The sequence below is a fragment of the Adiantum capillus-veneris genome, chromosome 6 (genome assembly GCF_014529385.1).
Source record: "Adiantum capillus-veneris isolate H3 chromosome 6, ASM1452938v2, whole genome shotgun sequence".
NCBI classification, from domain to species: Eukaryota; Viridiplantae; Streptophyta; class Polypodiopsida; order Polypodiales; family Pteridaceae; genus Adiantum; species Adiantum capillus-veneris.
Window position 1 is genome coordinate 119,300,468 of NC_140936.1, and position 72,089 is coordinate 119,372,556.

Sequence of the window (72,089 nt, forward strand, 5' to 3'; positions counted from 1 at the left end):
AAAATCAACCGATTTTGCATGCTCCACAATCCAGTGATGCAAAAGTGGATTTCACAATATGAGGATGCAAATGAAGAGCGACAAAGGGCACGAATCAAGTGGAGACGGGGAAGACGACCACCGATGCACTATCCGACGGGTCTGGAGAGCCTACCAACATTCATGAGCTTAAGATAGTTGCACAACCAATTGAAAAGCACACAACAATGCGGTGACGAAGTGACTGAGGAAGAGTGGGAGTACTCTCGGGGTTGCGCGACCAAGGTAACTTTGCAATGTACGACTAGCTAGTGACTTTATTTCTAAACGTTTGAACGGCCACTCATAATCTTTGTTCGTTGTAGTATAAGTCATACACAGCAGCATGGTGTAAAGGTCGACATTTTAGGGTGGAACGGATCGTCAAAAAGCGTTTTACTCAAGATTGTGGAATCATGGCAAAATTTGAACAGTCTAGTCGACGACGTTCCTCTGATGCAGATCCTGTAGTGGCGGAACTCACTTACTTCGGCACGCTACAAGAGATTTTGAGGATCGATTACACAGGATTTTTTGTCGACTTGTTCGACGTGCAATGGTTCAAGATAATCATCGAGGGTCGCAACGCTACTGTGCGTAGAGGAGAGTCTGGTTTTCTTGAGGTGGATTCTACTAAGAAATGGACTGACCTAAGAGACACTTTCGTACTACCCGAGCATTGTGAACAAGTAAGTATGTAAATAGTTAACATCCCCCTTTTACAAGTTATGTGCTTGAAAGCTCTCATGTAAGTTATGTGGCTCTGGCAGGTAATATTTCATCCTACAAAGTCTACATCAAACTGGTGGTACGTCATAGAGGTAGCCCCTCGTAGTGCAAGGACGTATGAAGGCTACCATGTGCCAATCACAACGACATCAATGGAGGAGATCAGAGAAGATGCTCAATCAGAAGCCGCTGCGGTGGTGCCAGACGAGCATCAAGATGCTACTACTCTATATGGGGTGCATGCAGAGGATCTACAAAATGCCTCTTCTATCACTCAATTCATTACGTCATTGTATTTATATGCGTCATTACGTCATTGTATTTAATGGTCTTTGCGTCATTGTCTACTCTATTCATTCAATATTAAGTTTAAATATTCGTGTGTTTAATGAAGGTATGGATGATGAGGAGTTTCTTTCTTCTTTGTCACCGCAACAGAGACAGTGGTACGTGGAGCGTCATCGCTCTAACGCATCATCGCACGTTCCTACTCCATCCGCATCTCCCTCTCTTTCGGAGCATTCGGCGCGCTCCGAAGCTTCGGTGTCGACGAGACGATCTTCACACTCGTCTAGACACCGGCGCTCTAGTGGTGGCGGTGGCGGTTGTTGTGGGGATTCCGCCGCCGATGCCTCCACACCGCCTCGTGTTCGACGAGGCTCTTTACCCTCCCCTTCTTTGCCCGCCCCCACACCAGCCACATCATCGCCATCTACGCCAGGTTTTGCGCGGCTGACTGTTCCTAGCAGCTACACACCTCTACCTACTCCGCCAAGAGCCACCCCACTCGACACTCCTCGCTTCGGGGCCCAGACGCCGATGGAGACACCTGACGTCCTTACCCCCATCGACACACCGCTAGAGACCCCTGTCGGGACACCCAGGTTCATGCGTCACCGGCCAGAGGGCTTGCCTTACTCTGTCGACATCAGCGGCGGCATCATCATGGATGATGATGGCAAGAAGGTGATCTTGCGCATGCGTGGTCTTTGCTCTCAGCTGTTTAGACACTACATACTAAACAAATGGAGTGAAGTACCAAGTGATTTAAAAGACAGAGTCATCGGCATACTTCATGATGAGTTTCCCGTTCCAACACGGGATCAACGCTTCAATGAAGACCTGATGAAGATTCGAATGCGCGAATACTGCAAACACAAGCGTTCGGAAGTGCAAAAAGCAATCAAGCATGGGTGGAACAGGCCAGATTGGCTGGCCAAAGAAGATTGGAAGAATGCGAAGAAAGCAGCGCGCGAGAATCCTGACAAGTGGAAGCAACAAAAGGATGCAGCCAGAGTGTGAGTAGAGGCAGGGAGCTCGCACCACTTGGGGAGCGGTGGATGGGCATCATTTGAGGCCGATTTGGTAAGTGTTTTCGCATTGCTCTTTATGTTCGATAGTTTAGGGTTTATGGGTTTTTTAATTCTAACATAATGAAATCTTTGTATGTTTAAACAGTGGTCGATGATAGGACGTGATCCCACACCGTACGAGCGTGAGTAGGCAGGCACGAAGGGCTTAAACGCCCTGATGGACATTCTCAGTTCTCGCGGCGGCATGGTTAGTATTAGGGTTTACTCTTTTCTATTTTTTGTATTGTTTTATAAATGTCGTTATATGTTTATACTTACTGAAAGCTGTCTTATTGTCTTTTTTTGCAGAATCCGACAGATATGCCGCTTGGACGCGATGAGATGTCTGACTAGACGACGTCAGTTTAGCCGTAGCTAGATAGCATTAGTTTAGGGTTTCTCATAGCTTATGTATCATGAGACGGATTTTATACGTCTTTTTGAACCATGTATATTATTACATTTGTCACCGCAGTTCATTTTGCCAATCAATTCTTTATGCCTATGATGTTGTACAATTGTCATTATTACATTTGCCAATCAATTCATTTTGCCTATGATGTGTACAATTGTCAATTTTACGCTTGTCAATTTTGCAAACAATGCGTCTTGTGGGTGACAATTTTTGGTCTATTATCTACCCTTGCACTTTTTTTAAAAAGTGAATCAAGTACAATATGGTTGATGGGTGGCAGGGCATTCAATGCCTTGTCACCAATTTTTTTTTCTCTCGGGTGTCGTTGTAATCGTCGCTATTTATGGCTCTGTAGCGTCGCTATAGACTTCTGGGTAAACGTTGCTATTACCGTCGCTATATAGCGACGCCTATAGCGACGCTCTCGTAGCGACATTATTAGCGACGCCAAGGGTTATAAAAACCCAGTGTATTTTCGTCGCTAACAGCGTCACAAGAGCACACAACCTCTTGTAGTGCCAATCACCATCCAAGGTCATAACTCGGTGTGGATGCTTGTATATAAGCAGCTTAAACTTTGTAAAGTTTACTCAAGTTAACCAAGTTGGTTGTTTTTGATATTATTGATTCTTCAACAATGTTGCAAGGAGTTGTGACCCATGTTTACCAATCAATTTTGGACGGCTGTCCATAAACAATTGGGAAACACAACTCAGTACTGTTAATCATCCAGAGGTGGATAGGTAGTTTACGAGTGTCCATCTTGTGTTAAAGGATATGCTAAGAGTATATATTAGCACAAAGAAATCCAATTGGAAAGATTATCTCTCTAATTGGAGTTTTGTTACCACAAGGAAAAGCATGTTGCGACAAGGTTTAGCCCCTTCATGTTTATGTCAGATTTTCAACCTAGGTCACCAGTTATGGTAGGGTTGGCAAATGAAGAGCTTCAATAGGTTAAGGATTTTCTCGAAGGTCGCATTGAAATGCCAAGACTAGCTCATCAAATTTTTTGACAAGCATAGGATCAGTATCAAAAGTATATATGTTGATGAGAAACGTCAGCAAGTTACCTTCATGAAGGGGAAGAGGTATTTTTGTGTGTGCCAGAGCATTCAAAAAGTACTAAAATTGGGCCAACACATAAATTATCTCCGAGGTGTTATGGGCCTTTTAAGATACTCAAGCAAGTAAGTGATGTAGCGCTTACATAAGGACGACATTGTTATTGACCACTAGATTTTGGTTAATTTCATTGAACCTCTCACTCAGCCGCATGAACCTGAGCATATTTTTAACTACCATGATCTACATACGCATCATCATGTACCTCAACAACCATTAGTCAAGTGGAAAGACGGACCTAAGGAAGGTTCCACTTGGGAAAAAATTATTGTTCGTAAGAGGAAGTTTCCCATTTTTGTTTTTGAGGACAAAAACGCTTCTCCAAGGAGGGAATAATGTAAGGTAAATGGCGAGAGGCCATGGGCTAGTTTGAATGCGGATCGGGGGTGCCTATAAGAGGCTATGACTGGGTGGAGAGTTGGCACTCAAACTTCGCACGGTCTCACAGAGAGGGAACTGATTTGTAAGAGATGTATCAGTAGAGAAAGAAATATGCTGACCTTTTGAAATTGAAACATTGTGTGTGTGTGTGTGTGTGTGTGGTAATCAATTTGAGAGTTATGTTGGTGTTAAAAAGGCATGCCCAAAATACTATCAATGGACTACAATGGTGCGATTAAGAAAGCATGCTTTTCTGCATAATAGTTTTAAGATATTTTATTTTACGAGTGCCATTGTATCTACTTCCTTGGAAAGCACATCTTACTTTATAGATAGATGGTGTGGTTGTTAAATTTAACTTTCTAACCAATTTTTCAAAAATGAAATCATGTGAGCTACCATTATCATGAAAAATAAAGACACTCGAATATTGAATTAGGCCTTTATGACGAAGCAAAGCATGAATTGAAATTTGCCTAGCTGGCTCTTGGTTTCGTTGTGCATTTGTCCAGTCACCTATGTAGTCATCCATGTTCTGTGATTGGTTGTATAAGTGAGATGTGGGTTGTCTCGGTCCAGATTGACGTTAATTTGTGCAATTTACTTCAACATGGCTATATTGGTGACACTTGAAGCACCGGACACCATTCTAATTGGCAAGGGGATTTTGATATTTTGTGGGTTTGGATTGCAAGGTGTGGTAGATAGGTAATTGTGGACTTGTGTTGTGGATTATGGTTATTTTGGTGTCTACAGGGACAAGGGGGTGGACAGTTTTGTGTGTAATGATGTATGCAAGGAGTAGAAGTATACCCGTTGAAATTATCACCATTATGGTTACGGTTGCAATTGTTGTTATCCCATTCAGTGCATTGTTGAAAATTTGGACGGTTGTTTTGCTGTGGGCATGCGTGGTGTACCTCTTGCACGATGGAATTTATCTGGTTTTCTTTATCGTGAGCAAAGAAAATAGCTTCATATAGTGTAGTCCGTTTAAGAGAATTCAACTTAGACTGGATGCCATTGAGTAAGCCATCTATGTTGGAGGGAATTAGCCGGGACCTCTTCTACCATCCGAAGGAATAGAAGACGCCGCCAAAAACGGTCAGTCTAGCGGGAGATATTGTCCAAGAAAATTTAGCCCAAGCACATCCAACATCAAGACTAAATTGAAGGGGTAAAAAGGAATCTTTTACTCGTTGTTGAAAGATTTCCCACGTTGACGGTTGTCTTTTTTAGTGAAAGATTTGCCAGCAAAATAATCACCAAATTGAATTAACCTAGATAGTACAATTTTTTCAATTTTGCGGCCATCAAACTTGAAAAATGGAAATGATTTTTGACTTATCTTTCCATCTTAATTTACGAGCCATGTTGAGCATAGAATGCACACTTTAAATTTTTAATCATTTGCTCATCTTTAAGGTCTTCATCATGGACTCTTTTGTGTCAATCTGGTTCATTTAAGGCCATGACAATTGCACCAATGCTTGGGGATGGCAACATGGGGCTTGAGGGGGCACCGACGATCTCAAATGGGCAACGCGTTTCATGCTTGTGGATGAAAACGACCACCACAGGTTGGTGGGTGTCAACAACCACGAGACGGGTTGGCATTGCCAATTGCAGTAAATTGGAGGCTGTGTAGGTGCCTCTAACAGCTTGTAAACCTCTAAGTCTCCCAAGCTCATAGAGAGAGAATATTGGTAAGTGCGAATAAGGTAATGCAACACTAGTGATACGATGGCATGGCAGGCTTGTGGCAAAGGCTGTCGCTGAGCATGCGCTAGGCATTCTCCAACCGCTTGCGTAGATCTGCGCTATAGTTTGTACCTCTTGTGTGAGAGTTCCAACTCGGGTGAGGAGATTTAGTTGCGTAGCCAAAGTGAATGTTTTGAACTCATCCGCCCCTCCATTGGAAGTGGGTGGTGCCTAGGTTTGGAGGATTGAGAAATGAGTCTCCAATAATTTGTGTGTAATTTGGATTGTTTTCTCCCACAGATCACACAGATCTCCATTATTTTGCAAAGTACGCTCCACCAATGTGAAGCTTGACCAGATAGATGATTTTTGGTGTACTTAATTTTGTCGGCATAATTGAACCACTTGCACGAACATGCAATTAATTAGCTTTACCGCTTTACTACAATCATTGGTTGGTCACTCCGTATGCTTTTTAACACATGTTGCTGCTGCCGTTTTGTGTGAACCAGAGAGATGGATCAGGAAGCAAAAACAAATGAAATTGCCTGCGGGCTTGCGCCATAGACAAATGCCATTTTCCCCATTTGACATGAACCATTGATGCCAGTTAGGCGTGTGTGTAGTTGAGTTGGCGAATTGTTATTGGCACAAAGAGCCGTCCGTGATGTGCTTAGTCAGTCAGCTTTACCCCCTCGCCCATCCCACGCAGTCGACAAACACACAAAAAGGTTAGCGTGTGATAGGGCTCGAGCTGTTCCCCCTGCATTATACGCAGATGTTCTTCCACCTGTGGTAGACTCATTTGCTGATTTTCGAGCAGTACTGAGACATGATTCGAGCTGCTCCCCCCGCATCATACACAGATGTTCTTCCACATGCAGTAAACTCATTCATTGATTTTCATTTTTAGTTTATTGTAGATAAATGGCTTCCGTCTGGGTGTGACACCGCGAATGCCCAATCAGACTACTTAGGGGCTTGTCCAACGTCCATGTGTGACATAGGCCTTAGAGGTGGGAGTCAATTGGTCCTTGAGGGCCTGAGGCTCCTCTAGCCTAATAGCAACTTCTCAATCGCAACAACTTAGGAATTTGACGGTTGCATACGTCCAGACACGAGGCTTGACCAACATATATGTCGTGATTAGCGGCAACATGGGCGGGGGCCGGGGCCACAGAAGGCTATCGGTCTGCAATCACCACGACAATACACGTTCTGATTCGAGGCTCTCGATCCGTCCCCAACTTCCCGAGCCATTGGCAGCCAGTCCCGCTGTGTGGGTCGTGTGTGTGTGTGTGTGTGTGTGTGAGAGAGTCAGAGAGAGAGAGAGAGAGAGAGAGAGAGAGAGCAGACATGCTTCATCAAGGATTGAAGGCCTTCGATATATATTACCGTGGGGGCCTCGTCAGTTAGTTGATAACAGCAATCCTAGCGCAACATTTGTACGACAAGACTAATAAGGCAAAGGCATCATCCTTGATCTGCATGTTACTCATCGTTTCCACACCATGGGCCCGCCGCACACCCGACCGGCCAGCTTCTTCTGCCCGCTTGATTCGGCCTCGTCATCAGCCAGCAGCAGCTTTAAAAGCCCAAATCCTGCACTGAACGTTGCAAAGCAGCCTATTGTACAGAACGCCCTCGACGTTATAAGGGGGGCCTCCTAAGCCAGCTCTGCGCTGCCTTAATTAGCCTGGATCCCAACACAGAAGAGGGATGGCACTCGCCTCATTAATGTTTTCCCTCCTGCTATTTGGACTGCCCTGCATCTCTTCAGGTTTCATACATTCGGCAATAGCTGCCTCTAATGGCTATGGCTCCCAGGAAGGTGGCAGCTGGAGCGGCGCCCACGCCACTTTTTATGGCGGAAGTGATGCTTCTGGCACCATGGGTGCGTCGTCCCTCATTCTGCATCTTCTTTCATAAGCTTCTGATCTGACCTGCTGTCTTTTCTGCGAGACAATACTATAATATCTGAGATTCTGAGTCAAAATTTACTGCATGCCATAAATATGCATTAAAAGGTTCTTCCACATATTGTTCTAGTTAATGATGTATTGAGCTACATTTTGTTTGCTGTAAACAGGGGCACTACAAGTTTTAGACACTTTTACACCTATGAAAATTGAGTGTGAATATCACTTTTCACACTCTAGAGTGTGAATAACATTTTTTAGACTCAAAAAACTGCCATTCCAATGTAAATATTGTAGTTTTTACATATGAAAATTTTATACATCTTCTTTTTTACACTGAAAAAATTACATATGCTTTTTTATAGCAATGAAAAAAGAATTTCTATGTAAATTTTGTAACTTTTTTATGTGTAAATATTTACACGTGAAGCAAGTCTATGTGTTTTTTTGCAATGAGTATATTTTCTTACCTTCCAGTAGCATTTCAAGGATAATTTTTTAATACAAATATAAACAGTGTGAATTTTTTTCACACATTCATAACCTTCATATATTTTCATCAAATATTTTCATATGCAAAAATTTGTCACTCTTATGTGAGTCCCACTTAAATAATTATAAGTAACTATCTTTCACAATAGCTATTTTTCTCACCATCTATCTTTTTTACTGAGGTTCGTGTGTAAATACAACCTACAAACATACCAGCACCCAAATAACTGGAGGTCAAGAGCATGATTTTTTTCTCCTTCCAAGGTGGATGTTTAAGATGGCTGCTGGTGCTTCCACTGTGGTTTCTCCGTGGAATGACGCCTCTCTTTATACCAATGGCTGTGCATATATGCTTCTCACACTACAAGAGGCTCTTCATATTAGCGATGCTCACACAGCGACGCTTATAGCGACGCTCATAGCGACGCCAGCTGGGGTAAAAAAAATAACCGAGCGCGCCCAAAAACTCAGATCTCAGATCTGAGTTTTTCGGCGCCCTCAAGCAAAGAGCAGGTAACGCTCTCCCTCACTCTCTCTCTCTCTCTCTCTCTCTCTCTCTTTTTCTTTTACACACACACACACACACACACACACACACGAGGAGAGGAAGGAGAGCCAGGTATGCTCCTTCCCTCTCCTCATTCTCATGTTCCCTTCCCCTCTTTCTCTCTCCCTCTCTCTCTCTCTCACACACACACACATACACACACATAGTGTTTTTGAGAGAGAGAGAGAGAGAGAGAGAGAGAGAGAGCGAGAGAGAGTGCAAAAACGCACACACATACATAAACAAAGAATGCACACACACATTGAGAGAGAAAAAGAGAGAGAGAGAGCATGCATAAACAAAAAACGCACGCATTGAGAGAGGAAAAGAGAGAGAGAACATGCATAAACAAAAAACGCACACATTGAGAGAGTAAAAGAGAAAGAAAACATGCATACGATCCAAAAAAACGCACACACATTGAGAGAAAAAGAAAGAGAAACTAAGGGAGCGTCGTAGGAAACTAATTAAAATTAAAAGACCTAAAGATCTAGCCGACGAGGAGTTGAACTGAAGACCTATTATTCAAGAGAGAAATGGCATAATCAATCTATCATACTTGGCATGGGTGATAGAAAGGTTATACCATTTATCTCTTTTTATTGGCACACACATCCACACACGCGCACACACACAGGAAGAAGAGAGTTATAACGTCGTAGGAAACTATCTTAAAAGACGTTAAAGATTAGGTTATATGTAGACTTACATTAAATTAGATTTAGGTTTATTTTTAACTAGATTTACGTTTATTTAAGCTAGATTTAGATTTACGTTATATTAGATTAGATGCGGGTCTCCATAGACTGCGATGCCTGCATGAAGCGGGTGAAGACAGCCCTCAATGGAATATAGGGTATTGCTGCCTTCACTCATGGTGGGCTCCGTCGATCCAAAAGTACTGGTGAAATGTCTTCAGAAGATAGGGAAGAAGGTGGATCTTCAGGGCGGCAAGAGTCACTACATCCCCGACACAATGACCATCTAGACAACCTCTAGTCATTAGACTTACGTTAAATTAGATTTAGCTTTATTTTTAGTTAGATTTACGTTTATTTAGATTTACGCTTATTTACGTTAGATCGAGTCCACGCAAGAATTACTTACGGTTTAGGGTTTAGAGTTAGACGAACAGTGAAAAGATCTACTGTGAAAAGATGTTAAGATGAAGTGAAGTGCTACAGCTAGAGAAGAGGCAAAGGGATTTTGTCCACTACATGCAGTATCATGTAGACGTGGGTGTCTAGATTTCTTGTACCCACAAATATAGGTATTGACCAATAAAGACGAGATTATAACCCAGTGGTTCTGATCTCCGTGCACCTCTAGACCGAGGTGTGCGGGGATTGGACATGACTAGAGAATGTGAGGTAAAGAGAGAGAGAGAGAGAGTGAGAGAGAGAGAGAGAGAGAGAGAGAGAGAGATAAGACGAAGAATGCCAATAGAATATTAAATTTGTTGTCCACGTTATAAGTTTTTTATCCTCATTATGAGTAGCGACGAGGATGTGGGACTGTCCAACCGAAACACCTATCTCTCAACGAGGGTCTTATGTCCTTGTAATCAATGCAAGCATGCTGTGCGACGGACAAGACGTGTTTCTTTGCAGCACGTTCGCGAATTTGGCGAGTTCGATCCATCTATTATAGATCGAGTTGTTGCCAATTATAACTCGTCGGACTCTGACGCTGGCCAACAAGCAGCAATCTTGCAACCCAATAGACGTATTCGCAGGCGCTTTGGTCAAGCAGCATATGTGAGGCCACAAGATGTAGCCTCTGACAGCTCGGGGGATGATCATGCAGAGCACATTCCCAACGAGGCAATGTTTGAGCCCGAGATTGATGAAATGATTGAGACGATCATGGATTCAGAAAGGCTTATCTATGATGATATGAAAAGTGAAGCCGATACATCATTGTATAATGGAGCACGTATGTCTAGATTGAAAGCACTCCTGGTTCTTCTCAACATGCAGGCAAAGTTTGGATGGAGTGACACTAGCGTCACAGCGCTTTTCAGGTGATCTATTACAATTAGTTTACTTTAATAGAACTCTAAATGTATAATGATCTGATAGATTTTTACACGACTGTATCATATTTTTATGTTGTGTAGATTGCTGAAAGAGCACATTCTACCAGCTGACAATGTGATGCCAGATTCCCGAGATGAAGCAAGAAAGATTTTGCGAAACTTGGGGATGGATTACAATTCTATCCACGCTTGTCCTAATGACTGCATTCTTTTCAGAGGGGAATACACAGACATGGAGAAGTGTCCGAAATGTGATTCCGAAAGATATCGAGTAGATCTCCATGGGACAAAAATTCCACAAAAGGTTTTGCGACATTTTCCTTTGCTTCCTCGCATCAAGCATTTCTTCGAATGTAAGTCCATGGCCGCCCTAGCATCATGGCATGAGGAGAATAAATCTTCGGATGGTGTGCTACGAATTCCTGCAGATTGCGCAGCCTGGAAACATATAGATGGAACATGGTCGGATTTTGCCAGGGAAGCACGAAATTTGCGCTTAGGCCTGGCTATGGATGGCGTAAATCCATTTGGTCAAAGATCAACATCTTACAGTGTATGGCCCGTTGTCATCGTCAACTACAACATTCCCCCGTGGTTGACTACGAAGAAGGGGCACCTATGGCTAAGCTTGATTGTGCCAAGGCGATATAAAGTGGGGAATATGGATGTGTATCTTCGTTCACTATTGGAAGAGCTACAACAATTGTGGATTGGCATAGAGGTGGTGGATATGAGCCGACACACAGGACGACGGAATGCTTTGATCAGAGGTATTCTAATGTGGACCATGCATGACTATCCCGGGCTAACAGAATGCTCAGGTGATCTATTGACACTCCTCTCTCAGACACTGTAAATCTTGTTTTTCCCCATAGTTGATCTATTATCATGTGTATACATGCAGGGCTTCAAACAAGCGGATACAGAGCATGTGTCACATGTGGACCTAGACTGAATGCACGTAGGGCACCCTCACTGAAGAAGCAAATCTACGAAGGTCATCAAGCGTATCTTCCGGAGAATCATGTGTTACGCGACGGCTTTTTGGGAAGAGAGCCACCAAGGATGTCTGCACAAGCATGGTTAGAGCAGAAGGAGATGTGCGATGACGGATTGCCTCCAGGGATGAAGAGACTATCTCTATGGTACGAGTTACCATACTGGCCCCGACTCGTGATCAATCACTTGCTCGATCCAATGCACATATTCAAGAATGTGGGTAATCTACTATGGGACCATTTGACCGGCAAGAAAGATACTTTGGGAGCCAGAGTTGACCTTAGAAATGTGGATCGTATGGAGCAATATTGGCCGCAAACAGCGTCTGATGGATCGATAAAACTTCCTAAAGCACCATGGATTTTCACAGGAGCCCAAGAACGCAAAGTAAAAGAGGCCATTCGATCTTTGCGGACCCCCACTGGCGTAATGCACTCGCTCCGAACGTGTTTTACTAAAGAAGGAAAGCTTACCGGTTTGAAGTCACACGATTGGCATAAAATGTGTCAGGTACGTTCATAGTGGACTTTAATATCATTGCATAAAATGTGGACTTTAATATCATTGCTGCACATACTTTACAGTTTATTTTACCGGTTGCCATTGAGGGATGTTTGTCTCTCGACATCCGTAACACAATCTACAAACTTGCAAAGCTGGTGCAATGGATCTCACAAAAGGAGATCGACGTAGACTCCATACCATTCGCCAAACTAAATGCTGCGGAGCTTGTGTGCATGTTTGAGAAACATTTTCCTACTACAATACTAACCATTCAGGTGCATCTTCTTATTCACATAGTTGATGAGGTGGAAATAGCTGGCACAGTTCATTCCAGATGGATGTTCTTCTTAGAGCGTTTCATGAAAACGCTTAAGGGATATGTGCGTCAAAAGGCACGTCCGGAGGGTAGCATGGCAGAAGGTTGGTTGGTATCAGAGTCCCTAGTGTACATTGGAGAGTGGCTAGACGGATTTGATAAATCCCGGGACACGCTATGGCGAACCATAGATGATGAGCGCATATCTGGGATTGTCATGTGCAATCTCGGTGTTGAGAAGAAGATGACGGAAGATCTAGAGACTAAAATCAACCGATTTTGCATGCTTCACAATCCAGTGATGCAAAAGTGGATTTCACAATATGAGGATGCAAAGCAAGAGCGACAAAGGGCACGAATCGAGTGGAGACGGGGAAGACGACCACCGATGCACTATCCAGCGGTTCTGGAGAGCCTACCAACCTTCATGAGCTTAAGATGGTTGCACAACCAATTGAAAAGCACACAACAATGCGGTGACGAAGTGACTGAAGAAGAGTGGGAGTACTCTCGGGGTTGCGCGACCAAGGTAAGTTTGCAATGTACGACTAGCAAGTGACTTTATTTATAAACGTTTGAACGGCCACTCATAATCTTTGTTCGTTGTAGTATAAGTCATACACAGCAGCATGGTGTAAAGGTCGACATTTTAGGGTGGAACGAATCGACAAAAAGCGTTTTACTCAAGATTGTGGAATCATGGCAAAATTTGAACAGTCTAGTCGACGACGTTCCTCTGATGCAGATCCCGTGGTGGCGGAACTCACTTACTTCGGCACGCTGCAAGAGATTTTGAGGATCGATTACAGAGGATTTTTTGTCGACTTGTTCGACGTGCAATGGTTCAAGATAATCATGGAGGGTCGAAACGCTACTGTGCGTAGAGGAGAGTCTGGTTTTCTTGAGGTGGATTCTACTAAGAAATGGACTGACCTAAGAGACACTTTCGTACTACCCGAGCATTGTGAACAAGTAAGTATATAAATAGTTAACATCCCCCTTTTACAAGTTATGTGCTTGAAAGCTCTCATGTAAGTTATGTGGCTCTGACAGGTAGTATTTCATCCTACAAAGTCTACATCAAACTGGTGGTACGTCATAGAGGTAGCCCCTCGTAGTGCAAGGACGTATGAAGGCTACCATGTGCCAATCACAACGACATCAATGGAGGAGATCAGAGAAGATGCTCAATCAGAAGCCGCTGCGGTGGTGCCAGACGAGCATCAAGATGCTACTACTCTATATGGGGTGCATGCAGAGGAGCTACAAAATGAAACAGAGGATATGTGTTTAAACGGTGAGCTCTATATAGATATAGGAAGTTATGCTGAGTTATGCGAGGATGAGAGAGAGATCTCTTAAAGCCACAAATATTGTATTTGAACAATTTTGCTCCGTGCTGTAAAAGCTCTAGCTCTCTAAGTAGCTTCCATGGTGTGTAACGCTCTTTTCTACTCGCGCTCACATCTTTTGATTGAAAATTCTGAGTTTTCGACTTGCCTCTTCTATCACTCGATTCATTGCGTCATTGTATTTATATGCGTCATTACGTCATTGTATTTAATGGTCTTTGCGTCATTGTCTACTCTATTCATTCAATATTAAGTTTAAATATTCGTGTGTTTAATGCAGGTATGGATGATGAGGAGTTTCTTTCTTCTTTGTCACCGCAGCAGAGACAGTGGTACGTGGAGCGTCATCGCTCTGGCGCATCATCGCGCGTTCCTACACCATCCGCATCTCCCTCTCTTTCGGAGCATTCGGCGCGCTCCGAAGCTTCGGCGTCGACGAGACGAGCGTCACACTCGTCTAGACACCGGCGCTCTAGTGGTGGCGGTGGCGGTTGTTGTGGGGATTCCGCCACCGATGCCTCCACACCGCCTCGTGTTCGACGAGGCTCTTTACCCTCCCCTTCTTTGCCCGCCCCCACACCAGCCACAGCATCGCCGTCTACGTCAGGTTTTGCACGACTGACTGTTCCTAGAAGCTACACACCTCTACCTACTCCGCCAGGAGCCACCCCACTCGACACTCCTCGCTTCGGCGCCCAGACGCCGATGGAGACACCTGACGTCCGTACCCCCATCGACACGCCGCTAGAGACCCCTGCCGGGACACCCAGGTTCACGCGTCACCGGCCAGAGGGCTTGCCTTACTCCGTCGACATCAGCGGCGGCATCATCATGGATGATGACGGCAAGAAGGTGATCTCGCGCATGCGTGGTCTTTGCTCTCAGCTGTTTAGACACTATATACTAAACAAATGGAGTGAAGTACCAAGTGATTTAAAAAACAGAGTCATCAGCATACTTCATGATGAGTTTCCCGTTCCAACACGGGATCAGCGCTTCAATGAAGACCTGATGAAGATTCGAATTGGCGAATACTGCAAACACAAGCGTTCCGAAGTGCAAAAAGCAATCAAGAATGGGTGGAATAGGCCAGATTGGCTGGCCAAAGAAGATTGGAAGAATGCGAAGAAAGCAGCGCGCGAGAATCCCGACAAGTGGAAGCAACAAAAGGATGCAGCCAGAGCGCGAGTAGAGGCAGGGAGCTCGCACCACTTGGGGAGCGGTGGATGGGCATCATTTGAGGCCGATTTTGTAAGTCTTTTCACATTGCTCTTTATGCATGTTCGATAGTTTAGGGTTTATGAGTTTTTTAGTTCTAACATAATGAAATCTTTGTATGTTTTGACAGTGGTCGATGACAGGACGTGATCCCACACCGTACGAGCGCGAGTACGCAGGCAGGAAGGGCTTAAACGCCCTGATGGACATTCTCAGTTCTCGCGGCGGCATGGTTAGTATTAGGGTTTACTCTTTTTTATTTTTTGTATTGTTTTATAAATGTCGTTATATGTTTATACTTACTGAAAGCTGTCTTATTGTCTTTTTTTGCAGAATCCGACAGATACGCCGCTTGGACGCGATGAGACGTCTGATTAGACGACGTCAGTTTAGCCGTAGCTAGATAGCATTAGTTTAGGGTTTCTCATAGCTTATGTATCATGAGACGGATTTTATACGTCTTTTTGAACCATGTATATTATTACATTTGTCACCGCAATTCCTTTTGCCAATCAATTCTTTATGCCTATGATGTTGTACAATTGTCATTATTACATTTGCCAATCAATTCAGTTTGTCTATGATGTGTACAATTGTCAATTTTGCAAACAATGCGTCTTGTGGGTGACAATTTTTGGTCTATTATTTACCTTTGCACTTTTTTTAAAAAGTGAATCAAGTACAATATGGTTGATGGGTGGCAGGGTATTCAATGCCCTGCCACCAAAAAAATATTCTCTCAGGCGTCGCTATAAGCGTCGCTATTTATGGCTCTGTAGCGTCGCTATATGCGTCGCTATACTCTTCTGTGAGAGCGTCGCTATCTGCGTCGCTATAGGCGTCGCTATATAGCGACGCTCATAACGACGCCTATAGCGACACAGATAGCGACGCTCTCGTAGCGACGCTTTTAGCGACGGTTATAGCGACGCCGGGGGTTATAAAAACCCAGTGTATTTCCGTCGCTAAGAGCGTCACAAGAGCACACAACCTCTTGTAGTGTCATGCTATGCTCCACCACCATCTAGTAGCTTTGGGAAGGGCTTGACACATGCACAGATCTCTCGACACCATGTCAAAAGGGCTTCTACCTCAACCTGTGAATAGAGCGTATTTCGATATGATTTAAGTTGTCTTCACATTGCTTGATGATGTGGTAGAGAGCTTCAACATGACCTACTGTGCCCACCATAGGGTGCGACGTTGTTGGGGTGGTTGTCCACCATACGTGTGGGCAATGTAGAGAGATAATAATGTTTAGGGCTTAAATTAAACACCAAATTCAAGTCTTGCACGTCTATTTTTCATGGCTTGTGTTTTTTAATTCTAAATAATTACCACAAGAAATAATGACATATATATCTCTTCTTTGTCCACTTTTCATAGCTTCAAATCTTTTCTAATTTTAGGTGAGCACAGATCTCTTCCTTTGTTTGTCTCTCCAATTACGAGAGAGAGAGAGAGAGAGAGAGAGAGAGAGAAATGAAATGAAATGTTATATTAACGTCTTCAAAAGGCCACAATGACCAATGAGACCTGAAAGTTACAAAGTGGTGGATCTGATACAAAGTCAGAGTAACAAAATAAAATAACCTAACAACAGTACAAAACAAAGATATATACTATGGGGTCCTAAGTTGGTTGATGTGAGTCAGACAAAAAACTAAGCAGAATAATGGGCGGCTTGTTGGGATAGCTGAATCACAGGAGATCTAGCATCGGTCGTTGGCGAAATCTCATGAAATGAAATGTTATATTAACGTCTTCAAAGGTCCATAATGACCTATGAGACGAGAGAGAGAGAGGGGGGGGGGGGGGGGGGGGGGAAGAGGGAATGGTGCTATATTACAATCAAAAGGCTCATGTGACACCAAAGCAATAAGTATGGCTACTCAATTTTATGCTTCAAGAAATGGCTCCCCATTATAACCATAACACATGAAATACAAGTCAGGAAAACCGTGGGCCGCTTTCACCAAAATGAGTATCCACTTGCTATCTACAAAATCACCCGATGAACTGAGGTTTCTAAAGTGAAAAAGTCTTTAAAGGTTGAAAAAGTGAGCACTCCAATGAGTGACCCTATCAAGAATTTCTTATTCCTCTCTTAAAACAAGTAGGCATGACATTTGCATCATTGGCATTTTGAATTGGAGACCATTCATGAAGCACCTCCAAACATGTTTCCAAATCCTGCCACTTGTTTTCTCCTTGAACATTCCAATAATCCGTGGTTGGATCCCTCCTCAAAAACCCTAGCTTGACTGATTTTTGTTTTGTATTTATATTGAACACGATAGCAACCTTGAAAGATGGAGTAGACATGGAGGAGCTGCTTACAACCAATACTACATCTCCTATTTCCACCCATGGCCGTGCACATCCAACCTTGCCAGGTTGTAGCAACCAAGTTCAAAAAATGGTGTCGCTCATTTCATATATCACCTTGTTCTGGGTATTGCGCAAGGGTAGAAAGAAGCACTTGTGTAGTATGGTGTATGTTGGTAAAAGACACTTCTTTTTGCGAGAAAAATCCACATCACTGATCACTCTCATCCCAGTGACCTTATCAAGTTGAAGAGCATCTATTCCCTTGCCTCCATTTATAAACTCCCCAATCAAGAACAACTCAATGCCTCTGTTATGCTCATGTGACAAGAAACCGGTGATCTTGCATACACCCCTTGCTTTATTTTGATGTTCTAAATTAGTATTTCTGCCTAAAGTGATCACCACATTGTCTTTTGCTTCATATCGCTCGCCGCATATGTATACTTTTGAGTAGGAAAATCCCTCTAGATGAATATATTGTTGGCCCCAATAACTCTTCAAAGAAATTATCTCCCAACCTTCAAGAGCCCTTTTTGTTGCTTTCAAACCATGTAGAGCGATTCCCTTTCTCTGAATCATGCTCAAGCAATGACATGGGCCAAGCCTTTGAGCATTCTTGTACAATTGTGTTGCTTGACCTTCAGAGGATGCAATTGCTAAGCACAACAGATGCCATCTTTCACAAGTTCCTAGCTCCATGCTAGCCTTTGAAAAACCTTGCGGCAATAAAAGAGTCTCATGTATGCATGAGAGTATCCTCTCTGAAGGTGACAATCCATCCTTCTCAATCTCCAACTGTTGCAAGGTTCTTGATAAAAGCGCTCGAGTGTGATAATGAGTGTACGTTAACTCATTGAACATGTTATTGGTTGGAATCTCTACAATTCCCAACACGTTTCTCTCAAACTGGTAGCACCAAAGTCCATCATGGCTACTGTGGCGTATTATGTCATCAAACAACTCTCCAGAACCTATATACAAAGATTGACGTTATTTTAGGTCTCCATGTTATATAAGGAGTGCTTATTATATTTGTGGTGAATAGAAACATACACACCTGCCACGTGCTCTAGAGGAGAAACAGTCTCTCCTCCCTCTTCATCCATAATAATTCTCCATGCTGAAAGTAGTTTTCGGGTAGCATTGATGGTATCCAAAGTCCAACCATGAGTACGTGTGTAGTTGTAGAAGATATGAGCTACGTCAACCAAAATCATTCCCACATCTCTCAATGTCTTCTCAATGTCTGGAACATTATTTAAAATGTGTGGTAAACACCATTGAATAAACTTTTGATGCTCTTCTGCAATAAAATTTCCGTGGTGTCTAGTAGCATGCAACGGCCATCGTCCACTTCTGCGAAGTGTTCGGGGAATTGCAGCAGTAACTTCATATATTGCATGAGTGATGGATGTTTTCATGCCATTGCTAGCCTTTAAAAATAGCTGTTTAGTATACTTCTTGAAAATGTTCAGTGCAAGAATGTGCATCACATCATACACAAGATCCAAACTAATATCAAAGCCATAGAGATGGTACAACCTCCAGAGTGGTGATTCTCCTGTTAGTCCTGCATTGGATAGAGTAGCGTTATACTCCTCCTTCGTTTGTTTTTGTCTTGAAAGTCTCATAGCTTCAAACATCTCTGTTGCAGTCCTCTTTTCTAGTGGGTAGCGAGCAATATATTTATTCTTTGTGTATACGTACTTTGGAATGCATACCCCTTGAGTGATTTGCTTCATGTGAGGCTTATCCCGTCTACACCCGTTCTTGCCCCCATCCTTCAAACATCCTAGTTTACACTGGGCTGGGTGATCGCCTGTCCATGACATGAGAATTGCCCTTAGAATGCAAGAACGATATGCTATGTCCAAAGAGTTGTCAAATATGGCCGTTGGTGGATAGTTAAAATTGATGGAGAACCCATCAACAAAAGCCGACTCAAGTTCACATATTAAAGGCTCTAAAAGGTATGGAAGAATATTTCCATGTTTCTTTTCTAACTTCAATAAGCTGAGTGGAAAAAATAGCACTGGCAAAGGTCCAATAATTGAGTTTTTGCCACCGTTGAGGACCACCACTTCAACAACCCCACTATCTTTCGGCTTGGTTGAAGCCGTTTGAAAGCCATCCCAATGGCACATGAGTGCAAAATTTCGAGGATCCCCCTAAAAAAACATGAAAGTTATGGGCATGATAAACATTGCTAAGATGAATACTATTCAAATTGATTGCAATATTGTCTCACCTTGACCATTCTTCTTGGCACTTTGATATTTGTTGCACAATGTGAGCATAAGAACTCATATTCCTTGGTAATCTCATTCCAATTGTTGTTTAGCTCCGGACTACGCAAGGCGGTTGGAAAAGTCCGATAATACATGGCACAAAAACTATTGGGACACTTAGCTGGAATCTCCCACTCTTTATGTGGGTTCCAAAAGTCTTTGCACATTCTTATTTTTTCCCCATCCCAGTAATCGTTGATAACATTGGTAGAGGTTGAACTGTCTGCTTGCCAATTACTTCTTGCCCGCCACATTGTAAGAAAATCATGACAAAACTCCTCGCACTGACATAGAAGACGCAATTGCTCGATAAACGAGATGTACTCAAATCGCACCATGTTTTTTCGCTCCTTGCCACAGACATCACAACGTCCACAGCATGTCTCACAATTTCTCTTGTGCTTATTCCTTGAAGAGGACGGAGAACATGTACATGGTAAAACATTCCCCACGTATATATCCTCTGCATCCGGGGGGAAAAGAGTGGGCTTGTGTTGTTTTTCATCCTTGCCTATACAAAGTCGCCACTGTGCAGTTTTTAAAAGCCCCTTCTCTTTATATCGAGCAAACACCTGCGTAATAGTTTGTGGTAAGGTGCTGTCTACTCCTGGAAAGTCTTTATCCATGACAATTTCTAAGAGTGACCTATTCTGCCTTTTTTTCATAGACCGTTTTCCCTTTCCCTTTCTATTTGGGGGGAATATCATTCTCAATATTACATCTTGTGCAAGCAAAGGTGAATGAAAACTATCCAGATTGGATTGTAGGCTCAACACCCAGCTCTCAAGCTCACCCCGCAAAAGGGAACCTCTCTCTGAGGATGAACATGCCAATACTTGATCGCTATCCTCAACACATGGCTCCATTAGTCCTACATCACATAAACATACACAATTTGCTCACTTTGCTTGGTAGGTTGATTAAAAAAAATGGAAACAAAATGTATAAACCACTCTTCAAATATACAAATTGAAATTGAATAGAAAAAGGTTGTGTCCATCAATCACAATTCAAAGATACATACTCACATACAAAATGAATGAGCAAAAAACAATCATATTTGTCTTATAAAGTCAATGAAGTTGATGTCTCATGCCATCTAAACCTCTAACAGATCGCCTATCTGAGAGAGGCAATGTTCATGGCACCTCTCATCAATCTCAATACTCACACAATACTGGTCTAAGACCTCACACACTTTGGCCATATTTCCGACCCCAACAAAACAATCTATTATGATTTCCCCTTCTTGAGTGCAGAGTGAAACTAGGAAACCACAAAAGTTTGTGTGTCTCTCAGCTGCACCACGCAAGGCATTGCCGTCTTCATCTAGTGTCGGGTTTAGCTTCCCTGTTGGTAGCTCCACAAATGTATCAGACTTGTTGTCGAAAGATCCCTTCATGACTTTTTGTAATGCTTGCTCCCAATTTAATTCACGTGTACAATCTGGATGGGCAAAGAATGTAATCACTAAAGTGGAAACCTGCAAGGTAGCATTAAGAGAGTAAATTATTAGAGCTTAACCTATAAAAACTCTACAACCATAATCCTCAAGTGGTTTTGACTTACCTCTTCTACTTTCCCACGAACGATCCTTTTGCATTGGGTTGTAGTTTCCAAGAACATACTATGTACATACTGAAGTTTGGATTGCCCCATCACACGTGACACAATTTCAAATTGATGCTCAATACCACTAGTAGTAACAAAGAAACCATCATGGCTCAAGAACTCTGATGCAATGGTAACTGACGCCTTTAGCTTTTCTGAATCCCATTCATTCCAAGCTGGCAGTTCATCCTCCTCTTCAAATGGGTACAAGCCAGATGGAAGATCTGCCCATACAAGAGAGACAAGTGCATCCTCATAGAATCCACCTTGGGCTTGAAGTTTCTCTATAAACCGTCGTATCATTACTGCATCTGAGTCTTCAGGGCCATTAAATGTATCAATTGCAATATGCAATATATCAGCATGTACAGGGAGATGAAATGGCACAAAAGCCTCCGGTGCATCCTTATCTTCATTTTCCCTTTGTGTTCGCGTAGTGTTGCCCTTCAGCTTTTTTTGTGGTGGTGTTTTCTTTGTTTTTCTATGCTTTCCTTCCAAGTTATTACCTCTTTTCTTCTCATTGGTACCCTTACCCTTGCGATCTGGACTTTGCACTACCTCTTTAAGAGTACCCTTACCACATCTGGTACCTAGCTTGCCAGGAGACTTTATTGTATCCTTTCCACTCTTGTCAATCTTGTTGTGAGGGCTCCTTGTGTCCTTTCCACTTCTCCTTTCCCTTGTGTTTGTCACTGTGTCTTTCTTTGGAGTGCCGTGAGGGCTCCTTATATCCTTGCCACTACCACTACCACTTTCCTTTGCATTTGTTGTTGTATATTTCTTTGAAGTGCTCGTTGCAACTACTATTGGCTTGCACATAAGGCCTGTTTCCAAACCATGCAAAAAAAACATAAGTAGTGACTACTAAGCTCATCTAATATATTTTATTGAAATGCATTGAACTCACGTGTATGTATTTCTGTCTCCTCGGCTGGATATTCACCTTCCAAATACTCTAAGAACCATGGCACCTCATAGAGATCCTTAGGAAGAGTCCTATTTGCATCGAGCCATGAACGTGGGTACAATGATTTATATCCCAGAGATGAAACAACCTTCCACTCTTCAACGCTTGGCCGGAATTCCTTGGATTTGACTGTTTCTCAATAATTCCGCGAACCACCTATAGAAAGACTTGGATCACCAATAAAAGTTGGAAAAAAGCCATTGATACATACATTATCTAGATCTAAAAATAAAACAAAGAGATTACCTATAGGCAAACCGTCTTGCGGTTTGCTCTAGGAAAGGCATGTTCTCTCTTTGGATCCCCGGTGCAAGCTTTGGAAGATGTTTAAATGAATAGCGAAGATGGACCTTTTGACACTTATCAAAAAAATCTCTTATTATTGAACTCCACGAGATGTATGAAACCTCGTCAGCCTCTCTTATTAAATCAATTGCTCTCTCCACTATGCACTCCCAATAAGAGTAGCATGCAATATATGAGCGCCAGTCTTTGTCGCCCCCTTCGAAGCCCCATGCTCTTCCAATATCCTTGTTTAGAATGCGATCTAAAACAAAAAATTTTCTGCACTTGAAAAGTCATACAAATCAGTGATATGCATGCCAAAGGAACATATTAAACAAAAATACTTGAAACTACCTTTCTGGAGGAAGCGGTGTTCGTGTCACTGTAAGCAGTTTGTCCAAAGTTACGTTGTGATCGCTCTCCCAATCTAGATTGCAAATTTATTAACCCACTCCTCCCCAAGGGCTGGGTTTGCCACTGCCACAAGCTTGAATCCTTTCTTCCCTTTGAAATGTTGTTCCACCTCGCGGATGGTTTGCTTGTACAATGCTTTATACGCCGGGTCATCTTTGGGGACAACCACCTCTTCTAATCTCTTTGAGAGCTCCAATTTGAATTCACTCTACATCAAAGTTGAGCATGTAAGGTTGAGCATAACATGAACTAAAAGAAATAAACAAAGAAGGTTATGAATGGCCATACAGAGTAGATAAGTTGCATGAGGAGGCCAAGTGGTATAGTCCACCAAATCCAGGGATGCCCCCTCTTGTCTTCAGAAAATTCTGCCTCTACCTCCTGTAGTGCCTCTTCATCAAAATATTTCTTCCAGCTATTTTCATTTCCAAGGGCAAGCCTTCTTATCAAGTGGATCTCGCTTGCAAGCGTCCTCTTGATATGTGTTTGTGTCAAACTAGCAAAACAATTCCATACATATTAGGGTTTTATGATATGATTTGCCTCTATAACTCAAAATACATCCCAAGGTACCTTTCTCACCTATTAAGACAATCCAACGCAAACAACATAGAGCATTCTTCATCTTCCGAGAAGGCAGTGATTGTACACTTAACACGTACAAACTTTGAGGCATCATCATGGCAAGCTTCACAAGATTAATTCACCACATTAATAAATTATAGTAAATAGGACACATACATATTGAGGTAACAAAATAATTTCTCACCTGAATTGACTTCTCTTGTCCAAGCCTTCAAACGATGATTTCCATCCCATACCACCAACTTTCGACCAACAAGATGTGCCCATGATTGAGATGCAAGCAACTCTCGATCAAACTGCCGATTCACCTCCCCCCAATAGGACTCATCCCATTCTTTTTCTTCCTGCTCACTTACTCGAATTATGTCGCCATTGGCCATTTTTTCCGAGACAATAAAATCTGCAAGAGTTGGCATGTAACCATGATGCCTAAACTTATGTGCCAAGTCATCAATATTGTTTCCCCTTGTGAGACGGACAGCTTCGTGACCATGAAGTCGGCACAAGGGAACCCAAGGAAGTGCTTCCTCACGTTGAATTACCTCGTGCTTGGCCATCCAATTCTCCAAGAACTTTGTGTCGAGCTCAACGTATCTGCCCGTCGCCTTGACAACTAGCTGGGAAGATTGCAACCCCTCTTGGGTCGCACCTCTCACAACCTTGACTAGATCAGTTCCGACACCTTGCGAGCCCTCTTCCATGACCCTTTCGGAACTTTGAATGTATTCAGTCAAGATATTCAACAATGAGAATTTAACATAAAGTACTTATAGCTCTCCCAAATTCATTTTGAGCGTCTCTTTTTGTACCCGGATATGGTATTGATTCACAAGTTTGAGTCGGTTTAGTCTCATAGGTCATTTAGGCCACTTGAAGACGCTAATATATCATTTCATCTCTCTCTCTCTCTCTCTCTCTCTCTCTCTCTCTCTCTCTCTCTCTCTCTCTCTCTCTCTCTCTCTCTCTCTCTCTCTCTCTCTCTCTTTCTATCTCCCATTGTATGAGTGATCACAAAGATCCCACAAAATACTAGCTAGTAGCACTCCCAAATTCAGCTTTTAGCATCTCTTTTTGTACCGCGACATCGTATTAGATTCACAAGTTTGTGTCCGTTTGGTCTCATAGGTCATTTTGGCCAGTTACAGACGCTAATATATCATTTCATCTCTCTCTCTCTCTCTCTCTCTCTCTCTCTCTCTCTCTCTCTCTCTCTCTCTCTCTCTCTCTCTCTCTCTCTCTCTCTCTCTCTCTCTCTCTCTCTCTCCCCCATTGTATGAGTGATCACACAGATCCCAAAAAATACTAGCTAGTAGCACTCCCAAATTCATTTTTTAGCATCTCTTTTTGTACCGAGACATCGTATTAGATTCACAAGTTTGTGTCCGTTTGGTCTTATAGGTCATTTTGGCCACTTGAAGACGCTAATATATCATTTCATCTCTCTCTCTCTCTCTCTCTCTCTTTCTATCTTCTCTCTCTCTCTCTCTCTCTCTCTCTCTCTCTCTCTCTCTCTCTCTCTCTCTCTCTCTAGTTGCCACATGTGACCAACACTACCATAAGACTTTCTGTCACCCAAGTAGAACTGACTGCACCATGATTTAGACACATATAGTTTGCATATTGTTGAGCCATGAGGTCCATCACCATCCAATCGTATGGCTCTCTCTCTCTCTCTCTCTCTCTCTCTCTCTCTCTCTCTCTCTCTCTCTCTCTCTCTCTCTCTCTCTCTCTCTCTCTCTCTCTCTCTTTTCGCTTACGAGGCTTAGGGTGGGTCAACAAACTTGCCTCTATGCGCAAGAGATCAAAGCACCGGACTTCGCGCACCTTCGATCGCGCACGCTGATTTTAAAACGCCACGCTGAAGCTGCAGCCCGACCCTAATCGTTACTAAATTATTGAGTTTTTAAAACTCTTCAAAAGCTCAAAAGCAGCGAGCTGCGCCAGTATAAGGGATACCCGTTTTTAAAAATCTTCAAAAACAAAGCAGTAGCACCCGGCGCTACTGCTAAAGAAAAAAACGCAATCTCGTTTTGGCGGGTCCCTCACTCCCCTCGTGCGTAATGATCACACGGACGTTCAATTAGATTTGCAGCAGGATCGAAAAAATCTCACTCTCAACTGGCCGCCCTGGCGAACTGCAGCTCCAATTAGCTGGTCTTCTCGCGAGCGCAACCTCTGCTTATACGTCGTCATCCTGCAGTGGCCATCGACCTTGCAGCGCAGTGGCCATCGATCACGGGTACACGCCATGTTCGTTGTTTCTGTGCGCAGCCAGTATTAGTTATACTGCGTAGCACTGGGTTGTGTAGCAGGGCCAGTATTAGTTATACTGCGTAGTTATGTTAACGTCTTCAACAAACCATAGTGACCTATATTGAGAGAGAGAGAGAGAGAGAGAGAGAGAGAGAGAGAGAGAGAGAGAGAGAGAGAGAGAGAGAGAGAGAGAGAGAGAGAGAGAGAGAGAGAGAGAGAGAGAGAGAGAGAGAGAGAGAGAGAGAGAGAGAGAGGTGGGCATTCGTGTGTGTGTGTTACAGAGAGAAGGGAGTGGAGAGCCTCAGCGAGGATGGTAGTTGGGGTGTTTCTGGCAGGATTGCTGATGACCATAGGGAATAGGGGCCAGGTGGAGGGAGCCGTCGATTGTAAGGCAACATCGCTGGTTGCTTGGTGTGTTAGAGAGAGAGAGCGAGCGAGAGAGAGAGAGAGAGAGAGAGAGAGAGAGAGAGAGAGAGAGAGAGAGAGAGAGAGAGAGAGAGAGAGAGAGAGAGAGAGAGAGAGAGAGAGAGAGAGAGAGAGAGAGAGAGAGAGAGAGAGAGAGAGAGAGAGAGAGAGAGAGAGAGAGAGAGAGAGAGAAATGAAATGAAAGGATATATTAACATTTTCAATAGGCGCAAGAGAGAGAGAGAGAGAGAGAGAGAGAGAGAGAGAGAGAGAGAGAGAGAGAGAGAGAGAGAGAGAGAGAGAGAGAGAGAGAGAGAGAGAGAGAGAGAGAGAGAGAGAGAGAGAGAGAGAGAGAGAGAGAGAGAGAGAGAGAGAGAGATGAAATGTTATATTAACATCTTCAAAAGGCCATAGTGACCTATGAAACCAGAAAGTTACAAGGTGGTAGATCTGATACAAAGTCAGAGTAACAAAGAGAGAGGAGGTGTGAGAGGCGACAACGCTAACAGCGGTAGCCATGGTGACCCCCCTCGTCAAGCCCAGGATTGTGTCGAAGTGTGTAAATAAGTTCAAGCGCGCCCACAGTGATCGCAAGATCTATGTCAAGCCAAGCTGGCGTAGACCAAAGGGTATTGATTCGCGTGTCAGGAGGAAATTCAAAGGGTGCATTTTGATGCCTAACATTGGGTATGGCTCAAACAAGAAGACAAGGCATGTGCTACCCAATGGTTTCACGAAGTTTTTGCTGGACCTTCTTATGATGCACAACAGGAAGTTTTGTGCTGAGATTGCTCACAATGTTTCCACTTTGAAGCGGAAATCAATTGTGGAGCGAGCCACTCAGCTCAACATTGCAGTTACTAATGGTTCTGCCAGGCTTCGTAGTCAGGAGGATGAGTAGGTGCTGCCCGGTCCTAATGATCACAACATTAAGGATGAGATAATTTAAGAAATTTTAGAATTGTAATTTTGTGTTTGTGATAGCCATGCTCTGTTGTATTGGTTTTGGAATATTCAATATCAATGATCATGTTCTCGAAAGAGAGAGAGAGAGAGAGAGAGAGAGAGAGAGAGAGAGAGAGAGAGAGAGAGAGAGAGAGAGAGAGAGAGAGAGAGAGAGAGATGAAAATGAAATGAAATGTTATATTAACGTCTTCAAAAGCCCAAAGTGACCTATGAGACCAGAGCGTTACAATGTGGTGGATCCGATACAAAGTCAAAGTAACAAAATGAGAGAGAGAGAGAGAGAGAGAGAGAGAGAGAGAGAGAGAGAGAGAGAGAGATCCCATAGTTATTTCAATTGTGCTTAATTGGTAATTTTCTCTTACAGATCTCGTGCTCTTTCATCAAAACATGGAGAAGGAGTGCTTAGAAGGCATCACTCGCTGGAATGCAAGGGAAGTTACTCAATTTGTTAATGGCTACATAGGTTCGGATCGATACACACGCACCATACTCAAGAGTAACATCAACGGAAGCAGTCTTCTATATATGTCTGTGCCTTCATGGGAAGCTTTGGGAGTGGACATACCCGGACACCGAGTTGCATTGTATAGTTGGGCACAAGAGAAATTGTTGACCTCGAAGATTTCCTTTTCGCAAGAGAAGCATGGCCATGATAATGACAAGGTGTCTACTTCAATATTAAATTTGCAGGATGAACAGGCTCTTATCCAAAGCAAGCCACCAACCAAGCAACAAGTGCCTCTCTCTCAGCCTCCCCCACCAACTTTGATCCCAAAGAATGCTGAAGAGAAGTCCTTTCTTAGAAAGAATTATAGTTGGGAACACAGTAGATATAACAAAAATTTAGAGAATATCCGAAAATGGGCTGAGAATGGTCTGGGTATATTCAGTATAGAAAAATTCATAAATGCTGACCTAAGTAAAGACAAGGAGATGAGAGAACAGATCGAAGACTTTATACGGCGCAAAAGGAAGACATTGATATCTTTTGGAGGCACTGGGGACAAAGATGGTGAGTACATGTCAGAGAAAGTGATCTTTCAAAAGGTAAATCAGCACAGACGCTATTTGCGATTAAAAGCTATGTCATTCTCTGGTGAAAAGAGCAGGGGGTATCGTTCTCTAATCATTGATTTGGAGGACAAAGAAAATCAAACTCAAGATAGCTTAGATAGTATGGAAGCACCAAGAAGCCTTGTGGATAATCAAAAGGGATACCAACGGAGTGTGAGCTCTCCTAAAAGTGTCGCAACCATGGATGATGAGTGTTATGTTCCTGCAGGATCTCACGAGATGGTCTCCATCATGGGCTCATCTCAAATCCTCTCACATGAGAACATCAGTTGTAGATATGGCTTGTTTCCTCAAGGTGTGCAACAACAGTATGTCTTTATTCCTTTCTTAGATGGAGATACCAAGGAGATTTCCATTGGTACAATCTTTTCAAAGTCTTGTGATGGAAATACCTATGCAAAGTGGAAGGTGGAAATAGAATCTATCAACCAAGATGCACATGGATGTTATATCCCTGGAAGCATTATGCAGGTGTCATGTTTGCATGTTGTAAGTATCTCTTTTGAATGTGATATCCAATGTACAATTGTTTCAAAAAATGAGAGCTTTAAACTAACAAAAAATGCCTTGTGTTTAGGGACAAGTCATAGAAGTTCCTATTGTGTATTTAAAAATGCTTGAAAGTAAATCCTCCTTGGAATTACTTGTAAGTCTCACCTTTTCTTTGGATTTGAATTTCAATTAAGTTCTCTTTTTTGGGACTATTAATAAGGTAGTTTCAGCCTTCCAAGGAGGACAACCCTTCCTTCTCTTCACAAAAACGCTCAAGTGTGCACTCAACCACCGGCGAAGGTGCGAAGGAGTGCTATGAAGCACCAATAGAGGTACTCGGTTCTTCTCAGTTTTATTTTAATTTTGCTTACATAGACCTAAGTTCCTAAAGACCACATTTTTACATTTCAAGGCTAGTAACACTCCAAACGGGTCATCCACATACATGCAATCGAGCAGCATATCTCCTGAGTATAAGTTGGGACATTCACAAAAAACTAAGGAGGTCAATGTATAGCCTTTATTTTGTTTAGACTTTGATTTAATTTAGCAATCTTGTTCCCTCTACAATTTCTTTTTTCCACTCCCCTAGGTTACAGTGCTACCTATCAATGGATCTTTCACAAAATTCCAATTACCATCCTCTTGTGGCAAGAATGATTCTTGGCATGACAACGTTATTGATCAGGTTTGCTTAGTAGAGTTGTAAGGTTTTGTACATTGAGATTTTGTAGCAAATTTTAAAGTATTCAAGAAATTGTTTGGAATATTTATCTACTTTGTATATTTGTGTTTATAGAATTTTGGGAATGACTCTCCTCTAACTGCAAATTTACCTATTGACTTGGATCAATTAAACGAAGAAGTTAGAGAGGTAAATTGTGATCTTTTCCACAAAATTAATCACATGCAATTCCTCAAATTGGCTATGTTTAATGATGTTGGTGTGTAGTCAACATGGAAGATGTTTGATATGGTGGAAACAAGTGAAGACCATGGCATATCAATCATCAAGAATTTTGTAAGGACTTCTTTGTATTATTGATTACGTCATGGGTTGAGACCTACTTTTTTGCTTATAGATGATAGTTAATATAGGTGTTTAACCATGCATTGGTAGACCTTGATGACAAAGGTGATATGGAGATATCTAGAGGGGTAAACTTCTTTGGTTTTTCCTCTTATTGAGCTAAATCTTGTGACTTGCATGTTCATATCAATTTTATTTTAGAATGATGATGCTACACCACCCATTAACATATCAAAAAAGAAGCCAAAGGTCATGTGCTTAAATGAGATCGTGGTAAGTGTCTTAAACTCAAAGTGTGAAGATTTTTTTAAATCTATTATGGTGTTTGAATGATACCTATATTTTTTCTTTTAGTGTGGAAACAAAGATAAAGAAAATATACCCTCAAAGAAAAAGGTTAGAGACTGGTGATTTGATGTCATTAAAGGACGTCTCCCTTGAAAGGGATCAAGAAAATCTTGTTTTTGCAGGCTTTGAAGGATCTCACAAACAAGAAATCATCTAGCAATGCCGCCGTCATTTCAAGGGTCTGCTCATTGTCAACTCTTTGGTAGAGACTTTAAATCTCTATTTTGTAATGATTTTGAGATGGAATGGTTTTTGTAGCATGAAGCAAGAGAAAATGGAAAAGCTAAAAGACTTTCCAAAGTTCCTGCTAGATACAAAGAGAACACCTCTACCCTGGTACAAGCCCTTTTGTTGGTATACTGATCTAATCAAGCATTTTGAGGGTTGTGAAATTTTTTATTTATTGCAGGTTTGCAACTCAAAAAAGAGGAATTTGAATCCTTCTCATAACAACGTCACATTATCGCCTCATGTATTGCTACTAACATCTTTGGTCTTGTAAATGAGCACGTTGCATTGCAAATTCAATAGATTTTTTATGAAGGTCCTTACATGAGTGTGACATACCTTTTGCAGAATAAGGCACTTAAGAAGACAACAAAAGAAGCGATAGCTTTGAAACTGATGGGAGAGCACAACATAGACCTCATGTATAAGCGGCTAGCTGACTTTTTAAAAGAGCTGCAATGGACTACGCCGAAGGAATCATTTGATTTCAAGAAAGAATGCCAAGATTCAGAGGCATTGGATGTTTTAGTGTCTTGGGCCATTGGGCAAAACAAGATTAAGCTCAAAGACACTAATGCTAAAGATATGGGTCAGGATGAAGTTGAACTTGTGTAAATCAAGTTCACTATGGAACCTTGGTTATATATGTTGTCTCTATTTTGACAAAATTTTTGGCTAGTTTGGCATGTAATGCGCAAGCGCATATCCGAATTATAAAGCTATAAAAGATTTTGTGGGACAAGTTATAATCGATATTATTTCAAAGCATTATTGCTCTTGTTGCGGTCTTGAATGTTTTGATGTATGCTAATTGATTGGCCACTATTAGCATTTTTCATACTATAGAACTATCCATAAAAGATGTTTGATTTGAGGTTATCTCCATAATTTCGATACTGTTATGCGTACAAGATAGATAAATTTATAGCTATGAAACTACATTAATTAGAGGTGTTGAATGTTTCTAACATGTACACTTTTTAAGTGTGAATAATATCGCTACAAAAAGATTATATGTGAGAATAAGATCCTTTTGTCATTGTGAAGTGAAAAAGATTTACCCTATTCAATTTTTTTCAATGACGGTGACAATTAATGTCTCTCTTTTGCATAGATAATCAGGGCAAGGTTCCAATGTATTAATTTTTTCCACTAGTTTTCTACCTATCCAATGTATTAATTAGCTTGTAAAAAATTACAACTTAAGAATGAAAATTTTTCGATGTCAAAAGTGGAAATAATTTACACTCAAGATTGATAATTCTCTCGGTTAAGAGTGAAAATATTTATCATTACAAGATGTATGAGTGAAAAATATTTTCATCAGAACTATAAAATGTAGAATGAAATTTTTTGAGGTGCTAATGTTTACTTGCTTTGCAGTACAATCTTTAAGAGCTTCGATTGTAAAAAATTCACACCATGAACGTGCAAGGTCTTGAGTGCAAATTATTTTCATATTGTGTTTTGGTTTTTACATTTCATAGGACCAACAAATATTATACGTTAGTAATTTTTTTTCATATGGATAGCAGAAAGATAACAATAATTATGAGCTCGATTATTGTTCATGTCAGTACTTTATTTTGCAAGAGATTTATTCCCACTTTGAGGATAAGAAAAATTGATGCATGGTTTAAAAAAAATAACCATTGGAAAAAAAAAAAAAGAAAATGAGAAAAATAATTCACACTTCTTAGGTTTTTAACACATTGGGGTGGAAAAAAGGGTGGAAAAAGGATCTTTTTATCAAAGTGAGAAAATGTCTAAAACTTGTAGTGGGGGTGCATGTGGGTATGGAGATCTCTACTCATCAGGCTACGGCACAAACACAGCAGCCCTGAGCACTGCTCTCTTCAATGCCGGCCTCAGCTGCGGTGCTTGCTTTGAAATCCGGTGCGATGCTGCATTAAATGGTTCTTCCACATATTGTTCTAGTTAATGATGTATTGAGCTACAGTTTGTTTGCTGTGAACAGGGGGTGCATGTGGGTATGGAAATCTCTACTCATCAGGCTACGGCACAAACACAGCAGCCCGGAGCACTGCTCTCTTCAATGCCGGCCTCAGCTGCGGTGCTTGCTTTGAAATCCGGTGCGATGCTGCATTAAAAGGTTCTTCCACATATTGTTCTGGTTAATGATGTATTGAGCTACATTTTGTTTGCTGCGCATGTGGGTACGGAGATCTCTACTCATCAGGCTACGGAACAAACACAGCAGCCCTGAGTACTGCTCTCTTCAATGCCGGCCTCAGCTGCGGTGCTTGCTTTGAAATCCGGTGCGATGCTGCAGCCGACCCGCAATGGTGCATCGCGGACACGTCTGTAGTGGTGACAGCCACTAATTTCTGTCCGCAAACAACGCCTTGCCCAACAACGATGGGGGCTGGTGCAACCCACCACTCCAGCATTTCGACATGGCTCAGCCAGCTTATGAGAAGATTGGAGTGTACAGGGGCGGCATCGTGCCAGTGGAGTACCGCCGCGTGCCGTGTGCCAAGACAGGGGGGTATCCACTTCACAATGAACTGCCACTCCTACTTCAACCTGATGCTCGTCACCAACGTCGGGGGCGTGGGAGACGTACAATCGGTCTCCATCAAGGGCTCCCGCACCGGATGGCAGCCCATGACGCGGAATTGGGGTCAGAATTGGCAGAGCAATAGCTCTGATCCTTGATGCTCATGCATTCATGTGCCTATATTTCAGTAATTAGCAAGCAGAGGCAGAAGCAGAAGCAGAAGCAGCTCGCAAATATCTAATTGCCGCCCACGGCTAATCTTGTATATACATATATGTGTCTAGCTCTCATGAAATGGCCACCGCATCTTCCACAATTTCCTGTTTGCTCATAATTCCTCTCCAATTCTCAAAATGCTCTCTCAGGCTGGGTTCACAAGAGGGCGGCGGAAATAGCAAAGAAAAAGACCCTTTTCCAGGTGGAAGAACTTCATTTCCAACTCTTCCGCCATCCATCAGTTTACACGGGAGGTGGAAATAGAGAACCAACATATCTTCCGCCGCACCATGCATTCACATAGGGTGGCGGAAGAGAAATTTGATTAACATAAAAACCTTTAGAAAAAACACATATAGAGAAGCTACATTGAAGATGTATTAAAGGAATCTCATGAGATACAAGCTGAAAGAGGACATAAACATAATAAGCATGCCAGTTCTACAATGAAAGGTTTCGTTGCAAAGCTCTACGTAGAAGAGGAAGAAGCTAATGATGATGATGCTTCCATTGATGATGAATCCATCTCTGCCAAGGCATCATTGCCAAAGAATTCTTGTACATTGGCCCTTGCATGCTCTCTATACATTGTCCTAGCGAGATTGTCTTGCCGCTCTGAACCTGAACCAAAGTCATAACCTTCGTCGCCTCCTTGAGCACGTTCCATTGCGTCCTCTGTTTGTATTGGCCTAGTAGCACATAGCTCCCTCAAGGAGCAGGCAGCTGTTCTCCGATCCTCTTCCCTTCGAACCATAAGTGCCAAGTCTGCTTCAGCTTCTCGTACCCATTCCATGTCAAAACTTTCTCCGTGGCATGTTGTTCTTTAGAGGAGTCTTTAAGATGCTCCAAAAGTAGGTTCCCTGTGTTGGCCATTTGGGCCAATGCTTCCTCGTACTTTGGAGCTGGGCGATGTGTTGAAGTGGTGGAGGCTTGAGCCTTCTCGGGCTCCGACATCTTTGCCTCTGAAAAAGCGCTATTGTCACCTCCAAGAGCAGTAGGATCTTGGGTGGTTGAGGAAGCATGCCTAAGAGGTGTGACCGAAGCTCTATCATGGTAGTATTCATCTACCACATCATACCATTTGCAAGTCCTCTTCCTGTCATTGCCAGAAATGTTATTATGGACTTTATCTATCCTGTATTGAGCTACCACAGCTTGAAATTTTTTACGACAGCTTTCGCTATCTTTATCAAACTCAAGATAAGTGCCGGCCAATTGAGTGGCCACCTTGGCCCACAAGTTGACTCCTTGCTTTTGAGGATTGTTGAATTCCTCATTCATCCCTCCCCGAATGTGAACCAATTGGTCAACCCAAAAGTCCCTCCACTTGCCCTTCCCTTTGTTGTCGTTGTCATCATCGTCCCCCAAGTCAACAACAACCTTCTTTTTGGTTGTCTTTGGCTTCTTCGATGGCACTTGGCTCCCTTGGGCTACCTCCTCATTATTGGTTGATCTCTTCTTGGATGCTTTTGAACGGCCTTTGGAAGGTTGAGAGGGGGGAGGGGGGGGAGGTATATGGTTCGGAATTAGAATGGGAGGAGTGCTCGGACTAGCTTGTGGTAGCATAGGAGAATTAGGGCTTGAGCCACTTAGAGGAGGTGAGGGATATGGTGGTTGGTTGGAAGGACGCATCATGAAAGGAGAGGTTGGAGATGGAGAATTCAACATGGCCATAAAACCATGAGAGGGCATAGGAAATGGTAAATGAGAGAAATGGTTGAAATAAGGTTGGGAGAATTGTGGTTGAGAGAGAATGGTGTCATTGTCCTCTCTTTGAGAATCATGAAATTGAGGGGTGTTGGACTCCATGTTACCTTACCTGCATCACAAGCAAACAAGAGAGAGTTTTAGGACATGCTCATCGAAAAACATTTAAAATAGAGCGTGCTTCAACACATAAGCATGTATACCTTTTCACAAATATTGCACGTCGTAACGCTCCAACAATCTTCAATCTATCAAGACACACGAGTATAAAGGTTAGTATATCAAAGAACATGGAAGTTGCGTCATTGTGTCGACACAAAATGAAAAAAGAGGAGAGGAAGAGAAGAGGTTCTTCATGCAAAAAAAAATTACCACAGTGGATGCTTCCAAGCCTCAAAATGCTCCTTGCAACTTCATGCTGTGCTCTGTGAAAAATGTGAAGGACTCTTTAGCTCCAATGGGGTCTTTTTATAGTTGGAAAAATAAGAACGTTAAGGTTTGCTTTGAAAAAAAAAAGAACGTTAAGGGTGTCTTTTGGAACGTTGAGTTGCAAGTTGGCATGCAATTAAGCCTACGTGGAGGGCGGAAATAGCAACTCGCGAGGGGGGGGGGGGGGTCAGAAGAAAATCGAGGCAACTGTTCCGTGCGCTAGCATGTTCAGCTTTAGCTACCGCCGCGCCTTGTGAACAGCCCCTCCTAAGCCGGCGACCAATGATTGGCTCATGTCCTGCTGAGCGCTGTTTCCGCCGCGCTTTGTGAACCCAGCCTCATACGCAAGCATTGTAGAGAGCTGGACCTGCCTCATACAAATAATAGGCTGCCAACGTTTGGAAAAATTCATCTCATATAAATGTACATATATTTTCCTAATTTAAGTCCTCTCCCTTTTTTTCACACCCGGACCCTCATGTTATAGGGGCTGAACCATAGCGGACGCGCTTAAAGCTCTTCACAGGCGCTCTTAAAGCCCTTCACTTCATACCCACACTGCATGTCATAGGGGTTGAATCAGAGCGGACGCGCTTAAAACCCCTTGCCTTTGCCGTTAGGCCACCTCCCCTTGACTCTAAAGGTATGATCCAAGTTTATTGACACGAGCCTCGAGGAGAACAAGAGACATATAAATTTTGTATTGCTTTGTTCTAACATCAATGCCTCATGCGAACAACATTTTTGGCCTTGGGCCTTAGAGGAATGCTCTCATAGCATACTTTTGATTAAACCATTCGCGAGGATGTCCGGGGAGTTCACTAAAGTATATGTAACATAGCACGCATGTTCAACAAAAGAGATTTTAATTTTTTGTAAATTTACAAATTTATGTGTACGAAAGAGGTATAAGGGGTAATTAAAATCCCTTTTGGTGAACGCACGTGATATAATTTTTTTTTTTACTTAGTGAACGTCCCGGATGAGGATGGCAAGGATGTTTTTTACGCTTTGTCAAAAGTGGTCGAAGCATTGAAGGCAATAATTCTAATATGGAACATGACCACTTTTAGCAAACCATGTGCCTTCTCTGTGTGTGTGCACACACACACATGCACGCGTATGTGTGTGTTCTCTCCTAGAGGCGGCCTCAACACTAAAGGGCACGGGCATTAAATGAAGCTCGGGAGGTGGGATCGACGACTGAGAAGCCCGGGCACGAATCTCAAGGAGATTTGAGGGCTCAAAAAAATGAGACGTGGGGTGTTGCACACGGGTTTGAACCCTTGTGGGTGCCGGGCAAGGCGCATGACTTATCCAACCCCCCTATGCGCATACGTTGACCACAGTGGGCAACAAATGCATGATAAGTAAACGTCGACAGGGTGTGTCCATGTCCAAGTTTACTTTTCGGCGTCCTAGTTTACTTCTGGGCATCCTACGGCCCTGCGCGCCTCTGCTTTTGTGCCCGGGCTTCTCAGCCGTAGATCCCACCTCTTGAGCTTCCTTTAATGCCCCGTGCCCTTTAGTGCTGAGGTAGAGGCGGGCTCCCTCTTGCCTCCTTGAATAATAGTAGATTGGTTATTCTGATTTCCTCATGAATAATAGGACCTGTGTTCAAGACTTGACTAATAGATCTTTGAGGTCTCTTGGGGGTTCCTAAGATCATACAACTTCTCTTCTTCCTCTCTTCTCTCTCTCTCTCTCTCTCTCTCATGGTTATCATAAATAATAGTAGATTGGTTATTCTGATTACCTCATGAATAATAGAACCTGAGTTCAAGACTTGACCGATAGATCTTTGAGGTCTCTTGGGGTCGTTCCTCGATCCTAAAACTTCTCTTCTTCGTCTCTTCTCTCTCTGTCTCTCTCTCTCGGCCCCCCTCTCATGGTTATCATGAATGATAGTAGATTGGTTATCCAGCTGATTGCCTCATGATTAATAGGACTTGAGTTCAGGCCTTGACTAATAGATATTGAGGTCTCCTGCGTAATTCCTACGATCCTAAAACTTCTCTTCTCTCTCTCTCTCTCTCTCTCTCTCGCATATAGTTGATGAGTTGTGTGTGGCTTGTAGTGGTTCAATTTGCATCTTGACTGGCAGTCGACATAAGTTCTTTCTTGTTGAGAGTTTATTCAACTTTGGATCCATCTAATTGCATACGAACTAACTTATTTTCAAACCAACATTCTACACTACAAGAGGTTCTTGAGCTTAGCAACACTTGTAATGTGACGTTGAAATGTGGAAAAGTATCGGCGTCGTTATAGGCATTGCTATGAGCATCCCTATAGCAACGCCGACCATGTAAAAATAATATAAGAGCGCAAAAAACTCTGAGTTTCGATGCTCTCTGCAAAAAAAGTATATTACCCCCCCCCCGGGCGCCCCGTCTCTCTCTCTCTCTCTCTCTCTCTCACACACACACACACACACACACACACACACACACACACACACACACACACACACACACACACACACACACACACACACACACACACACACACACACACGAGGAGAGGACAGAGAGCCAGGCAGGGAGCCTCCCTCTCCTCTCTCTCTCTCCCACATGCACATTGTAGGTGTGTGTGTGTGTGTGTGTGTGTGTGTGTGTGTGTGTGTGAGAGAGAGAGAGAGAGAGAGAGAGAGAGAGAGAGAGAGAGAGAGAGAGAGAGAGAGAAAGAGGCATCCACTTCACAATGAACGGCCACTTCTACTTCAGCCTGGTGCTCATCACCAATGTCAAGGGCGTCGGCGACGTGCAATCGGTCTCCATCAAGGGCTCTTGCATCGGATGGCAGCCCATGACGTGAAATTGGAGTCAGAATTGGCAGAGCAATGCCCTCTTGGATGGCCAGAGCCTCTCCTTTCAAGTAACCACAAGCGACGGTGCTGCACCCTCACTTCCTATGATGTGGCCCTGCCGATTGGTGCTTCGGACAAACCTTCAGCGCTGGCGATCAATTCTAGCTCTAATCATTGATGCTCATGTCATGCGCTTATATTTCATTAATTAGCAAGCAGAGGCAGAGGCAAAGGCAGATTTAGCTCGCAATCTAATTGCCGCCCGTAGCTAATCTTGTATACATATATGTGTCTAGCTCTGAAATGGCCACCGCATCTTCCACAATTTCCTGCTCGCTCATTCCTCTCCAATTGTCCGAATGCTCTCTCATATGCAAGTATTGTAGAGAGCTGGGCTTGCCTGATACAAATAATGAAAATTCATCTCATATAAATGTACATATTTTTTCCTAAAGTCTTCTCCCTTCTTTTCACACCTAGACCCTCATGTCGTAGGGGTTGAACCATAGCGGACGTGCTTAAGGCCCTTCACACCCACACTTGCATTTCATAGGGGTTGAATCATAGCAAACGCGCTTAAAGTCCCTCGCCTTTGCCGCTAGGCCACCTCCCCTTGACTCTAAAGGTATGCTCCTAATATATGGATCGATGTTTATTGACATGAGCCTTGAGGAGAACAAGAGACATATAAATTTTGTATTACTTTGTTCTAACATCAATGCCTCATGCGAACAACATTTTTGGCCTTGGGCCTTAGAGGAATGCTCTCATTGGGATACTTTTGATTAAACCATTCGCGAGGATGCCTTGGGAGTTCACTAAAGTATATGTAACATAGCACGCACGTTCAACAAAAGGGATTTTAATTTCTTGTAATTTATAGATTCATGTGTACGAGAGAGGTATAAGGGGTAATTAAAATCCCTTTTGATGAACGCACGTGATATAAAAAAATTTTACTTAGTGAACGTCCTGGAGGAGGATGGCAAGGATTTTTTTTACGCTCTGTCAAAAGTGGTCAAAGCATTGAAGGCAATAATTCTAATATGGAACATGGCCACTTTTAGCAAACCATGTGCCTTCTCTCTGTGTGTGTGCACGCACACACGTGTACATGTATGTGTGTGTTCTCTCCTAGAGGCCCTCCCTCTCACCTCCTTAAATAATAGTAGATTGGTTATTCTGATTTCCTCATGAATAATAGGACCTGAGTTCAAGACTTGACTGATAGATCTTTGGGGTCTCTTGGGGTAGTTCCTACGATCCTACAACGTCTCTTCTTCCTCTCTTCTCTCTCTCTCTCTCTCTCTCTCATGGTTATCATGAATAATAGAAGGTTGGTTATCTTGATTCCGTCATGAATAATAGGACGTGAGTTCAAAGACTTGACTAATAGATCTTTGAGGTCTCTTGCAGTAGTTCCTACGATCCTAAAACTTCTCTTCTTTTTCTCTTGTCTCTCTCCTTCTCTCTCTCTCTCTCTCTCTCATGGTTATCATGAATGATAGTAGATTGGTTATCCTGATTGCCTCATGAATAATAGGACCTGAGTTCAAGACTTGACTAATAGATTTTTGAGGTCTCTTGGGTAATTCCTACGATCCTAAAATTTCTCTTCTTCTTCTTCTCTCTCTCTCTCTCCCCCTCCCCCCCCCCCCCCCCCCCCCCCCCCCCCCCCCCTCCCAAAAACCCATGCACAACAAAAGAAATAGAGAAAGAAGAGTACTGACTAGCTCGCCTCAATGTCCTCTCCCTCTCTCTCTTTGTGCACCCCTAAGGGTACGACAGAGTTATATAAAAGTATTCATGAGCTCACCACTACTCTCCAAGGCGGGTTAATGGCGGCCTCTCCCCATTCTCTCTTGGATCACTCTTCTTCCTACTCTCTCTCTCTCTCTCTCTCTCTCTCTCTAACCCTAGCTCTAACTTTTCACCTGCTTGCAGAGTCTCCCCCCGGGAGCGAGGGGCAGCCCTGTGTGTGTGTGTGTGTGTGTGTGTGTGTGTGGGGGGGGGGGGGGGGGGGGGGGGGGGGGGGGGGGGGGGGGGGTTAGCTTCTCTACACATTTCCACAGGAACAACAAGACGTGCAATGAGCATCTATTGACATCTGCTAAACACGCATCTGATGGCGAGCTGTAGATTGACTATTGCACTGTTGTGCAACAGCTGACGGCGAGCTGCAGATTGTCGGCTACTGCACAGGTGCGCAATAGCTATTTGCCGACCTATTCTACTCGCCAAAGTGCTTTGACGACCTCGCCTGCTTGCCAATCGGCCGAAGCCTGATGTGAATTTTGGTGGGGTGTAACCCTAGCAACCGTTCACCCAAGGTGTCTATTGGCCAACTCTAACCGTGTGTGCAATGCGCATCCGGATCATGTCTTCTCCTAATATCGCAGTCCACAACCACAAGAGCATTCTTGCGATGGAAGCTCCAAGAAAAGACCCCCTTTTCCCGCCAAGATACTTTGATCACAATCCTGAAGGTGCAAATTCAAGAGCTAATCAATGAGGACAAGTCGCTTAAGCAACGCCTACATTTGCTTGAGGAAACAAAGGAAATCGAGAGTTAAGCTCTACTTGCAAAAGCCCAGAAAGCTGAAGCTTCCGTGACCGAAACTGTCATGGTGGTATAAAAACAAATGCATGAGGTAACACACAAGAAGCTTGACACTCAAATACAAAAATCACTACAAGAAAACCGATTGCAAGATTCTCTTGGACACAAGGTCAAGAATTGGAGGGCTCAACCCCCCATGGTGCATGGAGGAAGACACACTCGAAGAAGCCATCACCAAGCTCAATGATATTCTCAGCTCAATGATATTCTCCAACCAATTCACATCAAGCCTGATTCCATCTCTTGGACTAACAATACAAACAAACCAGTGCCACCCCAACAATGGATTCTTACCTTCAGAACAAGGAACGCGAACGAAACTACTACAACAATCTCACCTCCTCAAGGGAAGAACACTTTGGATTGCCGAGGAATTGACCCCAAATCAACTCAAGCTCAAGGCAAGCGAGCTCAAGAAGATGCTTGAAGCTCATAAAGAAGGTAAATGGGCTATCTATCGAGGCTGTAAAGCCATCATCCAGGAGTTTCGAACTCCTAAACCCGCACCTCCGTCTCTTGACCCCCCTTAGGATCTACTATTTCATTTTGCCTATTTTCCCTTCCAATGGACCCTCAGCCCCTTTGAAAACCCCGTTGTAATGATATTTTGGTCCCATGGGTCATATGTGACCTCCGAGGATGATAATGAATCTCTCTCTCTCTCTCTCTCTCTCTCTCTCTCTCTCTCTCGTATAGTTGATGAGTTTTGTGTGGCTTGTAGTGGTTCAATTTGCATCTTGACTAGTAGCCGACAAAAGAACTCTTCCTTTTTGAGAATTTATTCAACTTTGACTCCATCTAATTGCATGCGAACTAACTTATTTTCAAACCATCATTCTTGCTCTTCATTTCCTAGTGTTTCCTCAAGAAAAGTCTAGTTAAGTTAAATCTCTTGGAATCTAGTTGTAGCATCATCGTTAGCCAAGCACCACAACAACCACTCATCATCAATCAAGACTTCTTAAGAACATGAAACTCAAAGCCTCACATTGAAATGGTTAAAAATTTGAGAATTCGAACATTTAGTGTAGCAGGGTAGACATGGAGGTCATGTAATGTGATCCACAATATCATGATGTCCAAGAATTGAGGGCAATGGTGGGACACACTATGTCAAGAAAAATCCAAGGGGAAATTTTAAAATTCTTAATGATTTTATCGATGATGAACACCCTTGCATGCTAGTCTTGGGTATCTCCATTGTTATCCTGTGTATGTAGTCTTGCACTTTTTTTTTGTATTCCATTGTTAGGATTTGAAGGACTTGATATTTGGCTAGAAGATAGGCACTGAGAAGTAGTACCTTTCTCCCTATGGAAGAGCATATTTTTATTTTTCCTTTTCATGATGAATTATTATAAGGTCGACTTTTGTAGCTCAGTGATATGTTTGGTGAAAAATATAAGAAGGCATTTTTTTTGGAGGACAATATGGTTAGAATTTCAATTTACATGCATCTTCAATAGGTCAAGTGTAGAGTTTTGGAAATACATGAAGAATAGAAGATACTCCTACTTTATTGGATACTTTCTTGTCCTCAATTCTATAGCAAGTTTGTATCTTCTAAATTAGTAGGCTATCTTAATGTACTCCCCTTCCACTGATAGGTACTCTATTTTATCCTCATTTCCTATGGAAGGACAATTCAAGGAGCCCCTTTGATAGCTCTTTAAGGATGCTACAACACCTTTAGGTAATTAAACTTTTTGATGCATATTATACCTCCTAGGGCTAGCATAAGTAATATATTAACTAGGGCTAGCATAAGTAATATATTAACTAGGGCTCAATTAGGGTAACTAGAGGATGGAGAGTGCAAGAGAGAATAGTAATGATTGCAATACCTTTGGCTAAATTTGACAATCGCATTTTCTCAATCAACAAACTCATACAATGATGTGTAAGGTTTTTTGTAGAGTAGACAAAGTTTTATCTATGATTCATAATGCTCTATCTATGCTAAATTTTTCCATGTGCAAATATCTTTATGTGATATTTTGATCTAGAGCTCGGTGGAAGTTTTTAGAAAGTTCTTGGAAGATGCCATTGGAATATGCAATGAGCCTTGGATATTTATTTGGCATCTAGAATATGCTATGATGATGCCGTACTATATGGAATCTAGTATATTTAACTAACTAGGGGGGAGGGGGGGGGTGTGTGTGTGTGTGTTTGAATTAGGGTAGCAAGAAAACACACACAGCTTGGAGAAGACGAAGGAAGCTCAAGGCACACAATGGAGAGTGTATTAATTAGTGTGCAATGAAAAGATTGATAGCTCTAGAGTGATGGGCGTATAAACAATGCACGGGGGAAAAAACCTCCTTAAGCGGGAAAAAATGCCCCGGCGGTCCTAAGCGTGTTCACACACATCACTACCACATGTATATGGTAACAAATCCCCCCTTGGATTGATGTGGTGAACGTTAGCTGGCACATGAGTAAAGGGAAGTGCCATGCCTTAAGGACATGATGAGTTCACAAAGGGGAGTAAGCCCAAAGCTTTGAAGAAAGCTTCAAACTTCTCACGAGACAATGCCTTTGTGAAAAGATCTACATGGTTGTCGTGTGTTGGCACATAAGCCAAGCTGATATCTCCTGCTGAGAGCCTCTCCCTAGGGCTACAGTTTCATTAGCATATGATGACAATTAGTTATAGTTGGTCAAGAGTTCACACGGGACGGACTTTTGTCTGGGCAGTTACACGTGGCAAGCATACGAGTGGTGGTCTAGCCGACGCGGGGCTAGGCCACCACGACCACAATTTGGAGATAGACTTAGCTGATTGGATATTCATTGGTGTCTCTTTATGGTTGTATATATCCGTAGTTGTTTGGGGTTACCGAGATCATCATCTTCTCATTATATGGTCTAGTGGTAATGCACCTCAATGTGCTTTGTGTGAGCATGAAAACCTGGGTTCCTCGCAACTGCCGATGCGCTTTGACTGTCAATGTAGATAGTGTTGGCAATGTCCTATCCAACACCCAAATCAGCCATAAGGTGTCTAAGCCATACACACTCAACCATACCTGTGAAGACTACCCTGTACTCAGCCTCAAAACTCGAAGTGGCCACAATAGGTTGCTTCTTGCTCAACCATGATATATATGAACTACCAAGCATGAAAGAAAAACCACCTGTGGACACTCGTGTAGAAAGATAACCAGCCCAATCTAAGTTTGAAAAAGCATGTAAGTCTGGTGGCAATGATCCCCCCTTTGGATAAAACAAGCCAAGAAGTAAAGTGCCACTCAACTAGCGAAAAATCCTCCTAACAGCCTGCCAATGCTTAAACCCTGGGCTATGCATAAATTTGCTAACCTGTGAGACTGCAAACTGAATATCTGGCCTCGTGTTGCATACATAAATGAGGCATCCAACAAAAATTTGGTAAAGAGTGACATCTGTAGGATCACCAACATCATGTAGACTTAACTTCAAACCTAATTCCATGGGAGTGGCAATAGGTTTGCAATCCTCAAGTCGAAACTTACATAGCAATGTCTCTATGTAACTTTTCTAACACAAGGCAATACCAGCATCACAATGCTTAAACTGTATGCCCAAGTAATGGTGCAACATCCCCAAATATTTCATCTTGAAAGTAGCATTCAAATCAGCCTTAAATTCAGCAATATGTGCCTCATCGGGACCAATGATCAACAAATCATCCACATAAAGAACAACAATGAGAAGTACATCGCCCTTACGCTTGACATACAATGTGCTTTTTGTTGGACTGTTTTACGAAAGCCTCATTTGATCAAATGAGTGTCAGCCTTCACATACCAAGCACAAGGAGATTTCTTCAACCCATACAAAGCTTTGTTACATTTGCACACCTTATCCTCTTGTCATTTCTTGACAAAACCACGAGGCTGCATTACATAAACTTCCTCAAATATGTCACCATTCAAGAAAGAAGTAACAATGTCCGATTGATGTACATCCCAACCAAAAAGAGCTGCGAATGCACATAGAAAATGCACACTAGTCATACGACAAGTGGGAGCAAAAGGTTTTTCATAGTCTATGCCTTTTTGTTGCACATAGCCTTTTGCAACAAGTCGAGCCTTATGGTGATCAACCTCACCATGCGGTTTGCGTTTCAACTTGTAAACCCACTTCGTATCAATGGCCTTTTTTCTAGAGGAAAATCACATAAAGTCCATGTGTCATTTTCTATAAGTGCATCATACTCTGATTGCATGGCATCCATTCCATTTTTTGAATTTTGTGCTTCATCAAAAGACAGAGGTTCCTCAACATCTTGTAAGCTAGACATAGACAAAGCATAACAATCTGATGCATAAGAGGCATGGTGACAACCTGAACAAGTACGACTAGACAAAGGTGAATCCGGTTTACTGTCATGCAAAGTGTGCACCAGCCAATTTGGCATACCTCTAGCCTGCTCATTTTCATCCCTTTCCGCATCAAGTACATCATGTACATCTGCACAAGTAATAGGCTAGTCTATAACATTTTCAGAAACCCCCATAGGCTGTACATTTGCCTCAATTGGAATTTACATTCATACTTCCATCACTGAAAAGAGGCAACAAAGTGTCATAAATGTCCTCTGAGCTTACATTACTGTCTCTAGTACATGACAACAAAGGCTGAATAGAATCTTCCATAAACACAACATCACATGAGACTAAAATACGCTTTGTTTGTGGATGGTACAACCTGTAACCTTTGCTTTCAGCACTATAACCAACAAAAATACATTTGACAGCCTTATCATCCAATTTTTGTGCAGCAATTCTGGCACTAAACCATAAGCCAAATAAGCAAAAACATGCATGTGGTCAATAGATGGCTTTCTATCATGCAATGCTTCATATGGAGTACTCATAGGCTGCAACACTTTTGTAGGACACCTTTAAGTACATAAGTGGCACACATGATGGCCTCAAGCCAAAACAAATGTGGATATAAAGCTTGACTCTTGACCATACATCTTGCCATTTCCATAAGAGACCTATTTTTCCTCTCAGCAACACCATTTTGATGAGGCGTATATGGCACAATACATTGGTGTTTTATCCCATGACTAGCCAAAAAATGCATTAAAGTCATGAGACATATACTCCCCCCTCGATCAGAATGGAGGGTGCCCATAGTACATTTTGAGACATTTGCAGCCATAACAAGAAATTTCTTGAAGCACGTGAACACTTCAGACTTAGATTTCTTAACGGATATACCCATGCATGCCTAGAGTATTCATCAATGAAATTCATGAAGTACAAGTAATTTCCCAAGGACGGAGTTTGCATAGGTCCACAAACATCACTATGCACAAGTTGCAATTTGCATGTAGCACAAACTGACCCATCCTTTGGAAACTTAGCACATTGCATTTTACCCAAAATAAAACCTTCACAAACATGTTTGGTAGGTGCTTCAAGAGGCGGCATAGAAGCAACCATATCAAATTTTTGCAAACGCAGCAAACTGGCAAAATTGAGATGCCAAAAACGTGCATGCCACAGTTTTGCATCTGAAATAGCCCTTGAATCTGCAACTGCATTTGCAAAATTTTTTCCACACTTGTCATACAAAGTGAGCTTATACGACCCACGACACAAAAGGCCAGATGCAACAATTTCATCACCAAAACTGAGATCATGAACTGTACATCTGTCATCCACAAATTTGACTACAAGTCTAAGTCTAGCAAGTGCAAATACATACAAAAAATTCTTCTTGATCCCAGGTGCATAAATTTTGCATCAATACGTGTGAAATAACTACCATTTATAGCAATAAGCACAATCTTCTCAAGAGTCCCTGAATCGGATAAGAGGCATTGTTGGCACAAGTGACTGAATTACCATGAGGACAGACTCGAGAGGTGAACAGTTCACGATGTGAGGTAATGTGCTTTGTAGCACCAGTGTCAAAATACCACACATGTGAATATGCAGCACTGACATGTATGCATCATGGACAACAGGATTGTAAGTGCACTCTGCACTAAAAGCCCATTTTACATCAACATCAGCATCAAAGTCTCCTTTCATAAAAGACTCAACAATGGCTGCATTTGTAGTGGAACCAACATTTGCAGTGGAACCGCCCTCTTTCTTCTTAGCCTCTTTGGCCTTCAACTTAGGACAGTTCTTGATCAAGTGATCATTAGCTTTACAATAATGGAAATGCATCTTCTTTTTGCCATTATCACCAAAATTTCAAGACGAATGCTGCTAGCAAAAGCATTAGGAACATGTGATTTTCCACTCGTAGAAGAACCATAAGAAGCGGCTACATTGTTGTTCCCACCTTTTCTTTGAGCTGCAATAAAAGCTTGTTCAACCGCACATTGCCTAGTCTTGTTTTCTTTGGAAAGTGACTCTTGCAACAGCAATGTGCATAATGCATCAAACTTGACAACTTCAGGATTTCGTTGGGACATAAGTCTCCAAGTACTAACAAAAGTCTAGTAGGAATTTGACAAAGCATCAAGAATATTCTGCATAAGTGAACTGTAAGAAATAACTTCTCCTGCAGATATTAGCTGCTCATTAGCATCCTTGATACCAGCAAGGAAAGTGTTCATTTCATCTTTCTCATGCATAATCTTTGATTCCAGCTCTTTACGCAGCAATGCAATTTTAGCTTCATTGCGGCTTGCATAAAGACCAACCAGAATATCCCAAGCTTGTTTTGCAGATTTCATTGAATGAAACTGAGGAGTAGTGGTGTGCTTCACAGACAACACAATCAATGCATGAGCCTACGCATCATTTACATCCCAATGAGCCTCTTCTGTCGTAGGCAAAACAACTGTAACAACAGCAATCCTTGTGAGTAAGACTTGCAACATCCTCAACATTGCCTGCATCCTCAAAACCATGACGTACATCAATCCCCTGCACAATATTCGAGACACCCTTTGACACAAGAACATGTTGCATCATGTAAGCCCACATAGGGTAATTGTCCCCATCCAATCTGTCCTCAACAACAAACATCTTAAACACATCTGCGTTGTTGTCAGCCATGGTAAATGCTGCACCTGATGTGAAAACTATCCAAAAAGAGGATAAACGTAGCGGGTACAACATGTGCTATATAACATAAACCATAGAATACTATAAGGGACCTGTTATGCAAAAAATGGCACTAACAAAAATGTTGCAGAAAATGACAAAATAACATGCATAGTATTTCTTGTAGTGGAAATGGAGGCCGAAATGAGCTTGAATCAAAAATCTAAACAGACTCAGCTCTACGAGCACACCCAAAATTTTTGTCGACTTGCGAACACTCACCAAAGCTCACTAAAATCAAAGAAAGTGAGTAGATGTGTGATGGAGCTGCTGGCGACTAAGCCCAAGAGGACACAACCTGCTCTGATACCAATTGTTGGAATTAGGGTTGCAGGAAAACACATATAGCTTGGAGAAGTCGAAGGAAGCTCAAGGCACACAACGGAGAGTGTATTACTTAGTGTGCAATGGAAAGATTGATAGCCCTATTGTGATGGGCGTATATACAATGCACGTGGGGAAGTTCTTACCCTTATAGGCCAATGTCTAGTCCCGAGCTAGTCTGTTTGCATTTTAGTTTATGCTATGCATGGCTATAAGGACCAATAAATTTACAGCATGCAAAAATTTTCTCTATTGGTAGATGCTTGTTGAATATATCTGCCCTGTTATTTTTTATAAAACAATATGCAAGCTGGATCTCATTTTCTTGTAGCCATTCATGAAAAATTGGATCTTCAAATAGAAATGGCACTTTACCTATCACCATTGGTATTGGATCTATAAAACAATATGCAAGTTGGATTTCTAAATGTTGGTGAGAGCATGAAAAATTGGATCTTCCAATAGAAATGGCACTTTACCTATCACCAAGACTGGTTATTGGATCTATTGATGCAATGTGAGGTCCATCATTAGCCTTTGTGCAGCTCTCATATAGCTTCCATTGTGATGGTGCACATTGCACATTATTTAATGTCATATGTGAAGGTGATAATGGTTGGTTGCTTTTTAATAAGCCATGATATGAATGCATTGGCTACCAAAAAAATAAAGCAAGCTATGGATTGATATGTATCAAGGTTACCATCCCAATTTGAGTCACTATATGCTCATTACTCCGGATTGGTTTGTAGATGAGTGGAAGATGCCAAGGTTGGTCAATGCTTTGATGTACCTAGAGATTTTTTGATAGCTTTCCAGTGGTTGGTGTTTCTCTTTTGCTATAATTTCTACATGAGAAACTCCATACTGCATGTATTGCTTTCGAGGGGTAGGATTTAAGGAATTTCAAGAAACATCAAAGATTTAATATGTGATAATCTTGGGAAATTCATAGGTAATGGATTACTTGGAAATATTATTGCAGTAATGACGCAGATCAAAATCAATGCCCTCCTATTGAGAATACCCTTCTTCCACAAGTTTAGACTTATAATGATGAACACTACCATCATTCTTATGCTTAACTTGAAAAACCACTTAATTACCACCAATGGGCTTTTTCCAAGGAGGAATGTCGCACAAAGACCATGTACCATTCTTCACGATAGCATTAGTCAAATTGCATTGTGGCCAACTAGTTTTTTGAATCTTGTGCTTCAATAAATGACAAAGATTCTTTCTCACCATACATACTAAACATAGACAAAACATAACAATCTAATGCATAAGAGACATGGTGATTATTTGAACAAGTACACGAGACAAAGATGCACCAAATTTATCGTCACACAAGGTTTGCAGTAGCCATTTTGGCATACCTTCAACTTGCTCATTTTTAGCCCTATCCCCACATATAACATATGGTTAATTTGCATAAGAAAATGGAAGATCTATAACATCATATCATTACAAATTGCATAGGCTACACATGTGCCTTGTTTGGACTAACATTTGTATACCCACTTTTAAACAAATACAAAATATCATATACATTTTTTGAGCTAATATATACATATCTCCTTGGTGCATGCTAACAAGGGCTGAATCGTATATTCCACAAAAAAATATCTCAACTAATCAAGACATCCTTTTCTTCAAGGTGATACAACTTGTTACCTTTGCTTTCTACATTATAACCACCAATAATATATTCACAACCTTATCATCAATTTTTACATTGTTTCTTAGGAACCAAACCATAAGCCAAAAAACCAAACACAGCCAAGTGAAAAATAGATTCCTTCTTTCCATGCTAAGCCTCATAGATTGCCAGGCTTAAGTGGGACACTTGTTTAGTTCATACGTAGCACACAAGACAGTCTCAAGACAAAATGCATGTGGCTAAACTTCACTGAGTGTGATAATACAAATATAAAACTTGCAATATGTTTATTGGTCTAGTATACAATTTGAGGGGAAAAAAACATCCAAGCAATGATAAAAAGTGCCTTGAATATCATAAGGGTGTTCACACACAGTGTGTGAGGAAAAAAGTCCTCCTTAGGGCCTACACAAGGGTTATGGGCCCACATGAAATGGAAAGGGGGCTTAAGGTAGCTAAGAGTCTATATAAGCAAGGTTGTATGGTGAAGCATTATTCCATTCCCACTGCCCTTACACTGGTATCTGAGCTTGGGAAGTATCTCTCTCTCTCTCTCTCTCTCTCTCTCTCTCTCTCTCTCTCTCTCTCCTTGACTTGCAAGCAAAGCAATGGTGGGGAAAGGAGAAGGGACTTTTGGGTGCTCAAATGGAGGGAACAAGGGCGCCATGCAAGCCATGAAAACAATGGAGATGGAGCTTGAAGGTGGATGCAAAGGGCTGGAAGAAGTGGGGCTTGCATGGAGTTGAAGCTTGGAGATGAAAAGGCCTACGAGAAGGGGAGTTTGTGCACACAATAGAGATGAGATCAACCTGCATGAAATGTTCCTCCTCTGATTGGTTCAACAAGGTAGCAAGGACAAGGGGAGAACCTCATATCATCGAAGGGCTATTAGATGAAGCCCATAAAGGGTGCAACTCTCTCTCTCTCTCTCTCTCTCTCATGCCATCTAGACTTTGCTATAGGTCACCAAGGGAGAGGTTTTTTTAATATTTTTTTTTTCAAGCCTTGTGCACCTAGGTGAGCCCTAATGCCAACACAAGGGGCCATCACACAAGGTGATGGTGCATACAAGTGTTGGGGTTATGGAGGTGAGTGACACTCGTGATTATTACAGAGAGATAGAAATGACACTATACACAAGTGATAAACCAAAATAAATAAACTTGATTATGACAATGAACAAACAACCTATAGAATGTATGCAAGATGATGGATACTTATAAAGGAGTAGCAATGCAAGTACAAGTGGTAGTACAATAGCTAGGTGAAAGTCCCAAAGGTTAAAAGGTATCTCTCTAAGAGGCAAGTGCATATCCCATATTCCCACCAAGAAGAATTCAAACTCTATAGTGGGATTATGGATACTTCCTTGACACTTTGTGCAACTCACCAAGCCACATGCTAGTCATATGATCTTCTATTGACTAGACTGGAGATGGTACACACCAATAGTTATGGCATAGGCCAAAGGGAATATATGTAGCAATAGTCCCCTTGGAATTTGGATTAGTAACAAAAAAGTACATAGACACACAATGCCACACAAGCTAATGAAAGAATCATAGACTACAACAAACGGTCTTATCATGATATGGTGTCACATAGACTAAAGTACCCACTCAAGATTTGGCAATGAATGTAAGTGAGTTGAGTGATTATGCTCATTTAGTCTATTAGAAATAGGTTTCATTAATGATTTCACAAATGTGTAAACATGTTAAAAACATGTGTCAATAACATAAGTTATGTTATAATCACATCTATATTCACACAGCTTTGGCAGTGGCCAGCTTGAACTTGAACCTGCTCTGCGTGTAAACCCACTAAGCTTTGGGTTTTCCCTGAGGGATCGTCGGGGAAAACCCAAATTAAGATCGGCGGGCTATGTCATCACTATATAGAGCTGATGATTACACACATTTTTAGCTTTTCAAGAAAGATTTAGAGTGTTTAGAACTATCAGTTGGCTAGGAGGGTCCTTTTGGGAAGAAGGTCCTTATTTTAGGGACAATCTCCTTTTCTTATAGGCTCGCCTAAGGCTATTGAGCCACTTTCTTTAGTCTTTTGAATTTTGGGATGAGTGTGGTTCACAGATAATACCTACGGAGATTTAGGAGAAAAGTTGGAGACACTTGAGCTTGTTTGTATTTGGAAACATAGGTAATTTACATGTTGCTTGCTCCTCATACTACTTTATAAACGATTTGAGGGAGCCAAGAGTCCTACATAGGGGCTATTATTGGTTCTTGATATTTGATATGTTCCACAATGCTAGCGTGCGAATGACAAGGAAAAAAAGTGGCTCTATAGCCTTGTACAAGTCACACCGTCGGAAGGAAGAACTATTGCACTGCCAAAACCACCTGTGATAAGCACCTGTAAAGATTTATGAAGAACCCTTCTAGCATGAAGCACACTTGGAATTAGGAGAAACCAAGGATATAAATATGTAGCTCGTCTTGAGTAGATGTCTGTAGAGGGTGAAAGCATGTTAACATGTCGCGCTTTTTGTGCTAGTTAACTTATGCCAACAAGCACATCTAGTAAGTATAACACATGGATAGGATAATCATGTTTTTTCAAGTGTGTGGGCCGCCATCATTAACTATACAAAGTGTAATAATTGGACTTTGAAAAAATGAATCGTAATATTTTAAAATCTCTAACAGTTAAGCTCAGTCGTTACGTTGAGGTAGTGGTGTAGTCATGAAGCATTGAGGGAAGCACAGTGCAGGGGCCACAGGTCAAAGAGAGGGAGGAAAACAATTGCGAGTTGCAAGCAAGTCTGCAATCAGAGGCCAGCAGTCAGCCCAAGTGGAGGATAGCTCACCACTAGAGTGAGCCACCTCTGATAGAAATCTTGATAGTACTCCACCGAGAAGGAAGTCGAGGGGCAAAGGTTCTGTTGCTTCTCCTCTGCCTTGCAAAATATTGAATACTTCTAATTCCCAAGGATCCCCAATGTCAAAGTACATGCATGCAGGGAAGGGGAAGCAGGACTCAGGTACTCTCTCTCTCTCTCTCTCTCTCTCTCTCTCTCTCTCTCTCTCTCTTTAATGAGGGGGCCACATTTGGAAGTTGTAAATCAAGCAAAGCATGACACATTTCTCCAACATGCCTTGACTACTAATCTGGTAGTGAATCCTCTCACCCATGAGAAAATTGTGTTGCTAAGCATATGCTGCAATCAACACAGAGGACTATGCATTCAGCTTATATGCTTGTTTTTGCAACAGTCCCCAGTTGGAATCTAGTTGTGGATTCTGTCTCACTGATCAGGTGCTTGTGTATTGCCTTGGGCATTCAAGGTGCATGCTTAGATGATTGCATCTAAGGAGAGCCCGAACAATTTCCTATGTAGAAATTACTTGACAAACCTATTCTAGTGGGGTTTTGTAAGGTTTTAATCTTATAATCCTGTGTGGTGTGCAGGCCGATGGAAAGCTCCCAAGCTGAACATCCCACTGTAGGAAAAGTTTTGTGTAACAGTAGAAGAGTTTAATGTTTTCCATGGCCTCTCCATGGACGGTGACAACCCCAAATTGGTAAAGTGGGAGCACATTATGATTTGGAGTGGTTCAGTGTATTCAGAGAGGAAAAGGATCACGACAAATTTCACTTCAAATGTAGTAGCATTCGTAGCGACATGTACGGCCAAGTACTTCAGCTGCACTACAGGGTGTACCAGAAGCCCCCCACCAACATGGAAATTAATTTGTCTTTTGCGAAGGGTTTTGTAAAACAATTCAGTCCAGTGGCAATTGCAAGTGGCTCAATCATACAATTCAATTGGGTTGAGTTTGCTGTCCAACATTTTCAGGACCTTCGAGAAAAAGGATACTACGATGCCCATGTTGAAAAGTGGAGGGTGTGTAATACCCACCCCTCAAGTTAAAAAACAGAGGAGGGCTCCACGAAAACAAAGGACAATTGTGCTAGCCAAGTCGCTCTAAATGTTGTTTCTGCTGCCAGGGAAACACCCCTCTCTATTAACAGCTCTCACAAAGTGACAACAAGCCTATCTATTTTAGGCTCTTTGATTTGCAACACATCATGAGTGAAAATGACCATCTCAGAAATCGACTGGAGGATGCTAAACAGTAGCTCAAGAATGCGGGTTAGGAGCTTGAAGCTGCGAGGGTTCTGAAAGCAAGCCATGATATGGTCAGCCCTATAGTACTTGCTATGAGACATAAGCTTCATGATGCTGAGAATGAATTGTGGTGTTTAGGCCTCACTGACAGTGTGGATGCAAGGAGATAAATAGATCTCAAGGTAAATATCGAGACACTGGATGGTTTGGGGTTTCCTCACAGTGAGACAACCCCACTGCTATTGATATTGACATAACCTGTCTTCATGTAAGTGCTGATGGTTTTTGTGATTGAACCTTATGTTTTGAATAGGTGCACAACTATCCTATGTACTTACCATGCCTCTGTTTTGATTGGTTTGTAGATTAAATGTGGAGGTACAGGAAGCAAAAGTGCACGCCTGTGATAGTCAATTGTAGTTGCTCATGCAGATAAGTAGGATGATACAAGGCTCCTTCATCCCCACTGCCCTATGAAAGATAGCTATGGACACTTTTACAGAGTGTATAGGAGGGGTATGGAATGGGACAACAAGCAACATGTGTGCTGGTTGTGGTCTGCCACTAGAAGTAGACGAAATCAGTGCAATGGACAAAATGCCATGTGAGCATACCTATCACCTAATGTGTTTTGTTGATGCATGATCCCTAGGGACTGAATGTAGAGCTTCCACCTGCCAACAGAGGATACCAGCTGAATGGTGTGGAAAGGTCACAGGGCAAGGACCTCCAATCACACAGAGTTCTAGTAAGATAATGCTAAGGAACAGTTATCCAGCCTTGATTCCTACACTAGCCCTGTGTATGCTAGTTAGCATAGAAGGTATGCTAGTTAGCTTAGGGGGTATGGTGTCTAGCATATTTTGTATGGTAGTTGTCAAAACTAGTTATGCTAGTTAGAATAGAAGGTATGCTAGTTAGCATAGGAGGTATGCTAGTTAGTTTAGTGGGTATGGTGTCTAGCATATTGTGTATGGTAGTTGTCAAACCTAGTTATGCTAGTTAGCATACTATGAGATATAGCTAGCATACATTGTCATGGTGGTAAGCATACTGTGTATGCTAGATAGCACAGATAGTTATCCTAGCTAACATATTTTGAATACTAGTTGTCATTTTAGTATGCTAGTTAGAATACTATGTATGCTAATAAGCATACCTTCTATGCTAGTTAACAAACTATGCATGCTAACTAGCATAGAGAGTTTCCCAGCTAGACACAAAGTATGCTAATCATCATGTTAAATAAGCTAATTAGTGCACAATATGCTAGCTGTTGGGATCGAAGAGCACACACACAGAGAGCCAGCAAGAAGAAGGAGATAGACACAGTGTGTGGCGGGGCGGTACTCACACTACAATATGTAGTTCTGAGTATAGTTATTATGAATGAGTAAAAGAATGGCTATACATGGGCGGCTGAACAACGGGAAGCTGGGCACACGGGCCTTTAACCCAACAATGTCCCACTTAAAGGTAGTGTGCCTTTAAAGTGGCCAAAGTACAGCAAAAGAAGTCAAGCCATACCCATCAACGATCTGCAGTGTGCAAACCGCTGTGAGGCTAACGACTTCGTGAGTAGATCAGTAGGGTTATCGTCAGTGTGTACCTTGACAAGCTCTATGCACTTGTCCTCTAGCACCTCTCGTATGAAGTGATACCTCACCTCAATGTGCTTTGTCTTTGCATGGAAAACAGGATTCCGTGCCAACGCTATGGTACTCTGGCTATCACAATGTAGCATCGCAGCATCACCAGCCATACCAAGATCTCCCACTAGTCGTGAGAGCCATACAGCCTCCTTGGCAGCCTCAGTGGTAGCCATATATTCAGCCTTTGTAGTGCTCAAAACAATGCATGGCTGTAAACGTGATGCCCATGAAACCGGTCCACCTGCAACTGTGAACACATAGCCACTAGTAGACTTCCTTGAGTCCACTGACCCTGCATAGTCTGAATCTGTATATCCGCAAACAGACATATCCTTCTCACCATAACATAGGGACAAATCTGAAGTCCCTCTCAAGTATCTGAGAATACCTCTCATTGCATCCCAATGGCGCCTGCCCGGGTTAGACATGTACCTGCTAACCACACCAACTGCATGAGCAAGATCTGGACGCGTAGCCACCATGGCATACATCAAGGAACCAACAGCTGACGCATAGGGAATCTGAGATATCTCTGCAGTCTCCAAACCTGTTTGAGGGCAGTCATCATGGCTGAGTTTTACATATGGAGTCAACGGGGTACTAATGTCCTTCCCCCCTTCCATATGAAAACGCTCAAGCACCCTGCCAATATACTCTTTCTGACTAAGAAAGAGCATCCTGCGAGAACAATCATGAGTGATCCGCATACCCAAAATATGACTGGCATCCCCAAGATCCTTCATGGCCAAGGTCTCATGTAGCCTATGTTTCAAGGCATCCACATCAGAAATACACTTCCCGTGATCAACATGTCATCCACATACAAAACCAAAACAATAAGACTGCCATCTGCAGCCCTGCGAGTATAGAGGCATGGGTCCTCATAACTGTGTACATAGCCCAATGAGCTCGTGAATGCATCAAACTTACGATACCATTCACGAGATGATTGCTTCAGCCCATACAAGGTCTTAAGAAGCCGGCATACCATCTTCTTTGAACCATGAATAACAAACCCACTTGGTTGCTCCATGTACAAATCCTCATGCAAGTCCGGATGTAAGAAAGCTATCTTTACATCCATTTTCTTCAACTCCATGTCTTCTGTAGCTACCAAAGCAAACAACATACGCAAAGTAGACATCTTCACCACCGGGGAGAAGATCTCATCAAAATCAATGCCCTTCTGTTGCTTGAATCCTTTAGCCACAAGCCTTGCTTTGTACCTAGGCTTTGCATCCATTGAACACAATTTTATCTTGTAAACCCACTTACATGGTAGTGCCTTCTTACCCTTTGGCAAAGGAGTAAGCTCCCATGTATCATTTTGGATCAACGAATCCATCTTTGACTGCATAACCTGCTCCCACTTGAGCTTGTCAACACTAGACATGGACTCATCATAACATGATGGCTCCCCGCAATCAGTCAACAATACATAATCCATAGAAGGCACAAAACGCTGAGGCTTTCTTGCACGCCGCTCTGAATGCCTCAAAGACTGTGTAAGAGGTGCATCTGGCTGTCCCACATCTACATGATCTCCCCACAAGGGCTGATCTCCCACTTGAGGGTCAATGGGTTGCCCACGAGCAGCCATGGGACCATCATACCGATGACCATCCTCCTCAAATATCACACGCCGAACCTCAACCGTTCGCGGTGATGCTCTATACATAGAGATGAAAAACAACATGATGGCTACGCACAATCTTCCTGTCAATAGGATCCCACAATCGATAACCCATCTCACTAGAGCTACCATAAACCAAGAAGATACATCTCTTGCTCTTTGGATCCAATTTGCTGCGTTTTGCCTTAGGTACATGTACATAAGCTTCACAGCCAAAAACACGAAGGTGACCATACGAAGGTGGCAAACCTGTCCATACCTCTTCAGGCACTTTGAAGCCCAAAGGAACACTAGGTGAACGATTTATCAAATGCACAGAAGTGGCAACTGCTTCAGCCCAAAATCCATCTGACAAACCAGCCATAGAAAGCATACTACGGACTTTCTCCTGTATAGTCCTATTCATGCGCTCTGCCACACCATTTTGAGGAGGTGTATAGGGAGCACTAATCTCACACCGTATACCCTTCTCAACACATAATGTAGTGAAAGCATGAGACATAAATTCACCCCCATTGTCTGTACGTAAGCACTTCAACTTACAACCTGATTGGTTCTCAACAAGAGCCAACCATTGCTTAAATATATCAAACACCATATCCTTCTTATGAATGGGGTATGCCCATACCTTCATGCTAGCATCATCAATGAACGTAACAAATTACATAGCACCTCCAAGAGAAGCATTGGGCATCGGCCCACATACATCACTATGCACCAAAGCTAGCGTTTCCAAAGATCTGTGTGGAACACTCTTCTTATGAGAAGACCGAGCATGTCGACCATAAAGGCAATGCTCACAAAACTCAAAACCACCAAAATCTAAAACGGGAATGTAATCCGCACATGCCAACAACTTCAAACCTTTCAATGACATATGCCCCAAACGCTGATGCCATAAAGAAGCAGGAGGTTGCTCAGTGATCCCCACAATGTGATTAGCCACACTAGCTACACAAAGGGAATACAACGTATTCCTATTAGCACCTTTAACCAAAACAAGGCTGCCCTTAGTGAGCTTCCAACCTCCATCACCAAAAGATACATTGAAATCAAGTGAATCCAATTGACCCACACTAATCAAGCTTTTTGCAAGAGCCGGCACATGACGCACACGCTGCAAGATAAACGTAGTAGAGTTTGGCATAGCCAAATGAATATCCCCAATGCCATGAATCTGCATAGAACGCCCATCGGCAATCCTGACAGTACCTGTGATCGAAGCATCATAGTCATGAAACCACGACTTATGAGGCGTAACATGAAAAGAAGCACCACTGTCAATGACCCAATCCATAGGCATACTACTCTCATGAGTGAGAAGAAAAGCATCATCAAAATAGGATGCAAGCAACACATCACCAAGCTCTTCACTAGTAGCACTAGTCGGAGCACATACATGGTCATCTTGAGAGCTACACTCTTCCTGTGTTGCATTTAACTCCTCAATCTTGACCTTGGACTTAGGCTTGTCCTTAGCATCATGGTCTTTCTTCTTACCATCTCCATTTTCCCTTTTCCACTTGTAGAAATCCTTTTTGAATTGGCCTTTTCTACCACAATGAAAGCATTCCACATCCTTTTTACTTGTGCCTGGATGGGACTTGCTTCTAGATTTACCCCTGTTGGACTTATACTTGTCCATAGTCCTGCCTCTGACAACCATTGCACTAGAAGACTTACTACCTGCATTATTCTTTCGATTAATCTCTTCCGTGAGAAGACTAGACTCCACATTAGTACTTATCAACTCATCCGAAGGAACCGAGTTACTTATGGCTGTCCTAAATGTGCCCCATGACTCAGGCAACGTGACAAGTAAAAACTTAGCTTTTACATTGTCCTCAAACGTAATTTTCTGCGTAGCAAGTTGGCTGAAAATTGTATTGAATTCATTCAAATGCGCATTCATGGAAGCACCTTCCTCCATTCGCAAATCAATAAGCTTTTTAATCCAATACACCATAGAAGCAGCCGAATGCTTATCATACATATCACAAATCCACTGCCATAGCTCATAAGCTCCACCCTGTGCATCTTTCACATTGTAATAAACAGACTTTGAAAGGGAAATCCTAATGGTAGACCTGCACATCTCATCCAACTCCTCCCAATCATCCCTCTCCATGTTCTCTGGCTTAACTCCCTGCAACTTTAGAGGTCGAATTTGTTTCTTTGCACCAAGACATCCCAAATCTGATCTTTCCAATATGAGAAGTTAGCACCATCCAACTTCTCAATATTGAAAACTGTGTCCTCTTTAGTGCCCATTACAACAAAAATGCAACAATGAGAAACCTGTAACCAACCAACAAACTACCACAACAAAGTAGTGTTGCAAATCTGACAACATCTACTGCTCAATCAAAGAGCAAACACATAGAGTATAAATCAGCCCATAATATGTTCAAAAAAACGTACGTAGAAATCCACAAACAAATGCATAAACCCGTGACTCCTGTAACTCAATTGGCCTAGGCAAACCGTGCCACAAAATGCATCAACAATGAGCTTTCATAGAGGCATAAACATACTCCATGTCTGAATAACCACAATAGAGACATAAGCTGACCAAGCTTACACAAATCCGTGAGCATAAATGGATCCAAGTGAGCATATAACCAATGCACAAGCTCAACGAAGTCCAATCTCTACTGTCAACCAAGTACCTGTCCGTACTCAAACCGCAACACTGCAAGCAAGAGCAAACCCGCTCTATGTATATGTGAACCAAATCTCCAGAATATCATGCATAAAAAAGTGTCTGTCAAACTGCCATATCCACATCCATCAACATACATAGATGATGTAAACCTGTAGCTCAAGAACACGCATAAACAGACTGCCCAGAAAAGTGGAAGCTCCCACTCAAACCACAACCATATACATGGCTGTCCCACAGTCAAAATACATGTTTTGTAACCACAGAAGAAACCTGTATCCAAAAATCCCTGTAACCTATACCTGTACTTGTAGTCGAAGAAGACAATGCGGCCAAACTCCCACTCTATCTGTGTGTATGAGGCCACTCCAAGAAGAGGCTACACACTCTCAAATGAGTTGTGGGCTCACGTAAGTGGAAGACACTGCAGCAATGGCACCTGTAATGGCTATGGAAGCTTTGCAGTAGCAGAAAACTACCAAAGAGAGCTGAAAAACACAGCTCCTAGTCTGTAGCTCGGATGGGATTTTTGATGGCACGAATGGCTCCGAAAGGGGGGTTAAACCCCAGGACACCTAATGAAAATACTCGCGGAGTGCTAAACCTCCCAATTCCAAGCTCGGGAAAACCTTCTGTTCTTTAGAAATGCGCACGTGCGCGAGATTGAAAATCGACAATGAAACAACAACAATTCCCAGCACACTCAACAATGATGATGAAGCTCTCAATGCTCTCACTACCAAGCTCTGATACCACTTGTTGGGATCAGAGAGCACACACACTGAGAGCCAGCACGAAGAAGGAGATAGACACAGTGTGTGGCGGGGCGGTACTCACACTACAATGTGTAGTAGTTTTGAGTATAGTTATTATGAATGAGTAAAAGAATGGCTGTACATGGGCGGCTGAACAACGGGCAGCCGGGCACACGGGCCTTTAACCCAACACTAACGAGCAAACAAGGTATGCTAATTAGTATATTTAATATTGTAATTAGCATACTTTTTATGCTAATTAGAACAGTGTATGATGGCTAGCTGGTAAGTATGCTAATTAGGGAAAAGGTATGCTAATTAGCATGCCTAATCATACCTTTTCTTATAGTTATCATACTTCCATGCTAGCCATCATACACAATGTTCTAATTAGCATAAAAAGTATGCTAATTATCATATTATATATGCTAATTAGCATACCTTGTTAGCTAGTTAGCACACATGGCTAAACACATGGCCATGTGTGCTAACTAGCTAACAAGGTATTCTAATTAGCATACTTTTTATGCTAATTAGAACATCTTGTATGATGGGTAGCATGCAAGTATGATAACTATAAAAAAAAGCTATGATAACTAGCATACCTCGTATGCTAGCTAGAATTTGGTGCATGCTAACAAGCATTCAAAGTTTAGTTAGCATACTTTCTTTGCTAGCTAGCACAATGTGTATGCTTGTGTAACATTTAATGGCCTAAAAACTTGTGTGTAGCGGAAATTAGCATGAACATAGGGGGCATTTCATTAGAATAGATTCCTAACGAGAAATTACAAGAGTGCTTGGGTGGAGAGAGCAACAAAAAGACTAACACCTAGTTAGATAGCATGAACAATACTTTCAAAAGAGAGAGAAATTAAGCTATTGACAACATTTGAGGACCAGATTTTCATGGAGCTGGTCCCCCCTCCAAAAGGCTTTGTATTATGGTTTCTCCCATCAAGAGATACATTGTACAATACAATTCTTTGTGTTCCTTCAAGACTAGCTAGTGCAATGAAGATGAAAGCTTCATGCACTAAGCAAAACACTTAGCAAACACAACATCAATTATCCCCGGTCTCAGACCCAAGACCTCACACACCTTCAAAGATGGTGAGAGCTAGCAGGGTATGAGAGTAGATTGAGAGGAAGGAGTATTCTTACGAGAAAGATGCACATCTCCTCACATAATCACTCATATTAGCATAGCTTAGCTTAGTAATTAGCATGGTAGAGGAGATGAGCATGCATTGAAGCTTGGCTCTTGGCTGGATTTGCATCACAAAGCCAAGAGTTGTTGGTGTAGGCCTCCCTTCTCACAAGCTTGGAGTAGGTGGTAAGCTTTATATTAAAGCTTGAGAAGGAGAGGGAGTTTTCTTTACTTCACACATGAGATTGTGTGAGTGTGTGTGTGTGTGTGTTAATGCCTTGCAAAAAATCAGCCCCCTCTCTCTCTTGGGCGACCCCTCTTGCTATTTGCTCTTGCTATCCTCTCATTGGACCTCCCTATGGCTAGCCAATGACAATTAAGCAGCATAAGTGATAGCCTTCTGACATGTGTCCCCCTTTCCCCTTTTGTGAGAGCTATAGGTAATTTAATAATTCAACTAAACTCTCATTGGACCCCTTTTCCTCCTGGCCAATAGGAATCAGGCAAGCCATTGGGCTACTGAATGCTCATTGGACCCCTTGGGAGACTGTCCAATAGTCTTCTAGAGGACGTAATTCTCATTGGTTCTTTTATTTAGTGTTTTTAAATTAATTAAACTAGATTTACTCTAGCCTAATTCTCATTGGTCCACCTCCAAGGTCACCCAATAGGAATTGGGTACACCTTGTGGGCATCTGGCCTAGGGAGCTGACATGTGTCCCTCATTCCCTTTGTGTAAAGGGAGCTTGTGTGTGTGTGTGTGGCTTTCTCTCTCATCCCCTACAAGCTAGGCTCGCCCCCTCCTATGTAGGGATGTGTAAAGACTTTTTTGGACACACACAAAGCATCCAATTCCCCTATGGTTGACCTTTGGACACAACCTTTGAATTTTGGAACCTTAGCATTTTGGAAGTCTTAATGGGCTGAACCTTAGGGTCTCTTTAGCCCATTGTTGCACATGGATCTTTTGCAAATGGCCCCCCCTTTGGATCCCTATTTTCCCTCCTTTGGATCCCTACTGTGGCCGGTCTACTAGCTTAACCAATATTCTAGCTTTTTCTCCCCTGGCACTTCCCCATATTAAATGATCAAATTAACATGAGAAAATCATTTAGGAGAATTAGATATTGATTATTATGACATTGCCTCTCTCTTGAAATCATAGTCGTACTCGACTATGGTGTAGAGAAGATAAAGCATATTCATGAGTCCTTTTCTTAGCGGGTAGAGGATCCCTATGTTACCCTACGACATCATTCCACAATGGATGACTAGTCCATTTGGTGCTTGAGAGCCTGAGGCTGCCGCAAGCATGCCTTCACATTAGTGCTATCAATCTTCCATAGTAGAGTGACAAGCTCTACTTGGTGTTTGGGAGACGTCGTCTCCACAAACTTGATCTAAGCATGCATACTACTTCATTTTTGTGCACAATAAAGAAAAAAGAGTCTTATAAGACAAAAACTTTGTTCATTTTCTTACTCTTGGGAAGCATTATAAGCATTGACAAGGTTTAGGTTATCCTTTAATTGTATGCCTTGCATCCATCTAGCATTTTGAAAAGGATAATTCTTAAACTTAATAAGATATCGTCGGATAGTCTTACCGCCTCTTAGTACCTTGTCTTCATGTTGGAGAATGGACTCGGGCTGCAGCACCTCCTCTTGGTCCTCGATCTCCGGTGGGTCTTCAATAGTTGGTTCTTGAGGTGGATCTCCTTTGTAAGGCTTTAATAGGCTCACATGGAAAGCATTGTGTATGAGCCAATGATTGGGAAACTTGAGTTGATAGGCCATCTCATTGATTGGCCTAAGAATTGGGAAGAGAGCATAGTACCTTTTTGCTAGTTTAGCATAGTACTTTTGGTGTCCTGTAGGATTCTTGCCCGTCGTGTGCCTTAATCGAGCCTTGGGGAATTTTAATAAGACCCAATCATTTTCTTTAAAGGCATGGGATCTTCTGTGCTTGTCAGTAGCAGCCTTTTGCCTTTGTTGTGAGATAGAGATATCATCCTGAATCTTTTGAAAAGATTCTTGTAGGTCTCGGCTATACTCATCTGCAGCGAAGATCTTCCCATGTACCTTAAGTAGCAAGGGACTTTTTGATCTTCCCTCAATTACCTCGAAAGGTGCTTTTCCCGTGGAAGTATGTACAGTGTTATTGTAAGCATACTCCACTAAGGGTAAGTACTTCTCCCATTGGGATCTTTGATCTACTTCCGTTACATAGGCTTTTAGTAGATCGAGAATTGTTAGGTTAGCTATTTCACTTTGGCCATCCGTTTATGGATGATAGGCCAAAGAGAAGTTTAGCCTTGTCCCTAAATGCTCAAAGAGACCCTTCCAGAAATTACTGGTCATTCTAGGATCTCTATCTGACACTATGGACATTGGCAAGCCATGGTGCTTGAAAATTTGTGAAATGAAGAGGGTTGCCATTTGATGGGCTTTGATAGTCTTTTTGACAGGTATAAAATGAGCTTGTTTACTGAACCTGTCTACTATCGTCCATATTCCCGTATTCTCATGGATATACTTAGGCAATCCAAAGATAAAATCCATGGATATGCTCTCCCATGGTGAATTAGGGATTGGCAAGGGCTGAAGCAATCCAAGTTGCTTCCCTCTATCAAATTTTGTCTTTTGGCATACCCGACATTTAGAAACATACTCTTGTATGTTCACTTTCATGGTAGGCCAATAGAAGTATGTTTCAATTCCCTTTAAGGTAGACTGGATCCCTCTATGCCGCACATAAAGAGGAGCATGAGATTCATACATTACTTTCTCACGTAGTGAGTTAGTAACGCATAGTCTATTGCCATAGAGAAGATAACCATCTTGTAAAGTAAATGGTTCTTCTTTATTCCCTAATGCAAGGGCTGAAATCACATCTCTAAAATCGGGATCAATAGCATACTCATCTATCCTTGAAGATAGGTCATTGTGAGTTGCTATGGAAAACGCATTCACTCTCGCCCGTCTTGAGAGTGCATCAGCTACTTGATTATGCTTGCTAGAAATGTGAGCAATATGAAAATGAAATTGCGAAAGGAAATTTTCCCATCTCATTTGTTTGTCAGAGAGCTTGGTCTGCGTCATGAAGTACTTAAGACTTTGGTGATCCGCTTGCAGAATGAAAGGAGTCCCCAATAAATAGTGCTTCCATGAGTCTAAGGCATGTAGAACTGCAAGGAGTTTCTTTTCATATATGCCTAAAGCTTGCTCAACAGGGTCGAGCCTTCGACTTTCATAGTCTATGGCGTGCCCTTCTTGGAGCAAAACAGCTCCAAGGCAATCACCACAAGCATTACATTGCACCTCAAATGGTTTTGAGAGATCCGGTAGTGTAAGAATAGGTTGAGAGATAAGCTTTTCAAAAGCATTGTTCTCCTTAGCAGACCATGTATACCTAACGCTTTTCTTTGTTAGGTCATGTAATGGTCCCGCAATTTGTGATAACTTTTCTATGAAGCGTCTATAGTATGCACACATACCTATAAAGCTTCTTAGTTCATGAATATTCCTTGGTTTAGGCCATCCTTTTATTACCTCTAACTTTGATAGATCCATTTGGATGCCATCTTGAGAGATAATGTGACCTAAATACTGAATCTCTTGCAAGAAAAATTCACTTTTATTTTGATTAACATAAAGTTTATTCTCTCTTAAAACTTGAAATATTACCTGGAGGTGTTGCTTGTGTTCATCTAATGAATTAGAGTAGATGATAATATCATCAAAGAACACTCCAGTGAAGGTTCGATGAGGCCTAAACAGCTTCTCCATCAAGCGATTGAATGTGGATGGTGCATTGGTCAAGCCAAAAGGCATGACAATGTATTCGTAAAGACCAAATGTGGTGCGAAATGCGGTCTTTACAATGTCTTGATCAACTATCCTTATTTGATGATAGCTACTTTTTAGGTCAATCCTACTGAAGTAGGTCGATTCTTGTAGCTTATCAAATAGGTCTTCTACCTTGGAATGGGAAATCTATTCTTGATAGTGATCCTATTTAGTGCTTTATAGTCGACACACATACGATATGTGCCGTCTTTCTTTTGCACTAATAGCAGTACAGGTGAGCAAAATGGAGATGAGCTAGGCCTAACCATGTCCTTCTCAACTAACTCATGCACTTACCGCATAATCTCCTCTTGTTGAGCTTGAGAAACTCTATAAGGAGGTTTGCTAGGCGGTGAAATTTCTGGAAGAAGTTCAATTGCATGGTCATCATTACCTCGTTTAGGAGGTAGCTCACAAGGGATGTCGTCAATAAAAACATCTTGAAACCCCTTGAGAAAATAGGATAGCTCTAATTCCTTTTGGTTGCTTTTATTTTCTTTTGCTAAATCATTAGGTTCATTTTGAGAATCTTTAACAAAAATCATGTACACGGAAATAGAGCTCTTTATTGACTTGTTGAAAGCTGGTGTATGTACAATGGGAATGGTGTTACCCATTTCCTTAGCATCTATATACATGTCTTTTTCCCTGAACTTAAAGGAGATTCTCCTTTCAGGGAATTTAACATTGGCAGCCAGGCGATGAAACCATGGTGCCCCTAGGATTACATCCTCATGCTTGAGAGGAGAGATAAATAAGTCCTCTTTGTCCACATAGCTTTGGACATGAAGACTCAATTTCCCGATTAAGGGAGTGACTGGAGCTTCTTGCCCCTTGAAAGCACTGTCTGCGGGTAGGACATCTCCCATCTCATAGGCTTGTATGCCTAGCTTGGTGGCCAACTCTATAGATATAAAATTGTGAGTAGAACCAGGGTCAAAGAGAATAAAAGCATCATGTTCTCTTACCTTTCCCCAAGCATGGCATAGAGGAGATCCTTTGTGGTGAGTTTGGTGAGTCTCCTCCTCTTGGATTTCAACAAAGGTAGCTCTAGGAGGATCTTGGCGGTTGTTCTTTTGGGGACAAGCGCGGTACGCATGCCCTTGTTCACCGCACTTGAAACATCGGTTATCCTTGCGATAACGCTCAAGCTCTTCAGGAGAGAGTTTGTTTTTACCTTTGTAAACTCCCTTCTGTTTAGCTTTGTTGGAGTTGCCCTTAGGAGACTTTTGGACATTGTCCTTCCCCTTAGGCTTGTTGGAACCCTTGTTTTCCGTGGGTTTATTATTTCTTTTAGCCCCCATTTGGAAATTGATTTGAGAGGCCACCATAGTATGGTGTATTACCGCCGATATGGTACGTGGCCTTTGGGAGTTGACATACTCCGCCATTTCTTTGGTTAAGCCCGCACAAAATTCTTGCTTTTCCTCTCCAAAATCCAACTTTTTGAAGACAGTGGCTTTGAGTTGTAGGTCCCAAAACTTGTCTACATATTTGTGGATGGATTCATAGGGAGAGAGCTTTAAGCTTCGCCATTTGGTGAGTACTTTGTCTTTGGCATCCGTGGCCAAAAACTGCTTCATAATGGAAGCTCTTAAAGCTTTCCATGTTCGCGGAGCTTCACCGTTGGCTCGTAGGCTAGACCACCATTGCCTGGCGGACTTTTGAAAATGCATAGCTACATGGAGTAGCTTAGAGGACTCCGTGAAGCCCTCATCTCCAAACGCCGCATCAAACTATTGGATAAAGGCCAAGACTTTGTTCGTAGCAGCAAAGGTGCCATCATAGGTAAGGAAAGAGATGCTCTTCCCTCCCTCTTTGAACTTCTTCAGCTTGGACGACCTCTTCCATGCGGCATAGGATTTCCTATGGCCTCTTCTTTTTGATGGTTCAAAGGTTGCACCATCACTTTCTTCAAAAGGTGAAGAATTTGAAGAAGGTGGAGAAGAGGGTGACCTCTTTCTCGCCTTTTTCTTGTCTTGATCTTTGTCGTCTTCACCATCACTTTCATAAGAGGAAGAGGATGAAGAAGATCGAGAAGAGGGTGTCCTCTTTCTCGCATTTTTCTTCTCTTTCTTTTTATCATCCCTCTTTGAATTATGGTGTGGAGAAGGGTGCGATGGTCTTCTACGCTTTGGTGGTGATAGAGAGTGTTTAGCCTGCCGTCTTCATGGAACCATCTCCACCGAGGTGGCGGGAGACTCACTTCTTTCTCGTTCCTTCGGTGGAGGCTCTTGAGTTCTCCTTTGGGAAGGAGATACATCATCAAGAAGTAAATTCTTGAGCCCTTCGTATGGATTCTCTTCTTCTTCCTGAATCGAAGAGAGACCTCTTTTGGTAGTCTCACAAGGAGGCTTCCTAGGTGTTCTCTCGTCATGGTGGTGAGCTTGGAGAATCCCATGAGCACGGAGCTACCGTTGCACTTCACTTTGGAGAGATGGATTGCCCATGGCTTGTTGAAGCCTAGAAACAAGATAGTTAACAAGCATGGGAGCATCATTAGTAGCTTGCTCATTAGCAAAATCAAAGTTATCAACATTAATTTCACTCTCTTTACTATTGTTGGCCATTCTAACAACTTTTAGGTGTAAACTTTTTAGGTGTACTTTGGCACTTCAAGCCCTAGTTGCTACTCCTCTTTACCCCTTTAGAAAAATCACTCAAGCTACTGTACCCATGGCTCGAATACCATTAATTGCAAGGAATAGAAGAGAGGGTCGTTCAACACCAACCGACTCCTGTCAAGCTTCTAATAGCTCAATAGTGGTTAAGCCGTAGGCAAGCCCCGTAGGACTCCACTATTAAGACCATAGCTCTCGACGGTGATGCCCCGTTAACTGCACGAAGGCAGGCGCACTACAAGGCTGAAAAATCCCTATTCTACTTACTCACAGGCAATTAATAATACCAACCATTTATAGCTAGCTTGAGGACCTCCCTTCTTGAGCAAGAAAAGAGAAACCTTGTGCTCTGATACCAATGTAACATTTAATGGCCTAAAAAAATGTGTGTAGCGGAAATTAGCATGAACATAGGGGGCATTTCATTAGAATAGATTCCTAACGAGAAATTACAAGAGTGCTTGGGTGGAGAGAGCAACAAAAAGAATAACACCTAGTTAGATAGCATGAAAAATAATTTCAAAAGAGAGAGAAACTAAGCTATTGACAACAATTGAGGACCGGATTTGCATGGAGCCGGTCCCCCTTCCAAAAGGCTTTGTATTATGGTTTCTCCCATCGAGAGAGACATTGTACAATACAATTCTTTGTGTTCCTTCAAGACTAGCTAGTGCAATGAAGATGAAAGCTTCATGCACTAAGCAAAACACTTAGCAAACACAACATCAATTATCCCCGGTCTCAGACCCAAGACCTCACACACCTTCAAAGATGGTGAGAGCTAGCAGGGTATGAGAGTAGATTGAGAGGAAGAAGGAGTATTCTTACAAGAAAGATGTACATCTCCTCACATAATCACTCATATTAGCATAGCTTAGCTTAGTAATTAGCATGGTAGAGGAGATGAGCATGCATTGAAGCTTGGCTCTTGGCTGGATTTGCATCACAAAGCCAAGAGTTGTTGGTGTAGGCCTCCCTTCTCACAAGCTTGGAATAGGTGGTAAGCTTTATATTAAAGCTTGAGAAGGAGAGGGAGTTTTCTTTACTTCACACATGAGATTGTGTGAGTGTGTGTGTGTGTTAATGCCTTGCAAAAAATCAGCCCCCTCTCTCTCTTGGGGACCCCTCTTGCTATTTGCTCTTGCTATCCTCTCATTGGACCTCCCTAGGGCTAGCCAATGACAATTAAGCAGCATAAGTGATAGCCTTTTGACATGTGTCCCCCTTTCCCCTTTTGTGAGAGCTATAGGTAATTTAATAATTCAACTAAACTCTCATTGGACCCCTTTGCCTCCTGGCCAATAGGAATCAGGCAATCCATTGGGCTACTGAATGCTCATTGGACCCCTTGGGAGACTGTCCAATAGTCTTCTAGAGGACTTAATTCTCATTGGTTCTTTTATTAAGTGTTTTTAAATTAATTAAACTAGATTTACTCTAGCCTAATTCTCATTGGTCCACCTCCAAGGTCATCCAATAGGAATTGGGTACACCTTGTGGGCATCTGGCCTAGGGAGCTGACATGTGTCCCTCATTCCCTTTGTGTAAAGGGAGCTTGTGTGTGTGTGTGTGTGTGTGTGGCTTTCTCTCTCATCCCCTACAAGCTAGGCTTGCCCCCTCCTATGTAGGGATGTGTAAAGACTTTTTTGGACACACACAAAGCATCCAATTCCCCTATGGTTGACCTTTGGACACAACCTTTGAATTTTGGAACCTTAGCATTTTGGAAGTCTTAATGGGCTGAACCTTAGGGTCTCTTTAACCCATTGTTGCACATGGATATTTTGCAGACGGCCCCCCCTTTGGATCCCTACTATGGCCAGTCTGCTAGCTTAACCAATATTCTAGCTTTTTCTCCCCTGGCACTTCCCCATATTAAATGATCAGTTTAACATGAGAAAATCATTTAGGAGAATTAGATATTGATTATTATGACAGCTTGTTAGCATACCTCTATGCTAGTTAGCATACATTTTGAGCTAGCTAGCATAATTTCTATGCTAGTTAGCATACCTCTTTGCTAATTATCGTAATGTATATTTTAGTTAGAACGCACAATATGCTAACCATAAAAAATGGTATGCTAGTTAGCAGAGATGTTATGCTTATTAGCATAACTTATCCTCTAGGTAGCGTGCCATCTATGCTAGCATACATTGTATGCTAATTAGCATACAATTGTGTATGCTAATTAGCATACATTCTCTGCTAGTTAGCATACACACTATATTCACACTTCCTTAGAATATTTTGTATGCTAGTTAGCATATTGATCATGGTGGTTAGCACACTTTGCATACGAGTTAGCAACTTAGCATAGTTAGCATAGAAAATATGAATGTCTACAGGATATAGATGCCTACCATACATGGAATGCTACTTGTCACACTATGCATACAAGCAATCATAATAGTATCGATGAAAATTAACGGGTGAATAGAATACACTGGTATCAATGATGTAGGATGTGAACCTGACAAGAAACCTGTCAATCAAAGGAAAGAAGAGAATCTCTATAATGATGAATCTGATGAGCTGGATAGACAGCATGGAAGGGCAGATGTAATGCCACAGCATGCAACAGTGCACGAGGCTGCTACAGACGGTAAAGAAACAGATGATGATGATGAAGATTTTATCATGATTACTCATCCCAAACCCAAGCCCCCTACAAATGATCAAACAAGCGTCTCAGAGGAAACAATTAGGAGTGTGCAAGAGGAAGGTAGGAGTGATCAAGAGGAAGGTTTCAAGACTGACAGTGGGCTGACTACGCAAGAGGCCGGTGATGACAGCCCCTTACAGGGTTTTGTAAACAAAGTGAAATTAAAGAGAAAGGTGGCCTGGAACAAATTCTGGAAGAACTTGGGGACGAGAAATGTGTTGCCCCTTAGAGCACCTTGGATGACATAAATGAATGCAACAGAGGTGAAAAGAAAGCCATTCACTCACGTGCTTGCAAGAAATTATGCTGAATCTGTTTCCTATTGTGTCCAGGTTATGTAGTGTTAGCAAGCTCCACACCCTGTGGCATGTATCTCTCTAGATATTTATAATGGAGAAACTCTTTTCAATATTATTTTATTGTGCAGCAGTTCAGTAGTTTTTTCTTGTCCTTTATGATGTCTTTATTCGATACCATTTCTATGTCATAGGGCAAGAGAAATTGCAGTTAGTTGCCCTGCATGATTTGAATTATGCCATTGCATGCAAAACCATACGAAAGCGGCGTATTGCCAAGGCTAGACACCTACAAAAAGAAAAAGTCAAGATTGAGAAGCGCCTGGCTAGCTACCTTAAACGCTTAACAAAAATAAATGAGTACTTCAGTTATGTTCATCCCTCGGGGGAAGTTATTTTTGTTGAGTGGTATGCACTGCCAAACCCAATATGTGTGGCAAAGTCATTGCTAGATGAGGGGCGCGCTTTGGTTCTTGATTTAAATGGCGCACTTGTTCAAGTTGTAGAGCCAATGCAGGGTGACATTACCCCTAAACATGCAGGGGAAATGATAAAGTACAATGTGCAAGATAGGAGATTGGTATTTTGTCGCAAAGACAGCCACAAATTTTTGGATTGGTGCCTCCGATTTTTCCATGTGTATATATGGAGCATCAGCATGGCACCTAAAGTGAATGCAATATTAGAAACAATATTCAAAGAGCAGCGGGATAAGCTGAGAGGTGTTTTTACGCAGAGTCATTGTAGTGGCCAACCTTGGCAGATATATAATAAGCCTGTATTCTTGAAGGATTTGAGATTGTTTTGGAAGAACTCCAACTTTGGTCCCCAAAACAGTCTAATTATTGACGATAGTATGTACAAAGTGTGCCAGAATCCTCAAGGAAGTTGGCTTGTTACTCCTAAGATAGAGGACCAGACCAAAGAACAACAACAAAACTTCCTGATAGATACTTTGAGCAGCTGGCTGTTCCTATG

At 42.2% G+C, this 72,089-nt stretch overlaps 1 protein-coding gene and 3 pseudogenes across 1 annotated transcript; 3 read left to right on the forward strand and 1 right to left on the reverse strand.

Annotated features, from left to right (window-relative positions):
• Positions 1-7,345: 7,345 nt before the first annotated feature.
• LOC147456161 (expansin-A2-like) lies at positions 7,346-38,230 on the forward strand (annotated as a pseudogene).
• LOC147456162 (uncharacterized) lies at positions 12,550-15,241 on the forward strand. The gene is made up of 2 exons (XM_086515412.1): positions 12,550-13,833; positions 14,169-15,241. The coding sequence occupies exons 1-2, from the start codon at positions 13,701-13,703 to the stop codon at positions 15,176-15,178; spliced, it is 1,143 nt and encodes a 380-aa protein (XP_086371538.1). The 5' UTR covers positions 12,550-13,700; the 3' UTR covers positions 15,179-15,241.
• LOC147456163 (uncharacterized) lies at positions 17,192-18,016 on the reverse strand (annotated as a pseudogene).
• LOC147456164 (large ribosomal subunit protein eL32z pseudogene) lies at positions 26,763-27,163 on the forward strand (annotated as a pseudogene).
• Positions 38,231-72,089: the final 33,859 nt, after the last annotated feature.

What these genes read in the sequence shown, in the direction of transcription:
- LOC147456162 (XM_086515412.1), top strand. Translation starts at nt 13,701, where the DNA reads ATGGAGGAGATCAGAGAAGATGCTCAATCAGAAGCCGCTGCGGTGGTG. An exon ending in AGAGGATATGTGTTTAAACG is followed by an intron (nt 13,834 to 14,168) that starts GTGAGCTCTATA and finishes TGTTTAATGCAG; the next exon opens with GTATGGATGATGAGGAGTTT.